Raw genomic sequence first — 72089 nt, 5'->3', positions numbered from 1 at the left:
CAGATCAAATCTGCAAAGCGGCTACGTGGTCAAGTTACTTTACATTTGCAAGATACTATAGGTTGGACCTTTTGGCAGCTGAAGATCAGGCTTTTGGCAGAAAGGTCCTTCAAGCTGTGGTCCCTCCCTAAATTGAGTAAGTCTCGATAATCCTCTCTAAGGTGCTGTCCTGAAAGACGTTTTAGGGAAAATTCAAGTTAGACTTACCCGTAACTTGTTTTCCAATAGTCTTTCAGGACAGCAGGAGGATCCCGCCCTATTGTATAAATTTATTGCTGTGATTAACCATATCTGTTTATGTGTTCAAGCATGGGCCGGAGGTACTCTTCTACAAACTGACGAATGGTGGGAGAAGCCTCCTTTTAAAATCTGGTGGATGGGGTTCCTGATGAGGAGAGGGAGGAGCCATCTCTCTAAGGTGCTGTCCTGAAAGACTATTGGAAAACAAGTTACCGGTAAGTCTAACTTGAATTTTTGCCTGCAAAAAATTTGCATTAATTTTTTTTATTTTTTTTTAAAGTGAACTTCTCCTTGGCTCTAACAGGGAAGGTTCACACCTCTTACCCTCCCCTTCCACCCCTCACTGCCATTCACAAAACTCCCTGTATTATTCTCCCAGAATGTCAGCGTAGAGATGAGCTCTGGATTCCTCCAATCTCATTTCTATCTGAACTCCAAACTTCCACTCTTTCTTTTTCACTCCAATGATCTGTGGGTTGGGTTACAGTGCATTGCAAAAGTATTCGGCCCCCTTGAACTTTGCGACCTTTTGCCACATTTCAGGCTTCAAACATAAAGATATAAAACTGTAATTTTTTGTGAAGAATCAACAAGTGGGACACAATTATGAAGTGGAACGAAATTTATTGGATATTTCAAACTTTTTTAAAAAATAAAAAACTGAAAAATTGGGTGTGCAAAATTATTCAGCCCCCTTAAGTTAATACTTTGTAGCGCCACCTTTTGCTGTGATTAGAGCTGTAAGTCGCTTGGGGTATGTCTCTATCAGTTTTGCACATCGAGGGGTGATGCCTCTAGCTGCAGGCATCACTCTGGTACAGCACTTTCCCAAAATATCGGTAACCTCAGGGGCCGATTCCGATATATCCATGAAAGTGCATATCGGCCCCCGTTATATTGGTGGTGCCTATAATCGGTCGATCCCTAATAAAAAAAAAAAAAAAAAAAAAAAAAAATATATATATATATATATATATATATATATATATATATATATATATATATATATATATATTATAGTGAGTACACCCCTCACATTTTTGTAAATATTTTATCTTTTCACATGACAACACTGAAGAAATTACACTTTGCTACAATGTAAAGTAGTGAGTGTACAGCTTGTATAACAGTGTAAATTAGCTGTCCCCTCAAAATATCTCAGTACACCGCCATTAATGTCTAAACCGCTGGCAACAAAAGTGAGTACACCCTTAAATTAAAAATGTCCAAGTTGGGCCCAATTAGCCATTTTCCCTCCCCGGTGTCATGTGACTCGTTTGTGTTACAAGATTTCAGGTGTGAATGGGGTGCAGGTGTGTTAAATCTGGTGTTATTGCTCTCACTCTCTCATACTGGTCACTGGAAGTTCAACATGGCACCTCATGGCAAAGAACTCTGAGGATCTGAAAAAAATAACTGTTGCTCTACATAAAGATGGTCTAGGCTATAAGAAGATTGCCAAGACCCCGAAACTGAGCTGCAGCACAGTGGCCAAGACCATACAGTGTTTAACAGGACAGGTTCCATTCAGAACAGGCCTCACCATGGTTGACTAAAGAAGTTGAGTGCACATGCTCAGCGTCATATCCAGAGGTTGTCTTTGGGAACTAGATGTATAAGTGCTGCAAGTATTGCTGCAGAGTTTGAAGGGGTGGGCGGTCAGCCTGTCAGTGCTCAGTCCATACGCTGCACACTGCATCAAATTGGTGTCCATGGCTGTTGTCCCAGAAGGGAACCTCTTCTAAAGATGATGCTCTAGAAATTCCACAAGCAGACTAAGGAAATGGGTTAAAGGAACCATGTCCTGTGGTCTGATGAGATCAAGATAAACTTTTTTGGTTCAGATGGTGTCAAGCGTGTGTGGCAGCAACCAGGTGAGGAGTACAAAGACAAGTGTGTCTTGCCTACAGTCAAGAATGGTGGTGAGAGTGTCATGGTCTGGGGCTGCATGAGTGCTGCCGGCACAGGGAGCTAAGGTTCATTGAGGGAACCATGAATGCCAACATGTACTGTGACATACTGAGGCAGAGCATGATCCTCTCCCTTTGGAGACTAGGCCACAGGGCAGAATTCCAACATAATGACCCCAAACACCCTTCCAAGAAGACTACTGCCTTGGTAAAGAAGCTGAGGGTAAAGGTGATGGACTGGCCAAGCATGTCTCCAGACCTAAACCCCATTGAGTATCTGTGGGGCATCCTCAAACGGAAGGTGGAGGAGCGCAAGGTCTCTAACATCCACCAGGTCCTTGATGTCATCATGGAGGAGTGGAAGAGGACTCCAGTGGCAACCTCTGAAGCTCTGGTTAACTCCATATCCAAAAGGTTTAGGGCAGTGCTGGAAAATAATGGTTGCCATACAAAATATTGACACTTGGGGCCCAATTTGGACATTTTAACTTTAGGGGTGTACTCACTTTTGTTGCCAGCAGTTTAGACATTAATGGCTATGTGTTATTTTGAGGGGACAGCAAATTTACACTGTTAGGCCCCTTTCACACTTGGGAGTCCGTCAGCGTTTTTTCTCAGCGGGGGATCGATCCCGGACCGGATTGGATCGGATGTCAGCGGACATGTCTCCGCTGACATCCGTTACCCCATAGAGATGCATGGGGCATCCGTTCAGATCCACCTGAAAAACTGACAGGCAGATGTGAACGGTCTGCTAGTGTGAAAGGGGCCTTATACAAGCTGTACACTCACTACTTTACATTGTAGTAAAGTGTAATTTCTTCAGTGTTGTCACATGAAAAGATATAATAAAATATTTACATAAATGTGAGGGGTGTACTCACTTTTGTGAGATACTGTGTGTATGTGTGTTTGTGTTAATCAGAGTATAGCATCAATTCAATTAAACTCCTTGGATATTGATCTGGTTAGGTAGCAGAGGGGGTTGTTAATCCGTTTCAGCTGCTTTGCTGTTAATGAAATTAACAGGTGCACTAGATGGTCAACAACTTGACAACCTACAAAATGGGAATGGTTTTACAGGTGGGGGACATGACATTTTGTTCCCCTACTCCTCTTTTCTGACTTTTTTTCACCAGTTTTGTATTTGGCTAGGGCCATTGTCACTACTTGTAGCATGAGACGATATCTGGACCCTATAGAGCAGGGTTTCTCAACCAGAGTTCCGTAGAACCCTAGGGTTCCTCCTGAGGTCGCTAGTGGTTCCTTGAGAAATGGGCAATTTCTGCCTCTCAGATAAGTTCCCAATGACACCATTGTTACTTTTAGCTATCTGTAAGGGGGTAATTCTTCCCAATGATGACAAGAGTAAGGAGCATTCTTCCCAATGACTGTCACACTAATGTGTCATGAGTTGTAGATATTTAATTTTTAGCAGGGGTTCCCCGAGACCAGAAATTTATTTAAGGGTTGAGAAAGGCAACTATAGAGGTTGCACAGGCAGTCCAACTCCTCCAGGATGGCACATCAATACCTGCCATTGCCAGAAGGTTTGCTGTGTCTCCCAGCACAGTCTCAAGAGCATGGAAGAGATTCCAGGAGACAGGCAGTTAGGCTAGGAGGGCTGGACAGGGCTGTATTAGGTCCTTAACCCATCAGCAGGACCAGTATCTGCTACTTTTTGCAAGAAGGAACTGGATGAGAACTGCCAGAGCCCTACAAAATGACCTCCAGCAGGTCACTAGTGTGAATATCTCTGACCAAATAATCAAAAACAGGCCCTGTGCTTACTGCCTGGCACCGTGGAGCTCCATTGGCATTTGCCATTGAACACCAGAGTTGGCGGTCCGCCACTGGCGCCCTGTGCTTTTCACAGATGAGAGCAGGTTCACCCTGAGCACATGTGACAGATGTGAAAGGGTCTGGAGAAGTCATGGAGAATGTTATGTTGTCTATAACATCGTTCAGCATGGCCGGTTTGGTGGTAGCTGAGTGACGGTCTGGGGAGGCATGTCCATGGAAGGACGCACAGACCTCTACAAGCTAGACAATGGCATCCTGACTGCCATTAGGTTTCGAGATGAAATCTTTGGACCAATTGTCAGACCCTATGTTGGCGCAGTGGTTCCTGGGTTCCTTCTGGTGGATGACCATGCCCAGTCTCATGTGCGAGAGTATGCAGCCAGTTCCTGGAGGATGAAGGAATTGATACCATTGAATGGCCCCCACGCTCATCTGACCTAAATCCAATAGAACACCTCTGGGACATTATGTTTCGGTCCATCCGATGCCGTCAGGTTGCATCTCATTCTGTTCAGGAGCTCAGTAATGCCCTGGTCCAAATCTGGGAGGAAATACCCCAGGACACCATCCGTCGTCCCATTTTTAGGGTGTCTTTGAATTCAGCCCTCTGTAGGTTGATCATTTACATTTTTATCAAACAATGTGTCATCCTTTTTGTTCTGAACACATTTTCCAGTTCAATATAGATATCCAGCATGATTTTTATATATATATCTATTTATTATATAATCTTTTTTTATATTTTTTATATTTTATTTTCAAATAGCAAACATGTTATACTAACTTACTCTGCGCAATGATTTTGCACAGTAAAGCGCTGATCCTCTTCTATTTGGGTCCCCGTTGGCGGTCCTGGCTCCTCCACCCTCGCAGGTGTTCCCTTAGCAGGCCTCTTGCTATGGGGGCATTCAAGCAAGCTTGCTCCTGAGCCATGGCTCGGCCCTGCCCTGACCCCGCAGAGTGTGGCTCTGCCCCGTCTCCATTCTCTCCCTATTGGTTTTACTTACTGTGATTGACAGCAGCTGGAGCCAATAGCCTTGACTGCTTTATGACCCAATGAGGAGAAAGGGACTCGGGAGAGCCGCTGTCCTCATGCACAACGCTGGATCGAGATGGGGTTTCAGGTAAGTATATGAAGGGGCTGGGGAGGTGCATAATGCATCTTCTGCCTTAACAACCCATTTAACTTCAGCTTTAAAGCTGAACTCCAGGCAAAAAAACATAATTTAAATATACTATTCCTTTATGGCCACAAAGGATATAATCCACTTCATGTGCATCAAATGCCTTTGCAAACCCTGGTACTACTTTGGAAATGGAGCAGTGACCTCATGACTGTGTGATATGTGGCATGTGGAAGAAGCCTAGCAGCTTCGCCCACTATTGGCTCTCATACACAGCATAAGTAGAGAGAGCAGCAGTGACTGGTCTTTATTAGATCTCGTGCACCCCCATGCAAGCAGTCACACGCAATTCAGTTGGGACGCAGAGACACAGCCAATGCTCTCAATTCAGCAGCCATGCAGATGCACAGCCCCAAAAACAAACAGTGTGCATTTGGGTCCATGCACCCATGCAGCAATCAAACTGCGAGCAGCAGCTGTTTCCCTGCAGCCACTGCACCACAATTGAATTGAATAGGACTGCCTGCATGGGGATGCATGAAACACCTGTGCACCCCCCTCTGGGAAAACATGGCTCTTGTGTGGGGGACATACTAAAACATTTAATGTGAAAATGGCTTAATGTAGCTTAATGTGTAATAAAGTGCCTAAACCATAACCAATTGCCCTGAAACTTTGCACAGACTAAGTTTTTAACTGTTCTAATATATCCTAGAAGTTTCATGTAGTTTGGTCTTCCACGAGGCAAACTGGGGACATTAAGCTTGTTTTTTGGGGAGCTTAATGTGGCTTAACGTACAAAAAAGAGCTTAGATGTGAACCAATTTCCCCCAAACTTGGCACAATAGAAGAGTCTATCAATTCAAACATATTCTGAAAATTTCAGATCATTTGGTAAATCACACCAAAAGTTATTCACATTAAGCTCTTTTTATCAAACATAAAAACGCATAGCTTAATGTGAAAAGAGCTTAACATACTAAAATGTGCCTAAACCTCAACCAATTGTCTTGAAACTTTGCACAGCCCAAGTTCTGCACTTCCCAAAGCTATCCTGGAGGTTTCATCGATTTTGGTCTCCCACACGGAAAACTGGGGACATTAAGCTCTTTTTTTGGGGCGCTTAATGTGGCTTAACGTACAAAAAAGAGCCTAGATGTGAACCAATTTCCCCCAAACTTGGCACAATAGAAGAGCCTATCCATTCCAACATATTCTGAAAATTTCAGATCATTTGGTAAATCACACCAAAAGTTATTCACATTAAGCTCTTTTTAGCAATCATAAAAACGCATAGCTTAATGTGAAAAGAGCTTAACGTACCAAAATGTGCCTAAACCTCAACCAATTGTCTTGAAACTTTGCACAGCCCAAGTTCTGCACTTCCCTCAGCTATCCTGGAGGTTTCATCGATTTTGGTCTCCCACACGGAAAACTGGGGACATTAAGCTCTTTTTTTGGGGCGCTTAATGTGGCTTAACGTACAAAAAAGAGCTTAGATGTGAACCAATTTCCCCCAAACTTGGCACAATAGAAGAGTCTATCAATTCAAACATATTCTGAAAATTTCAGATCATTTGGTAAATCACACCAAAAGTTATTCACATTAAGCTCTTTTTATCAAACATAAAAACGCATAGCTTAATGTGAAAAGAGCTTAACATACTAAAATGTGCCTAAACCTCAACCAATTGTCTTGAAACTTTGCACAGCCCAAGTTCTGCACTTCCCAAAGCTATCCTGGAGGTTTCATCGATTTTGGTCTCCCACACGGAAAACTGGGGACATTAAGCTCTTTTTTTGGGGCGCTTAATGTGGCTTAACGTACAAAAAAGAGCCTAGATGTGAACCAATTTCCCCCAAACTTGGCACAATAGAAGAGCCTATCCATTCCAACATATTCTGAAAATTTCAGATCATTTGGTAAATCACACCAAAAGTTATTCACATTAAGCTCTTTTTAGCAATCATAAAAACGCATAGCTTAATGTGAAAAGAGCTTAACGTACCAAAATGTGCCTAAACCTCAACCAATTGTCTTGAAACTTTGCACAGCCCAAGTTCTGCACTTCCCTCAGCTATCCTGGAGGTTTCATCGATTTTGGTCTCCCACACGGAAAACTGGGGACATTAAGCTCTTTTTTTGGGGCGCTTAATGTGGCTTAACGTACAAAAAAGAGCTTAGATGTGAACCAATTTCCCCCAAACTTGGCACAATAGAAGAGTCTATCTATTCCAACATATTCTGAAAATTTCAGATCATTTGGTAAATCACACCAAAAGTTATTCACATTAAGCTCTTTTTAGCAATCATAAAAACGCATAGCTTAATGTGAAAAGAGCTTAACGTACCAAAATGTGCCTAAACCTCAACCAATTGTCTTGAAACTTTGCACAGTCCCAGTTCTGCACTTCCCAAAGCTATCCTGGAGGTTTCATCGATTTTGGTCTCCCACACGGAAAACTGGGGACATTAAGCTCTTTTTTTGGGGCGCTTAATGTGGCTTAACGTACAAAAAAGAGCCTATATGTGAACCAATTTCCCTCAAACTTGGCACAATAGAAGAGTCTATCAATTCCAACATATTCTGAAAATTTTAGCTCATTTGGTAAATCACACCGAAAGTTATTCACATTAAGCTCTTTTTAGCAAACATAAAAACGCATAGCTTAATGTGAAAAGAGCTTAACGTACTAAAATGTGCCTAAACCTCAACCAATTGTCTTGAAACTTTGCACAGCCCAAGTTCTGCACTTCCCAAAGCTATCCTGGAGGTTTCATCGATTTTGGTCTCCCACACGGAAAACTGGGGACATTAAGCTCTTTTTTTGGGGCGCTTAATGTGGCTTAACGTACAAAAAAGAGCCTAGATGTGAACCAATTTCCCCCAAACTTGGCACAATAGAAGAGCCTATCCATTCCAACATATTCTGAAAATTTCAGATCATTTGGTAAATCACACCAAAAGTTATTCACATTAAGCTCTTTTTAGCAATCATAAAAACGCATAGCTTAATGTGAAAAGAGCTTAACGTACCAAAATGTGCCTAAACCTCAACCAATTGTCTTGAAACTTTGCACAGCCCAAGTTCTGCACTTCCCTCAGCTATCCTGGAGGTTTCATCGATTTTGGTCTCCCACACGGAAAACTGGGGACATTAAGCTCTTTTTTTGGGGCGCTTAATGTGGCTTAACGTACAAAAAAGAGCTTAGATGTGAACCAATTTCCCCCAAACTTGGCACAATAGAAGAGTCTATCTATTCCAACATATTCTGAAAATTTCAGATCATTTGGTAAATCACACCAAAAGTTATTTACATTAAGCTCTTTTTAGCAAACATAAAAACGCATAGCTTAATGTGAAAAGAGCTTAACGTACTAAAATGTGCCTAAACCTCAACCAATTGTCTTGAAACTTTGCACAGCCCAAGTTCTGCACTTCCCTCAGCTATCCTGGAGGTTTCATCGATTTTGGTCTCCCACACGGAAAACTGGGGACATTAAGCTCTTTTTTTGGGGCGCTTAATGTGGCTTAACGTACAAAAAAGAGCTTAGATGTGAACCAATTTCCCCCAAACTTGGCACAATAGAAGAGCCTATCCATTCCAACATATTCTGAAAATTTCAGATCATTTGGTAAATCACACCAAAAGTTATTCACATTACGCTCTTTTTAGCAATCATAAAAACGCATAGCTTAATGTGAAAAGAGCTTAACGTACCAAAATGTGCCTAAACCTCAACCAATTGTCTTGAAACTTTGCACAGCCCAAGTTCTGCACTTCTCAAAGCTATCCTGGATGTTTCATCGATTTTGGTCTCCCACACGGAAAACTGGGGACATTAAGCTCTTTTTTTGGGGCGCTTAATGTGGCTTAACGTACAAAAAAGAGCCTATATGTGAACCAATTTCCCTCAAACTTGGCACAATAGAAGAGTCTATCAATTCCAACATATTCTGAAAATTTTAGCTCATTTGGTAAATCACACCAAAAGTTATTCACATTAAGCTCTTTTTAGCAAACATAAAAACGCATAGCTTAATGTGAAAAGAGCTTAACGTACTAAAATGTGCCTAAACCTCAACCAATTGTCTTGGAACTTTGCACAGTCCCAGTTCTGCACTTCCCAAAGCTATCCTGGAGGTTTCATCGATTTTGGTCTCCCACACGGAAAACTGGGGACATTAAGCTCTTTTTTTGGGGCGCTTAATGTGGCTTAACGTACAAAAAAGAGCCTATATGTGAACCAATTTCCCCCAAACTTGGCACAATAGAAGAGTCTATCTATTCCAACATATTCTGAAAATTTCAGATCATTTGGTAAATCACACCAAAAGTTATTCACATCTAAGCTCTTTTTTGTACGTTAAGCCACATTAAGCGCCCCAAAAAAAGAGCTTAATGTCCCCAGTTTTCCGTGTGGGAGACCAAAATCGATGAAACCTCCAGGATAGCTTTGGGAAGTGCAGAAATTGGACTGTGCAAAGTTTCAAGACAATTGGTTGAGGTTTAGGCACATTTTGGTACGTTAAGCTCTTTTCACATTAAGCTATGCGTTTTTATGATTGCTAAAAAGAGCTTAATGTGAATAACTTTTGGTGTGATTTACCAAATGATCTGAAATTTTCAGAATATGTTGGAATGGATAGGCTCTTCTATTGTGCCAAGTTTGGGGGAAATTGGTTCACATCTAGGCTCTTTTTTGTACGTTAAGCCACATTAAGCGCCCCAAAAAAAGAGCTTAATGTCCCCAGTTTTCCGTGTGGGAGACCAAAATCGATGAAACCTCCAGGATAGCTTTGGGAAGTGCAGAACTTGGGCTGTGCAAAGTTTCAAGACAATTGGTTGAGGTTTAGGCACATTTTAGTACGTTAAGCTCTTTTCACATTAAGCTATGCGTTTTTATGATTGCTAAAAAGAGCTTAATGTGAATAACTTTTGGTGTGATTTACCAAATGATCTGAAATTTTCAGAATATGTTGGAATGGATAGGCTCTTCTATTGTGCCAAGTTTGGGGGAAATTGGTTCACATCTAGGCTCTTTTTTGTACGTTAAGCCACATTAAGCGCCCCAAAAAAAGAGCTTAATGTCCCCAGTTTTCCGTGTGGGAGACCAAAATCGATGAAACCTCCAGGATAGCTTTGGGAAGTGCAGAACTTGGGCTGTGCAAAGTTTCAAGACAATTGGTTGAGGTTTAGGCACATTTTAGTACGTTAAGCTCTTTTCACATTAAGCTATGCGTTTTTATGTTTGCTAAAAAGAGCTTAATGTGAATAACTTTCGGTGTGATTTACCAAATGAGCTAAAATTTTCAGAATATGTTGGAATTGATAGACTCTTCTATTGTGCCAAGTTTGAGGGAAATTGGTTCACATATAGGCTCTTTTTTGTACGTTAAGCCACATTAAGCGCCCCAAAAAAAGAGCTTAATGTCCCCAGTTTTCCGTGTGGGAGACCAAAATCGATGAAACCTCCAGGATAGCTTTGGGAAGTGCAGAACTGGGACTGTGCAAAGTTTCAAGACAATTGGTTGAGGTTTAGGCACATTTTGGTACGTTAAGCTCTTTTCACATTAAGCTATGCGTTTTTATGTTAGCTAAAAAGAGCTTAATGTGAATAACTTTTGGTGTGATTTACCAAATGATCTGAAATTTTCAGAATATGTTGGAATAGATAGACTCTTCTATTGTGCCAAGTTTGGGGGAAATTGGTTCACATCTAAGCTCTTTTTTGTACGTTAAGCCACATTAAGCGCCCCAAAAAAAGAGCTTAATGTCCCCAGTTTTCCGTGTGGGAGACCAAAATCGATGAAACATTCAGGATAGCTTTGAGAAGTGCAGAACTTGGGCTGTGCAAAGTTTCAAGACAATTGGTTGAGGTTTAGGCACATTTTGGTACGTTAAGCTCTTTTTACATTAAGCTAAGGACATTAAACGTTTTAGTATTGTACAAAAAGAGCTTAATGTGAATAACTTTTGGTGTGATTTACCAAATGATCTGAAATTTTCAGAATATGTTTGAATTGATAGACTCTTCTATTGTGCCAAGTTTGGGGGAAATTGGTTCACATCTAAGCTCTTTTTTGTACGTTAAGCCACATTAAGCGCCCCAAAAAAAGAGCTTAATGTCCCCAGTTTTCCACGTGGGAGACCAAAATCGATGAAACCTCCGGGATAGCTTTGGAAAGTGCAGAACTTGGGCTGTGCAAAGTTTCAGGACAATTGGTTGAGGTTTAGGCACATTTTGGTACATTAAGCTCTTTTTACATTAAGCCGTGGACATTAAACGTTTTAGTATTGTAAAAAAATAGCTTAATGTGAATAACTTTTGGTGTGATTTACCAAATGATCTGAAATTTTCAGAATATGTTTGAATTGATGGACTCTTCTATTGTGCCAAGTTTGGGGGAAATTGGTTCACATCTAAGCTCTTTTTTGTACGTTAAGCCACATTAAGCTCCCCAAAAAACAAGCTTAATGTCCCCAGTTTGCCTCGTGGAAGACCAAACTACATGAAACTTCTAGGATATATTAGAACAGTTAAAAACTTAGTCTGTGCAAAGTTTCAGGGCAATTGGTTATGGTTTAGGCACTTTATTACACATTAAGCTACATTAAGCCATTTTCACATTAAATGTTTTAGTATGTCCCTCTTGTGTGGGCGTATGCTATAGTGAATAAGGCCTTACAGAAAGATCCTTCAGAGGCAACATTTCACACTGAAATACTGCACAGTTCTGGGAGAAGACACCAAGCACGCCTAGGTTAAAGGAATTATTCACATGACTCTTGCCTTTAGACAATATTTGCTTATCCTGAAATTCAGCTGTAAACATTTTGTAGTAGATTTTCTTCCTTACTTTTCAAGCTGTAGAAACATTATGCTTTGCTTTCTCCAAAGTGCCTTTTTGTTTGGCTGGTCCTAAAGTGTATCTGAACGAAAATAGATAGAACAGAGAATGATAAAAGTGTATGCCAAGTCAATTTTTATTCTTCCTAGTTTTGGCTACATGGGAAGGATTAGAACCCCTGCTGAATTTCTACTGCTATCTGATGATTTTTTCTTTTTTAGAGAGATTAATCCTCACTTCCTGTCTAGGTGACAACGGTTTCAGGAAAACTTACCAAATTAAACATAGATTTAAAAACCTCCCAGAGGTTCTAGTCTTCCCCTTCTGTACTAAAGAAAATGAATTGTATTTTTATATTTGTTGCTGTTTGATAATTCTCCTCATTTCCTGTCTGGTAAACCATTTTCAGCAGGACAAGAAGAGCTAAATCTTTCTAATGGGGCCCACAGATAACAGTAAAAACCTGCCATAGGCTCTTCTCCTTCCCTACTCTATCCAATCTAAGAAAAGAGCATTTTGGAAGGACACATGCTTTAAAATTGCAAAAAGTTTTTTGTCTTCTGGGTTTTATTAGGATGATTTCCATTCACTTCCTGTCCTGTACACACAACAGAAAGTGGAGACAAAACTAGAGCAAAATTTCCCCAAAGCGAGGGACCTCCACTCTCAGACAGTTGTTACTAGAACAAGAGTCCTCTTTTTGGAAAGTTTCTCTTTTATTCCTGTTCTGGTGAGAATACAAAATGTTGGATTTTTGCTCCCTTCACATTGGCCACCAGGAAAAATCGAGAAGGTGACTTTTCCCCATCAGAGACAGCAAAATAAATACCTGGCAGGGGTTCTAATGTCTCTTTACACTAGATCAAAAACGACAAAGTTTTGGGTTTAAATATACTTTAGATAAATGCACAGTTTGCTTTCTACCTCTGTTGCACAACCCTGTGCTCAGTCTTTGCTGTGGTGTTGGTGGTGGGATGTAGAGCTGATTGCTGCTGTAAGCGGAGTGTGTGTAATGTGTCCTGTTTTATAGGCAGTACTGGTAAGGAGGAGGAATGGGGTTGCCTGTGCTGCTGCAAGTGTGATTGAGCCCTAACACAAGAAAAAAAACGTTATATAGCAAAGTGACTGTAGTTTTCAATTTTCATTGGACTTAGTTGAAAATAAGTCTTTATTTAGTGGGGTATTGACAGCTGCCTGCATGCAGGCTGCATTTTGTATTGCGCTTTTATACTTCTTTGGCACAGGCAGCTATAGAGGTGGATGCAGACGCAGTGCCTGCATGGATGCAGCCGCATTTCAAAATTACACGAATCTGAATGCATACAATCCTTTTTTTTTTTTTTGCATCTGTGCACCCGCTGCAAAATTTGACATGCATCTGTGTCCGTGCAGCCACTGCATATGCATCCACCTCTATAGGCTGCCTGCACACAGTCCAGGATAGGTGTAAGCGCAATAACAAATGCAACCTGCATGCAGAAAGGTTTCAACATCTGTCTGAATGAAGCCTAAGGCCCCGTTCACACTGGGGTGACGCTACTTGCCGGGGCGACCTCACAGGTCGCGGCGCGCAGCTCGCGCGCAGCTCACACCGCGACCTCGGAGCAGCCGGCACGGACTTCATAACATTGAAGTCAATGCAGGTCGCTCCGGGTCGCCCCAAAGAAGCTCCGGACCCTTTTTCTTTTTTTCAAAACAGTGAGGTTTATTGAAATTTTGGTACAATACAAAAATAAACCGTGCATTGAAACTGCAATCAGGTTCATAACACATTGGGGTACAAAAATACAAATATACAAAATGATCAGCACCGAGAGACAGAACAGACATAGTAAAAAACAAAACAGTAGTCAGTGGCTCTCCGTCGATCCAACCCTCGAACAGAAAATATTGATTTACCAGGGGCGGTCAACATAGAATAGTTACCCACTGCATTACCGAGCCGTATCAGGGCACTGCACCCATTTGTCCCAAATCTTGTTGAACTTCTGAGGGCACCCCCTATGTTTATATAAAAGTTTATGAAATGGGATGACACTATTGACCTCCTTAATCCACAAACCTAGAGTAGGAGGAGTAGGTCTCATCCACCTCCTGGCTATCAGTTTACGTACTATAAACAAAGTTTCCTGAAGAAATATGACAGTGGATTTGGGCATCTCTCCATCTGGGTAAACCCCCAGGAGACACTCCTTAGGGGAGAGTTGCAGAGGAGACCCCATCTTGTCATGGAGGAATGTGACTACTTGTTGCCATAGAGTCTGTAATTGGGGACAGCTCCACAAGAGATGAAAGAAGGAGGCGTCAGGGTCTCCACACATAGGACAAGAAGGGACCAAGTCAGGGTGATATTTGGACAGTCTAAGTGGGGTGAGATAAGCCTGGTGTATTATAAAGGTCTGAGTTAGGCGATCCGACAGTTTTGGCGACACTCTGCGGCACGTCTCCAGGGCATCCTCCCATTCCTCATCCTCCATGGCCCCCACACTGCGCTCCCAGCGGGTCTTAAGTGCAAAAGCCAAGGTGGTCGAGGAAGGTGTGTGAAGTTCAGAGTAGAACATGGAAATAAGGTGACTGGGTGCTGTACTTTTAACAATCTCAAGGGTGGTAACCGATTCTAGCTCAGGAGGGCCATCAGGGAATTGAGATCTATAGGCATGGGAGAGCTGTAAGTATCTGTAGTGCATGGGGCCCTGGATCGCAAACTGATCCTGCAAGGCCTCGTAAGACCGCAGACCAGTGGTCGTGGAGATATGGCTAAGGAGAAGAATACCCCTCCCGCTCCATATCGACAGGTCAGGGATGGAAAGGAACTCGCGTAATGCGCTGTTATGCCACAGAGGGGTGAATGTGTGAAATGGAGGGCACCGAAGCCTGGACGCTACCACCTCCCAGATCCGACAATAGTGGTATAGAAGAGATCTGGGGCACAAGGGCTCCGGCGAGCCCCTGACACCCCTAAGGATAACTAGGAGGGGGTCCCCGAGGGGGTGAGCCCACCCAGGGCAGAGCAGGGTCAAAAAACGTTCTCTATCCGTTTTATCTATGTGAAAGAACTGGGACAACTGAGCTGCCAGATAGTACAGATTAAAATCCGGCAGGGCCAATCCCCCTAGGTTTGTAGGATTCTTGAGTTTGCGCCAGGAGATCTTGTGCCGGTCAGCACCCCAAACAAAGGTCTTGAGGAGTGATTCCATCTGCTTAAACAGCTTGAGTGGCAGGTAAATAGGAGAGTGCCATACAACATAAAGTATTTTGGGAAGGAGAATCATTTTAATTAAATTGACTCTACCCATCACTCCCAGAGGTAATTTGGACCATACCTGAATTTTAGCCTTAAGCAGAGGGAACAGGGGTTGAACGTTATCCGGGACATAATCTGCTGAGTTAGCTGTCACTTGAATCCCTAAGTATTTGATGCGGGATACACATTGTAGGGCTGGGCTTGTGGGGGTGATTGCCTGTGGGCTCTCGTCAAGCGGGAGAATTTGTGACTTATCCCAGTTTATCTGAAAACCGGAGAATCGTCCATACCATTCAATTAAAGAAAGGGCCGTGAGTAGGGATTCCCGAGAGTCTTCCAAATATAACAAAGTGTCATCTGCATACATGCTGATCTTCTCCTCCAACGGTCCCTTACGTAGGCCTCGAATCCCGGGATGTGCTCTAATGGCCATCGCCAGAGGTTCCGCGGCCAGGGCATACAGCAGGGGGGAGAGGGGGCACCCCTGTCGAGTGCCACGGGATAAAGGGAAGGCGGTCGACTGCCAGCCATTTGCCAGGACCCTAGCTACCGGGGCGCTATATAGAAGTTTGACCCACTTAATAAAATTAGGTCCAAAGCCGTACCGGTCCAGACAGGTCCACAGAAACGGCCACTCTACCGAGTCAAATGCTTTAGCCGTGTCCAATGAGACCACCACCCTGCCACCCGTTCCGTCGTGCCGTGCCTGGAGATTCATAAATAACCGGCGAAGGTTAAAGGAGGTGTTCCTCCCAGGCATGAACCCGGCCTGGTCCGAGTGTATGAGTGAAAGGATCACCTTGTTAAGGCGGAGGGATAAAATTTTCGCAAGGATTTTAGTGTCTACTGGGAGCAAAGAGATGGGACGGTAAGACTCTGGGGCGTGTACATCCTTGCCCGGCTTGGGAATGAGCACAATTAGCGCCTCCCGCATGGAAGGGGGTAGGGTTGCATCTTTGAATAGAGATTGAAACAAAGTCAATAATTTAGGAGAAAGGAGTTCCGAATATTGGGAGAAAAATTCAATCGGGAGGCCGTCCAGGCCGGGGGCCTTAGACCTAGGGAACTTGGACACGGCTGCTGCAATCTCTTCCACAGAGATGGGTGCCTCGAGGGTCGCCAACTGGTCGGGTGTCAAAGTGGGAAAGTCAATAGAGTCCAAAAAGTCATGCATGTCAGTGCAGTCAGCGGGAGCCCTAGAGGTGTAAAGAGTACTAAAAAATGAGCGGAAACACTGTGTCACCGCAGCAGGATCAGCGATCTCATTACCCAGGTCATCCTTCAAAGTAATAACTACCGGGGGCCTATCCTCACAATGAACTAAGTATGCGAGGAGTTTCCCCGCCCGCTCACCATGTGCAAACAGATTCTGCTTCTGAAAAAACATCTTAGATTTCGCCCTCTCGTAGTCAAGTTGGGAAAGGACTTTAGAGGTCAATTTATACTGAGATTCATGTGCCGGAGTCGGGTCCCCCATAAAGGCCTGTTCAGCTTCAATTAGATTTGTCGTTGCCCTGGAGATCTCCTCGGCAGCCCGCGCTCTAACAGCCTTGATTTTGGAAATCATAGTGGATCTGGCGAACAGTTTAAACGCCTCCCACACCGCAGCCGGGGAGGCAGTGCCCTCATTGTCAGAAAAGAATTGTGTCCAGGTCCCCTCAATGTCGTTCCCATCCGACACCAAGGGGAGCCAGGCGGGATTCAGGCGCCAGGCCGGGGGAGGTCTATTGCAGGGCAAGGACAACAGTATCCAATAAGGGCAGTGATCAGACAGAGTCCGTGGGGCGAAGCCTGCCGACAGTAACCTGGGGAGCAGGGTTCGAGACAGCAATATCAGATCAATGCGTGACATAGAGTGGTGTGCAGCCGAAAAACAGGAGTACGCGCGCTGCGCGGGGTATTTGCTGCGCCAAGAGTCGGCCAAACCAAAGCTCTCCAACAATCGGGAGAACCTGGTCGGGGACGACCCCGGCGGCACCTGGGAGGCGCCACCGGACCTATCCAGACCCGAGTCCATCACATTGTTAAAGTCACCCAGCCAGATCACCGGGGCCCCTGGGCTCTGTGCCATAAACGCCAGTCCCTCCATAATAATCACAGCAGAGTAAGGGGGGGGCACATAGAAAGCCATCAGTAGCATCAATTCCCCATAGACTGACGTTTTGAGAAAAACATATCTACCCATTGGGTCGACCTGAGATCCTAGGAGCTGGAAATGTACCGATTTGGCCACCAGTAGCGCCACACCCCTGGAGTGTGAGCTATAGGCAGAGTGCTGCACCCAACCAACCCAGGGACGTTTGAGGGACTGTTGTACACGGCCCTCCAAATGTGTCTCCACCAGAACTATAATATCAGCCCGTACACGGCGTAGGACATTAAAGACAGCCGTTCGTTTAATCTTATCACGCATACCCCTGACATTCCACGTCAACAATTTCAATGCGGCCATGGCAGGGGTAGTACAGAGCGCGGAGCGGAGGCTCCCAGGATCTCAGGCAGTAAGGCCGCGGAACCAACAAGTCCACGGTCACACACCAGCGGCGATAAACGGCAGCAAAAGAGCAAATAATTATTACTTGAGGTCAATGTGCATAAAACAAAAACAGTATAGAGATTGTACCAAATATAAACCATAAACAATGGTAACCCCCCAATCCCCCCTCCCTGCCCTGCACCAACCCCAACTTGTGCGGGCATGTTCCCAAACAAGTGCCTCAACCAGAACAGGCCCACATGCGACTGGGAAAGAGCAAGATCAGGAGGCCAGGGACCCCCAAGGTATGCAGCAAAAATACAGCAAAATACAAATAGAATAAACAAGGGGGCCCGGGGGCCCAGGTCCAGCAGAAGTCGCAGGGGGCAACAGGGGAGTTGGGCACAAACACACGCCTTAGCGGGTGTAGGGGGCGAAAACCAACAGGTGTATCGCTGGGTAGCAAAGCCTATGGGCAGGTGGAAGTCCATAGGAAGAGAACAGAGAAATCAGTTCCATCTGTGGAGCTAGGGCGCTCCGCCGGTCAAACACAGGAGCAATAGTGCAGGAAAATGAGGGGGGAGGGGGGGGGGGGAAGGGGGATGCAAAGTCTTGAGTTCCACAGGATCTACAAAACCCCTCCTCCACCCTTGCAGCAGCTTAAGGTATAGGCCATCAGGGAGAAAGTATCATGAAGTCGCCAGGGCAAGGTGGTCAGGCTCTAGCTTCCAGTCCTTCTAGCCAGGAGATGGCGGCTTCCGGATCCTCAAAGAAGTGGGCTCGGTCCTCGCCCTCCACTCTAAGACGGGCCGGATACAACATGGAGTATTTGATATTCTTGATACGCAGTCTGCGTTTGACCTCCAAAAAGCTCTTGCGGCGCCTCTGGACCTCAGCAGAGAAGTCGGGGAAAATCGCTATTTTGTGATTTCCAAATGGAATGTTCCCCTTAACCCTGGCCAGGCGCAATATGGCATCTCGGTCCCGATAGTTCAGGAATTTAGCGATGAACGTGCGGGGGGGTGCACCCTGAGGGGGGGGGGCGCCCTGAGAGGCGATGTGCACGTTCCACAACAAAAGTGGGTGAAAAGGATTCTCTGCCATAAGTCTGAGTGAGCAATTGTTCCAAATATGATGAGGGGTCAGCACCTTCAGAGCCCTCCGGGAGGCCAATGAACCGCAGGTTACAGCGGCGCAGCCTATTCTCCATGTCATCTTGTTTTTGGAGGATAAGGTGTACTTGTTGCTGCAGCCTGTCTGAGGAGCTTTGCAATGGGGGGAGGGAGTCTTCCACCTCACTAATTCTGTGTTCAGCCTCACCAACTCTGTCCCTCAGCTTCTGCATATCCTGACGCATCAAAGATATATCTACCTTCACCTCCTCGATTTTAGTAGTCAGCATGGTCTGGCAAGTAGCAATCGCTTCCAAAACCTTGGATGTAGCAGGGCTCTCAGGCTCCTCCACCACGAGCGACGGGCCGGCGCCATCTTGGATCGGGGCCTCCTTCTCCAGCCTCCGGAATGCAGCCAGTTTTGCCGCAGCTTCAGAGCCTTTCTTCGGCGGAGACATGCGGAGGTCAGTGCCGCGGGTGTGCGGGAGGTGAAGGAAGGATTATCGTGCCCGAAGGGCTGCAGGATTAGCGGTGAAGGATATCGGTCCGGCGGAGCTCCTCTCACACACGTCCTCTCACATGCTGCGCCAGGCCACGCCCCCACTCCGGACCCTTTTTCTAAGTCAGAGCGACTTGTGTCGCTCCTATTAGAACGGGTCCACAGCTTCTCTATGGCAGGCAACCTATGGCGACCTGTCTGGCGACCAGGTCGCATGACAGGTCGCCCCAGTGTGAACGGGGTCTAAATGTCAGATTTTTTTTTGAACAGAAGTACCCTTGTCCTGGTGTCCAAACGGACACCCTGCAAGCCACTGCAATCTAGAGGGGTCCTCGCTGTTGCTGTCCTTGCACCATTTTTTGTTTGTTGTTTAGATAGTGAACTGTAAATTCCTTCAGCTTCAGTTCACCTAGAACTGAACTGCTAGCAGGATCTAGTGAGAGTACCATACTGTCCCTTGGTTGGTTCTAGTATGCGGTAATGAAGTTCTAGATCCTAGAATAGACCAAAATCAGGAGTCAAAATCTATGTTTTAGAAGCAGCTCTCCAGAGTCTTTAGGATATTCCAGAAGGTCCCTGGAGAACTTTGTAGAGTATTGTGAGAACACCACAAAGCTTGATTATATTTAATTATTCCCAGCAAGTAATCAAAAAGCCAATGTGTATTGGGGCAGCAGGTAAGTATAACATTTTTTTTATTTTAAAAAAAATCACTTTAGAATCACTTTAATTGGACCTTGTGTACACCTCTACTCCAGGTACATTCATTCTCTACTAGCTTTGAAATGCAGTGCTCTTTCATTGTGATTTATGTCTTTCCATTGCACTGGAGGGAGATTGGTATCAGAATTACAGCATTAAAGTGGTTGTAAACCCCAGACATGAAATTTGAACAAAGCACATATATCTGTAGTGTTTACTTGTCTGTCTCCAACATTTCTCTCCGGCACTTCGTTCCTCTGTTACCACATGATTTCTGAGAAGTTTTCCCGACACATGAGAGAAAATTTGTGACAGAGGAGCTCAGCACACAGCTTATCTATTCTGAATACAGCCCTGCATGTTCCTTCGTTCCTCTACCTATGTGGGGGGGGTTATCGCTTTCCTCTCACACAGTATATAAGAGATGTAACTACCCCCCCCCCCCAATACTTCTCACAGATGCAGAAGGATTTTTATTACATTTGTGCTCTTTTTTGAAGGGTTGTAGACAAGAGAAGACTGCAGATAAACAAGTAAAGCTTTTATGTATTAAGATTTGTTTATTCTCTGTGTCCTATCTGAGTCTGTTTACTGCTCTGTGTATATGTGAGGGTTTATAACTATTTTAAGTGAACACATGCATGTAATGTCCCTCCCTCAAAACGGAATTACGCATCATGGGCGAAGGTTTGAGTTTCAGCCCTGGTTCACACTGATGCCATGCAGGAAATGCACAAGATTCGCTGTGTTTCATCGCATCACAAGGAAATCGTGCCATGTCTATGCAATCTGCTACAGGTGTCAATGTTAGGTTAACAACACCTGAAACAGATCGCAAAATGCAGGGGGATTGCCAGAATGTGAACACCCATGTGATGTGATTCAGGTGTGAGGAAGAACAAAGGGTCAATTTTGGTGCAGATGCCATTTAAACCATAAAATATGTGGCTCAAATCGCACCGCACAGACATTGCATGTGATGTGCACAGAAATTCCTGTGCGAATCACATGCAGCGTTTTGCACACACCATTGTGAACTCAGGCTTGCTTTGTTTGAGAAATTATCTGGTACTATTTTGATTCATGTGCTTGCAGTTTTAAAACTAACATTTTCTATTTTAGAAAAGATGTCTCTTTCTGGTTTGTGATGTCACTTCTACCAGAGATATTAGCCCAAAGCTACACGCTCTGTCAAGGTTACTGAAAATGGCCCAGATGTATATGGGGTTTCAGACTGGGCACACATGAGCCCCTTAAGTGGTAAGTATTGCCTTAACATTTATCTACAGTTACAAATCACTGTCATATTTAACATATCAGGAGGTCTTTCTAATTAAAAAAAATCTAAATGGACAGCAAAATAGATGTGTAAACCTAGTCCAGTGACTTAAAGGGAAATCTTAATGGTTTGGAGTCAGTTTCCTTTTAGGGATTTTTTAAACCAGTGTTTTATATTGGTTTTTAATATACATTAAATTTACAATTGGTGTTGTACAAATAACCATTTAATACAAGACAAAGTGTTCCCAGATTCCTATAGGTTAGCCAAAGAGACGATGTGCACACAATTACTTTCCTTTCAGGTCCACTGTTTCTGATTAAAATCTCAGATGGAACCATCTGGTAAAGGGATAAATCACTCCTCTGGCTCATTCACTTGTGTGTAAATTTCAGACTGAGCTATTGATCTCTGTAGATAACAGATTTTTATGATTTTACAAGAAGGGGTAAGGAGAAGCAGGAAAATGTGAAAAGGAGCTTCACCTTCTGGTTGCTGAAATGGTTTGTGCTTACAAATGCACATTTGCATGGTGTGTAAAATTAAAGGGGGACAAAATGCTGGCAGGTATTTTTGTTATGGCAGAAGAGACATTCTCTGTCTCTTCTGCCATATAAGCTGTCTTCCTTCCTGCTAGCAATTTATTTTCTCTAATTGTACACTATTCCGCACATGCATAGTTCAGTGTAACACCATGGCATGCCTTGGGTGACAAAATAACTTCTGTGCGCATGCAAAGGTGTTATGTCATCCCTGGTCAGCAGACGGCCTAAAACTTTAGACCTGGAAAAGGATTGGGAAATGTAGTTGATGGCAGTGATGAGACAGCTCGACCATCACCTCACTGAAGGACACCCTGGTAGGTAAGTGTGCCATAATGTGCAAATATGCTGTGCATATTTGCAGATTGTGTCAAGAACCTTGGGGTAACAAACATTCACTTATGCTTTATACCATACTGTGATCATGTCTGCTGTTGTAAACGACCAGTTTGAATGGCATGATCTTTTATACCTAATATTATTTGGGCAATTTTAAAAATGCCTATATAAAACAGAACATCATACTGGCAGATATTTCTTTTAACACTACTAACTGCATTTCTGATCATTTGAAGTTCTGTCCTGAGACTTGTGCTCTCGGAATGACACGTGAGAACTGCAGGAAAACAATAGTATATTGTTTATTAATATGTATGGCTAAGAATTGTTCTTTTAACATTTCCTGTCATTTACATTGACTTAGCAACTCTTGTTTGTTCATAAGTTGCCTATTTAAAGGTAGAACCATGTATGTCCAATGTCTTATTTTTTTTATTTTTATTTATTTTTTAAGAAAAGAGCATTATTTAAACAGTTTCACACCACCATGTGTGCAAACACGTTTTCTTTTAGTTACATTTTATTATTAATTTAATTGTATTCTAAGTTCAACTTTTCAGGACCTCAGTCTAATGTCTAGTACAATTGAAGAGACAAGGACTCACTGCTCAAAGTGGTGTAATTAGTGAAAAGGGTAAAAATATTGCGCTTAAACACTTAAAACACAACCAAAAAAGTGCTTGTGTGCATAAACATATAAATAATAAATATATATACTAGTGAATAAATAATTAATTAATTAATTTATATGTTGTGAAAAGTCCTTAGTGAAATATATCAACAATCCTTAAAGTGCCCAGTGCAATACGGATCTCTCAGCAATGACTGAAAATCACTTTAGCTTCAAGTGAGGGACCTCCACCATAGGGACTTTCTCCACCCAGTGCTCAGGGTAAATACTTCTTACCGAAGCTGGTGGACCCCTTAATTACAGGGGGTCTAAAACAGCATATAAGGTCCACAAATGCCTCCAAGCTATCCTTCAGGTCCCTTAATAAGGCTCAGCTCGCACAAGGAACTCCAAGTATTTCCAGGGTGGTATGGTATGGAGAAAAAGATAAGGAAACTCCGATAGTGTAGTATGTTCTATTATAGGGGTTTATTAATAGAAATGCACTTACTCAAACATCATATACAGAATGCCTTCATGGGGTAAATGCAGCATGGGTTCGATGACGTCAGCGCGTCTGACGAAACGTGCGTCGGGAACGTGAGACCGTGGAGTTCCGGGTTGGTGATACGCAGGAAGAGAGGAGCGTCCCGTACACCGAACCCATGCTGCATTTACCCCATGAAGGCATTCTGTATATGATGTTTGAGTAAGTGCATTTCTATTAATAAACCCCTATAATAGAACATACTACACTATCGGAGTTTCCTTATCTTTTTCTCCATACCATACCACCCTGGAAATACTTGGAGTTCCTTGTGCGAGCTGAGCCTTATTAAGGGACCTGAAGGATAGCTTGGAGGCATTTGTGGACCTTATATGCTGTTTTAGACCCCCTGTAATTAAGGGGTCCACCAGCTTCGGTAAGAAGTATTTACCCTGAGCACTGGGTGGAGAAAGTCCCTATGGTGGAGGTCCCTCACTTGAAGCTAAAGTGATTTTCAGTCATTGCTGAGAGATCCGTATTGCACTGGGCACTTTAAGGATTGTTGATATATTTCACTAAGGACTTTTCACAACATATAAATTAATTAATTAATTATTTATTCACTAGTATATATATTTATTATTTATATGTTTATGCACACAAGCACTTTTTTGGTTGTGTTTTAAGTGTTTAAGCGCAATATTTTTACCCTTTTCACTATTTATGCGTATACACGTTTTTATTGCAGCTTGCACTATGGAAGCAATTCCTCACATATAATCAACATTTGACTAATAATTTATTATCGAATATCACCATTTGCGCAGTTTCTTTTGGGTTACCAATTCGTTTTTTTAAAGTGGTGTAATTGCCTGATGACTCACACAGGTCCATGCCCCGGCTCGCCTCCGTGAAAACTTGATAAAAGAAAAGAAATTGGCAGCACTCCAGGTTGAGTCAAAATCCAGATTTATTGACTGGACATCCAAATTATGACAATCGTGACAAGGTAGACGCGTTTCACACACTGACTGTGTGCTTAATCATTACCAATGTAATGATTAAGCACACAGTGTGTGAAACGCGTCTACCTTGTCACGATTGTCATAATTTGGATGTCCAGTCAATAAATCTGGATTTTGACTCAACCTGGAGTGCTGCCAATTCCTTTTCTTTTATAATGTCTAGTACAGATGGTATGGATGCCCGACTATATGATCCATAACCAACCACAATCCTCTGGACTTTTTACACACAAATGGCACCACACACTGTTCTCCTTCTGCCTGTAGATTTATTTCTGGTAACAGTGCTAACCCTAACAGGTCTTACAATAGCAAAACAGTATCACCATACAGGTGATGGTGACTAAAATATTCAAAAAGCTCTCCAAGCGAATCAGTACGTAGCACAGTAAAGCCTTTTTAGAACAAATGATATTCATGTCTCATTCTATTACCTAGAACCAAAAAATAAAAGAATTAGTCCTCATTTCAGTATAATGGGTGGGCTCCTTGCTAGCTACATTGTCAGACGGCTGTGGAGGGGTGTCCTGTCCAACCTCCCTCACAGCTGGCCTTAGACAAAGTACTACAAGTATGATGCCCCCAAAGAGCACATTAATAAAAATTTAAGTGAGACTTATTTTATTAATTGATATATAATACATTTTGCTAGCTGTTTTGTCAGATTCCCCTAGGTTATGAATTTGAGGGCATTGGCAATCCACATTTATTGTTTAAAAGTAAGTGAATTCTCATTCTGAATATATTGTGGTTTGTGTTTTGGTTGTAATCTAATCTTTTACACTTTGTTTTTTGCCATAGGATGGAAGGTACAGACCTATAGGGGATCTTCTGATTGAGGCTGTACACTGAAGATGACAGCTGAAAATGAGACCTGCATTGTAGGTCCTTCTGTTACCTACCTGACCTGCCTCGTGCAGATGTTTCTGGATTGGCTAGGACTTGAGAATTTGGAAGATTACCTGAACTACTTAGACTACCTCATGTGGGTCTTCACACCACTGATAATAGTATTCATACTGCCCTTCCTCATTGTCATTTTTCTCTACCTGTCCATACTCTTCCTCCACGTATACAAGCGCAAAAATGAACTGAAAGAAGCTTATTCCAACAGTATATGGGATGGCGCCCGGAAAACATTGGCAACACTGTGGGATGGGCATGCTACAATATGGCATGGTAAAAATTGTTTCAAGTGCTATTTCTGTTACCCCCTGGAGCCCTTCTACAGGCTCCTCTGTGTATCAGTACAATCCTTTTATTTTGTTGGGCTTTGAACTGCAAAGTCAGGTTTCACACACAGTGCTGTTGTATGAGAAAACTGATATTGTGGCTTATTCCTTGAGCTGTATTAATAGGAAAATCTGAATGGATAGCTTTAGACTACTGTGTACAAGGTGTGTGTCCGAGATCCTCTTGCATGTTGGCAGACAGAGGAGTCAGAAGCAATGTGTGTGTGTGTGTGTGTAATAAATATATATAATTTATCTTCTGTTCATTGACAGACGCAGCTCCATATTCTTTACCATAGGGTTATGCTGCCCTCTACAGGAGTAAGATTAGGCAGACAACAGAAAAGCTTGGCTACGCCCCGTGGGCCGTCCTCAGTTGACATAATCCCCCTGTCTACTTGGAGATAGTCAGGGCTTGTTTACCTAGTTTAGGAGCAGGACCTAGTCTCCCTGCTGGGCCCCAGATTCTGGCTTTTTTGTCTATTTTTTTCTGTTTGTTTTTGAATTTCTTCCTGTTTTTTTCCTGTGAAGACCTTCTAGCAACTGCTGACTTGAGCAACAGGCTGGACTATTGAAGTTCCAATGGTCCCCTCAGCCCGGCCAGCGAGCACGTGCAGACCGTAGCTCCGTGCTCAGGCAGGTGCAACATAGCCCCACTGGACTGGGGCTGGCCCACGAGTTACATGTCTCGCAAGGTCACAAAAGGCCATATCTCGGCTGGAGTCACAGCGTTCCTTCTGGCCGACAGCTCCCCCACTTCGGTGGCGAGAAGGTTCCTGTCTTGGGAGTGTTACCTGCACGCTTTTCTTGATCAGTAAGTAAGGGCCCCTCCTCTCCTTCCCTGGATGCGGTGTGGGGCGCCAGTACTCCCATGGGTGGTCGGGCCCTCTGGAGCTATCTACCCCCCCAGGCTGTGGGTACACCTGGCCTTGGCACCTGCGAGCGTGCTGTCCCCCTGTCGCCCTCTGTGGGCCTGCTATGGGGTGGGTGGTCTTTTTTGGATTCCCTTGGGACAGCTGGTGGGCCTGGGAGACAGGTGGCAAGATATCGGTGGGTCCGAGTGGCACGCAGTCGGGCTGTAAATTTAGGCTGCTGCTTTGTGGCCTACTAGCTGGACCTTGTATGGGGCGGCCCCAGTTGTGGCAGACATTGTACCCCGGGACATCCTCTCCGCTCCCCTGTCTCTTTGCGGGTTCCTACCGGGCCACGCCGCCAAAATATTTAGACCGTCCCCTTCTGGTAGGTTGGCTCTGGGGGTGGAAACAAGGGTCCCAGGCAGGTTTACCTGCCATGGTATTGTGGGGCATCCACCTTTCTTAGTGGCACTGTGGGGGTAGCCTGTCTACGGGCCTTCCTGCATCAGCCGTGGGCAGCCCCCTTAGGGGGGGGTCCGTTTGCGGTCTCCTCTTCGGGCCTGCAGGGTACCCCCTTGCGGGGTCCTTTCCATGGCCCTCCCTTTACAGGCCTCAGTCAGCGCCCCCTGTGGGGGGCTTGAGTACCAAACCACCTGAGAGGGGTAAGGATGGTGTTGGGCGTTGGCTTGGCGAATACACCTCCTGCCTTTTCCTGTCTCATCAGATCCTGCATCTGGTTCGGTCGTTGCAGATGGGACCACCCTATGGGGTCTGAGTCCATGTTTCCCTGACCCGCCAGACAGTGAAGATGATTCCTCCACGGCTGCTGCACCGCACAAAAAGGCGCTGGTAGATGCACTGATTACATCAGTGCAGGAGCCACTTATGTTGGAGGATGAAGCCGAGGCTGCTGCATATCTTTTCCACTTGTCACCAACAAGACATCCAAGCAGTTTTGGTTTTCTCTTATCAAGCTTATTTTGACAATTGTGTCTGTAGGTTCTGGGTGCTTCCAATACGATCCTTGATGGTCCTAAGACGCTTTGCTGTCCGGTATCACTTTGAGGAGTCGTTTTTGAGGAAGTGGACAGTCCCACCGGTGGCTGCTTCCCCAATTTCAGGTTGATCAATGCAACCATGTTTCCAGTGGTGGAATCTGACTGACAGGCAGGCAGAATCTCGAAGGCCTGTTACAGATTTACTATGGCTGGTGCCTTATTGCAGCCTGTTTTGGCCTCCGCTCTGGTGTCTCGACACTTGACGTTTGGGTGACACTTTTCTGTCTGGCCATTGGGGGTGGCCAGTTTCCCTCCGCCTATTGCGGATTGGTCGGTCCAGGGTCTGCAGTTGGTCTGCGATGCATCTTTTGGATGCGGTTCCCGTGAATCTCTAAGCTATCTGTCTCTGCAGTGGTGCTTAGGCATATTTTGTGGCCAAAGTGTTGGTCTGTGGATCAAACCTCCAAGAAGGCCCTGACTGAATTGCCTTTTCAGGGTGAATGCCTGTTCAGGGCTACCCTGGATAACATCATTAGGAGTCTGACGGGTGTTAAGAGTATCTTTTTTTCCATAGTCTGGGAAGGGGAAGGTGCCTCGCTGGCAGCGTGGGATTTCCTTTTCAGCCCATAAGAGTTTTTTTTTTTTTTTTCATCCCTCAGGAACTTTAGAAAACGTTCCAAGCCTCTTTAGGAAGTTTCTAATGGCCTTGGTCCGGCAATCGGAGAGCAGGCTTTTCCAGACCTGCTGACAAGGCCCCTTTGGCATGAAGGTTTTCCCCAATCCATATTTGGGGAGGAGGAATATCTTTGTTGGTTTCGGGGCCGTGGACCTCCCAGGTTAGCGCAATGGGTCCATGAGGCGATTGTATCCGGTTCCATTCTTGTCCTCTGGAAAAATTCAACCCCCACTGAAATTGATTGTTTTGGCCAGTTTGACATTGATTTTGATCATTCAGTCATCCTGCTTACAATTAAATCAAAGAGGCACGTGTAGGTCAGAAAAATATAACATAACATTTATAATGAAATAACCACAAATGTCTTTTCTGTGCTCACATCATTATCAGTTTTATTCAACCCCTAAGTGACATTCAATCTTAGTACTTAGTACAACATCCTTTTACAGTTATAACCGCTTTTAAACGTGAAGCATAGCTTGACACAAGTGTCTTGCAGCGATCTACGGGTATCTTCTCCCATTTGTCATGGGCAAAAGCCTCCAGTTCAGTCACATTCTTAGGCTTGTGCACTGCAAATGCTTTCTTTAAGTCCCACCAGAGGTTCTCAATCGGATTTAAGTCTGGTGACTGTGATGGCCACTCCAAAATGTTCCAGCCTTTAATCTGCAACCATGCTCTAGTGGACTTGGAGGTATGCTTGGGATCATTGTCCTGTTGAAAGGTCCAACGTCTCCAAGCCTCAGGTTTGTGACGGACTGCATCACATGGTCATCCAATATTTCCTGGTACTGAAGAGAATTCATGGTACCTTGCACATGCTGAAGCTTCACTGTACCTGCAGAAGCAAAACGGCCCCAATGCATGATTGACCCCCCGCCATGCTTCACAGTAGGCAAGGTGTTCTTTTCTTCATAGGCCTTGTTCTTCCTCCTCCAAACATAGCGTTGATCCATGGACCCAAACAGTTCTAATTTTGTTTCATCAGTCCACAGAACACTATCCCAAAACTTCTGTGGTTTGTCCACATGACTTTTGGCATACTGCAGTCGACTCTTCTTATTCTTTGGAGACAGCAAGGGGGTGCGCCTGGGAGTTCTGGCATGGAGGCCTTCATTACGCAGTGTGCGCTGTATTGTCTGAGCAGAAACTTCAGTACCCACATCTGACAAATCTTTTCTCAGTTCCTCAGCAGTCACAGGGGGACTTTTCTCCACTCTACGCTTCAGGGAGCGCACAGCAGTCGAAGTCAGCATCTTCTTTCTGCCACGACCAGGTAGCGTTTCAACAGTGCCCTTTGCCTTGAATTTGCGAATGATGCTTCCTATGGTGTCTCTTGGTATGTTTAACATCTTTGCAATCTTCTTATAGCCATTGCCCTTCCTGTGAAGAGTAATCACCTCTTCTCTTGTCTTTCTGGACCATTCTCTTGACTTCACCATGTTTGTAACCACACCGGTAAATGTCTAGAAGGAGCTGAGTATCACAGTCATTTTAAAGCTGCCTAATTGGTGCTTATTAGGCTTTATTGCTGCTCCCTGACATCCACAGGTGTTTCAATACCGGATTGAAAACACTTCAATGAACCTCTGTTCTTCAGAGTGGTAGTCTTTAAGGGGTTGAATAATTGTGTCAATGAAGAATTCACAAAATAAACATTTACTACTGTATTACAAAACCAATTGATATAATTTTAGTTGCATATGGTTCTTTAAGAAGTCCTTGTAGGATTTCATTCTGAATACAATTACAAATGTACACTAAATTCCCTAAAACCCTTTACAGCATTGGGGGGGTTGAATAATTTTGAATACAACTGTATATAGCGCCAACAGTTTGCGCAGCGCTTTACAATGTGGGGGAAGACAATACAGTTACAGTACAATTAAATACAGAAGGAATCAGAGGGTCCTGCTCGTTAGAGCTTACAGTCTAGAATATTTACAATGTGCACCTGCCCCAGGATCGGCAGCAAGTTCTGTTGTGGGCAGGGCAGGACTTGTCCCAGGGCGTGATCGTCCCGGTTCCGGTGTCAACCTTTTTGGGGGTTTTATTCGTACCCTGTCATAGTTTCCAGGAAGGAGGGCAAGTTTGTCTGATTCTGGACCTCAGGTCCTGAACTGTTTTGAGCCGGTGCAATAATTCAGGAAAGTGCTTTCGAATGGTGGTGGCGTCCCTACATCAAGGGGGTTTCCTGGCTTCTTTAGACGTCAAAGATGCCTTCCTGGACATTCCACTTTGCACCCGGAATCAGCCTTTCCTCCGCTTCACTGTGAGAAAGGAACACTATCCGTTTGTGGCGTTATCCTTTGGTCTAGCCTCCGCTTCTCTGTTGTTCACATATGCGTTGGCCCCAGTCTTAGCATTGCTGTTTCTGCGGTGGATTGCTGTGCTGGGGTACCTGGACAACCTCTTGCGAGCAGAGCCCTGTCTGCTTTGATGGCCAATGTGGAAATTGCTCTCCAGATTTTGCGGGAGATTGGGTGTCTTTTTCCAAAGTCTGCCCTGGTTCTGACCAGGAGATTGGATTATCTGGGGCTGACTCTGGATTCAGCTGTGCCAGAGTGTTCCTTCCTCTGGAAAAGTTGCAGAAGTTGCATTCTGCAAAAAAACTTTTGCTAGCCCACACGTAGTCATCCCCTCGGGCGCGTATGCGAGTGTTGGGCCTGATGGTGTCCACCTTCAAGGCAGTTCCATTTGCACAGTTCTACACGAATAGATCAATCAGAGCGAGCGTTATGAGTTAATAAGCTGCTAGCACTAAGAAGGTGAATATATACCTCCAAAACCACAAGAAAATAAGTGCAGCGCTGGTTAGTAACTAATCAATAATGAAACTCTAATCCTATATTGTCCATAAATAGGTAAAGAGTCCAATTCTATAAATGTCCATATAACACAGTATAGGAAGATGGAAAAGGAAAATGGGGGGTCCCTTGGGTGTCCTAAATTAATGTGCAGTTAACACGAGAAATCCACAGAATGATAGACCATCAAAATCAGTGCGATACTTGACACAGTGATCCTCCACCAGCCACATCTATATGCTCACCAGATATCCCAAGGAGCCAAGCCTTGTTTCTTACAGTTCTACACGAGACTCCTTTTAAAAGGAGATCTGGTCAAATGGGACAAGTGTCCCATGTCCCTGGGAAAGGTGATTTATCAGAGTCGGGTGACAAAGTGTTCTCTGGTCTGGTGGCTACGCTCCAGAACTTGCTACTGGGTGCGTTTTTTTTATTTTATTTATTTTTTTCTCTCCCTTTGTACTGGACAGTGGTCATTACAGATGCCAGCCTGTCCGGGTGGGGTCCCGGGGCTGAACTTGGCTCCGGGATGTTGGAAGAGTACAGATTGCCAGTTAATGTCTTTGAACTTCGAGTGATCAGGCTTTGCCTGGATCATTGGACGGAGCAGCTCCGGGGGCTCCTGGTGCAGATTTAGTCGGACAACGCCACAGCTGTGACTTATGTGGATCGAAGAGTGTGTTAGTGGCCCTCTCCGTCATGCACGTTTCCGGTGTGGAAAATTGGCGGGTGGATTACCTCATTCGTCAGGCGTTGGACCAGGGGGAATGGACTCTTCTTGCGTTTCATCAGATTTGTCTGCGGTGGGGCACCCCCGAGGTGGATCTGTTGGCGTCTCTTGAAGGTGAGAAAATCTACATCCTGAAAGCTTTATCATCGGAGGTAGAAGGCTCCTGGTGTGAGGTTTGAGGAGTCCATTTTTGTTCCTTTTCGGTGGCTAAGGTTCTGGCTTTTCTTCAACGGGGTGTTGGATCAGCAACTGGCTTGAGCACCGTGAAGGCCAAGTGTCTGCCTTGGCAGTCCTTCTTTTTTTTTTTTCTTCAAAAGACCTTTTGACTTCCCATTTATTGGTGCATACATACCTTCAAAGGATTTGTCATTTTACTCCGCCGGTACCTTCTCTCTGGCACCGTGGGATTTGAACCTGGTTCTGTCGGTTCTTCAAAAACCTCCCTTTGAAGACATACAGGAGGTACCTTTACCTACGCTGTCACAAAGGTGTCTTTTTTGCTGGCTATCACCTCTGCTCACAGGGTGTCGGAGTTGGCGACTTTGCCTTGTCGTTCTCCCCATCTGGTAGTTCACAGGGATAGGGTTGTCCTGCGACCACGCCCATCATTCCTCCCGAAGATTGTCTCTGATTTCCATTTGAATAAGGACATTGTGCTGCCGTACTGGTGTCCCAGGCCGGCTTATCCCAGGGAATTATGCCTTGCATACTCTGGATGTTATTGGAGCTGTTCAGGTCTATTTGGCAGCCACGAGTCCTTTTTAGGGGTCAGACTCGCTATTTGTGATTACGGCTGGACCGCGGAAGGGGCTTCCTGCTTCCTCCTCCTGCTTTCCAGATGGATCGGACAGACGGTGACCCAGGCTTATTCGCTTAGGGGTTGGGTTCCCCCTTTTTCCCTGTGAAGGCACATTCTACTCAGGCACTTAGTGCTTCTTGGGCTTTCCATCATCAGGCGTCAGTGGCGCAGGTGTGCACGGTGGCCACTTGGTTGTCGGTGCTTACTTTTTCAAAGTTTTACAAAGTGGGTGTTTTGGCATCTGTGGATGCCTGAATTGGCTTGTGTTTTTAGCCTTGGGTTTGTTGTTCCCACCCCTCATGTTTGGCACTGCTTTGGAACGTCCCTATGGTAAAGAATATGGAGTTGTGCCTGTCAATGAACGGAAGAGAAAATAGGATTTTGGTACTCACCAGAAAATCCTTTTCATTGTCAGACACAGCACCTACCTCTCTAATGATTTTTTATGCTTCTGTTACTGCTTGTTACAACTGAGTATCTCTAAGCAGAGAGGGGGATTATGTCCGCTGAGGACGGCCCACTGGGCGTAGGCAAGCTTTTGTGTTGTCTGCCTAGTCCTACTCCTGTAGATGGCAGCATAACCGTATGGTAAAGAATATGGAGCTGTGTATGTCAATGAACTCTCGGAGAAAAGGATTTTACGGTGAGTACAAAAATCCTATTCTCAGAAATTTGAATTAATTTTTTTTTTTTTCCTGCATTAGGACAACAGCTGAGAGATGACCAACCTAAACTGTACAGCAAACCGAGTGACCAGCATATGAAGCCCAAATAAATTTTTTTTGTCTCCATTTGTTCAGAAAACAGTAGAAATACTGAGGCAGTCATATATTCTCAATCGCAGCACCCAGAAAAATAAAAAAGCATAAAAGAATCTTGATTTTATTTATACAAAAAGTAGACGACAAAAACTGTGATTTGCCGAACTTATACCATCATAGAAAACTTCAGCACATCTATGTAACATAATATGGCTTGGAGTGAGGCCGAACAAACGTCATCATTTGGCCATACTACTGATGAGTATAAAGATCCATAGAGAAGAGTTTAAAATATTGCAAACAAAATAAAATATAAGGTCTAATGTACACAAATCCAAAGTTCCGACTGTCATGTTTCACTAGTGAACCCTGCTTCTTCAGGACGAAGGAACTTGAGTAGTTGGATATAGTTTTTACAAATCATTTGGGAATAATGTCTATTTTGTTTCTGTATGTTGTTATTGATAAAGCATGACTACCTCAGTTGTTGTACTGTTTTCTGACTAAAAGGGGATCAACACAGTACATGTGAGTCTGGTGGCTCCCTGCATTTCCAATATGGGATGTTTTGTTTTCCTATCTTGTATCTGACTGCACTGTTCACCACATGGCAGCTGTAGATCCTGTGCAGTTCTTCTGTTTTCCAACACAGGACATGTTTTGGTAGTGTAGTTAAAATCTTATGGCCTTTTTTCTATCGTTTTTAGAAAAGTAAAAAAAAATGCATAAAGCTTATCTCCAGTTTAGAATTTTATAAGATGGATTTGAACAAAAATGAAATTTCAGACCACCATTTAATTTTTGTTAATATATCTACCAAAAAGAAGGAAAATAAATCCAGTTCAGAGGACTTTTGAGGGTGCTAAAAACTCATTGATGGTAAGAAAGAAAACTTTCTGATGTTCCTATTAATCTACAATGTTTGCCTTTAAACTTGCAGTTACATCTACTGCTAGCTAGATAAAATAATTGCTCAAAACACATTGAAAATGTCTTAAGAGAAAAAGTCTTGCTGGTTTGTTAGGTCAGTCGTATGTCCATTTTAGAAGACGTGTTTGAGACAGGCTGCTTGCTTTACAGTTCTATTCAGTTTGGCAAAGTGAATAGTGTAGGTCGGTCAATCTCAACCAGTGTTCCTGGGCTGCTTTCTCACTGATTACTGGTATGTTGTGATTTTTTTTTTTTCCCAAATCTTTTTAGAAGGGGTTACCCGAAACCCAAACATTTTGTTCAACAGCATTAAAAGGTTGAGAAAGGTAGGTGTGGATGAAGACCTGTAGAAGTAACATTTCATCCAATTTTACCATTCTGCAAGGAAAATGCCTAGTAGGGCCTGGTCTGAATGGATTGTGTATAGCACTTTCACTGCATCAAAGCTCCCCTTTCCAGAATGTAAGTGGGTTAAACTGTATTAGGTGAATCTGATGTTTTGAGAATACTCATTCCTGTGCGCCTATATAGCCGTAACTAGAGGCCATTGCTGGGCACTCCTGCAGCTTTTGCTCTTAAGGTGGGGGCCACAGATTTCCCAATAATTTTTTGTGGCGTAACACAGTAGGGTTGATTTACTAAAACGTGAGAGTGTATAATCTGGTGCAGCTGTGCATGGGAGCCAATCAGCTTCCAACTTCAGCTTGTTCAATTAAAATTTGACAAAAAAACCTGGAAAATGATTGGTTTGTGCACAGCTGCACAAGAGTTTGCACTCTCCAGTTTTAGTAAATCAACCTCAGTGTAGGTAAAGGAACCGCAGGACAGTTGAAAGTGCTCTATGTTGACCTTGATCCGTGTAGGCATCTGGTAACTCAAACATGCATGCCTTAGCATTCAGAGTACTTCAATGTTTTGTGTTTTTCTTTCTTCGATAAAGTGTCCAAATGGTAAAGCTCAATTGTGCTTTGAAAAAAAATAAACTAAGGCTGGCCATATATTATACAGTGTTTGTTTTTTTTTTTTCCTTCAGGTTTACCAAACCATATAATATGAGGCAAAACCTAAACCTTTTCAAATTGTATTCAATCAGGCATGCCCTTGCACTACATAGTTGAAGGTAAATGTAAAGGAAATTGACTAAGAAACGTGTATAATGTATGGCTCAAGACTAATGGTGCATATTTTTTTTTTGTAATGTCTTTAACTTAGTGTTTTTTCATTTTTATTTTATTAATGAATTGTGCTCCTGCTCAAAGCTTGTGACCTTAGCAGCAGGTTGAAGGTGGGAGAAGGGACAACTACTGCCCTCCAATCAGTAATGATCAGTAAAGCTCATGCTCTCCCGGCTGGGAAATTGTAAACTTTGTATGCAGAGCAGTAGTTGTGACAATGGCTCGCTCTAAAGTTCAATTTCTTAGATACCCTTCGTGTTCACTGTGGGGGAAAAAAAACGTTTATTCTGTCTCTGGGTGGTTTAAGTACATAAATTTATGGTACGTATATTTATAATGCATTTGTAGAGCTGGTTTGTTAATACCTTTTTTAAAGCCTGTGTTGTATTCTCTTCCTGTGCAGGTTATGAAATTCATGGTTTGGAAAAGATACCTGATAGCGGCCCTGCATTAATTGTGTACTATCATGGTGCTCTTCCTGTAGACTACTATTACTTTGTATCAAAGGTCATTCTTCTGAAAGGCAGAATGTGTCACTCAGTCGGGGACCATTTTCTCTTCAAAATACCAGGTAAATAATCACATGTTGCACCTGAGCATGATCCAATAAATAACTGGCTTTAGTAGCTCTTCATAAAAACATCATTCTTTGCAGGTAAAGAACCAAATTACAGTACCTGTTCATTGTGGAACTTTAAAGCAAACTTTTGGCTGACATAAAAACAGCAGCTGGTAACCTAGAGCATAAGCGGTCAGCACTCACCTTCTACTGCAGAAGTGTCTCCTAAAAGAGTTTCTAGCCTTGTCTTCATTAACTGGTAGTGGATACTAGGCCTACCATATTATCCCATAATACAATGGCTAGTGCCTGTATTTAAATGGAAAGTTAGAGCCAGTTGCAGTAGCATTTGCATATAAATATCTGGAGGTTGTAGAACCCTTGGCAATAAAGAAAAGCAGTTTACTTTAAAGGAGAAGTTAAAATTTACGCCCAGGGTCCCTTTATGCTTAATTGCCTAGTGATGTTTCTGATCAACTGGAATACCTTCAAGTGTTACTAAACCCACAACAGTAAAATCTGTCTGTAGATGCAGAATAGCATGCTTGTTATACTCACTGTGTTTCTTAAGTGATTAGTCCTCTGCATTGTGTAAAAAGGCTGTGTGATCATGTATGCACAGCTCCTCCCCCCCTCCTGCACATTCACTCTTGACAAGTCCAGATAAGCCACAGAAAGTGTAGTTCAGTTGCACATACTCAGTTTGGTCTCTATTGCTGAATAGAACCCTTCCTGGGATTGGCTAAGCTATTCAGGTCACATTGTATTGACGTCACATATGTGGGCTTGTATACAGATTCCAAAATGACAGCCCAGTCCCTCCCTCCTCTTCCATGCCCAGTAACTACAAAAAAAAAAAAACAGTGGATGGGATGTCGCATCTTGATTGATGGATGATCCGCCTCCCATAAAAGCATGAGGGCACAGGCTATAGTGGATTTCAAGAGGCAGTTATTGATAAACTTTTAAAAATACATTTATTTCCCAATTTCTAAATTCATAAATAATACAGATCATGCCAAAAATGTGTTCTGTTTTTCTTTTTTTCATATTTGTGATCCTCCTTTCTCTCTTTCTGTGCTTTTTTTACTTTTTTTTTTTTTTTTTTTTTTTTCCTCGCTCTCGCTTTCTCTCCCCTGCCATCCTCCTCTTCATCACACCTGGCATCCCACTGAAACCTTTCTAACACTCCACCCCTGCCATCCTCCTCCTCTTCATCACACCTGGTAACACCTCACCCCCCTATCATCCTTCTCACACCTGGCAACCCACTGATGGCTTACGAACACCCCATTCCCTGTTATCCTCATCTTCATCACACCTGGCAACCCACTGGTACCTTGCCAAAACCCCACCCCCTGTCATCCTCATCACACCTAGCTACCCACTGATACCTCATTAACACCCCACCCCCTGCTATCCTCCTCCTCATCTTCATCACACCTGGCAACCCACTGATACCTCATTAACACCCCACCCCCTGCTATCCTCCTCCTCATCTTCATCACACCTGAAAACCCACTGCAACCTTGTTAACACCCCACCCCCTGTCTTCTTCCTCACACCTGGTACCCCACTGCAACCTTGATAAAACCTAAACCACTGTCATCCTCATGTTCATCACATCCTTGCTAACACCCCACCCCCTGTCATTCTCATCACACTTGGCACCCCACTGCAACCTTGCAAGCACCCCACCCCCTGTCATCCTCCTCCTCATCACACCTGGCACCCCACTGCAAACCTACTAACAGCTCACCCCTGTCATCCTCCTCTTCACACCTGGTACCCCACTGCAACCATGATAAAACCCCAACCACTGTCATCCTCATGTTCATCACACCTGGCACCCCACTTCATCCTTGTGAACACCCCACCCCCTGTCATCCCCAACTTCATCAGACCTAGCAATCCACTGATACCTCACTAACACCCCACCCCTGCCATCCTCCTCCTCATCTTCATCAGACATGGCAACCTAGCTAACACCCCACCCCCAGTCATCCTCATCTTCATCATACCCTGCACCCCACTGCAACCTTGCTAACACCCCACCCCCTGTCATCATCATCCCCCCTATAACCCACTGCCAGCTTCCAAACACCTGCAGATTTATCCAATGTTGAGAAGACAAGGGTCTCTTCCCCACAAATGTGTGGTGGTGGGTAATGTAGTCTGTGGACGGGAGCATATTGAAATATAGAACACTATGTTAACGCTTTTCCTCTATGAGCGATGCCACCACAGGTGAATGATTGTGTTACTAAACCCACAACAATAAAATCAGTCATTATATGCAGTAAAGCATGCTTGTTATACCCCTTAGTGTGGATCCTAAGGGGTAATCCCCTGCATTGTGTAAAAAAGCTGTTTGATCCTGTCTTCTCTGATCATCTTCTTCTTCCACAGACTCCAAAAAATAACCTAATATTTATAGAGTCTATAGTCAGGCTACTCATCTTGGTGTGTATTGCTAGAGAGTTTTTTTTTTTTTTTGTTTTTTTTGGGAGGGTACATCTGATCAGGGTCTTGAAGCCTGATAGGACAATCATGGGAGAAATGAAAACTCCTACAAGCTATCAGCACACACTGATACGGGTCATAAGATTGCTCTAGTTGCTATAAACAGCTGATGAAAAAAGGTAATTATCAGTTTATATTTACTTCAATAATTGCATTTCCGTGTACTGTAGGAGACCATATATAGTGAATGCAGGACCTGGGTTTATTAACACTTTAACCTTGAGATTTTCTCCAACTTTTTACTTGGATAGTAGAAGGTGTTTTTTTTTTTTTTTTTTTTTTTTTTTTTTTTGGCGGATCAAAAATGTCCAAGATATCTCACATAGCATCTAAAAGTTTTTCAGTGTCTTCTGTATTGAGAACATTTTTCTTCATTTTGTTTATGCATACTATATTCACTCTTTAGGGTGTGTCTGGTCACTAGAGACCATAGTTCCTTTAGTAGAAGCCATAAGACCAACCAAAGACTGCAAATATGCAAAGTACGAATTATTTTCTTCCAGCTTACCACTTGCACAGATGGCTTGTCTGGATTATTTTTTAGTCAGATGGTACCTCTGAATTGAGTTACATGTACCTCCCTGAGGGGAGCTCTGAGATTTCTGAAACGCCTGTGAGGATTTGTGTATACCTCACTTGACTCAATCCACTTTTCCTCTATGGCGATCACCTAACTCCTTTTTCATTCCTCCCAGTTTACCTAAAAAACAAGTTCCAGCTGGCACAAAACATCAGTTCTTAAATAATTTTTTTTTTACAGCACAGTGCCACTTAAGGCTGAACTCCAAAATATACCTTTTTATATGTGTGGGATCTGTTCTACCTGCCAAAAGTTGTATTTTCGTCATGGGATTTAAACTGCCACCAGACAGCACAGTAAGCCTTATGACGTGATTTTTCTCTACTGCAGTTAAGCAATACGTGCGTTCACTTCCCTGCTCCCAGGCTGTAACTGGGCAGTAACATAGCGGCAGCAGATTCATGAGGTCATCCCCTTGTTCTCTCATATCAGCATGTTCCTCATCAGTATATGTGCGTGCAAGGCACTTGAGTAACCCCCAAGTGCTGCCCCTCTCTCTACCATTCTGAGTGCTGCTGTACAGGAAATCACGAAAAGTTAAAATCGCACTTTGAATGACAATTGCGCAGTCATGCAATGCTGTACCCAAACAAAATGTTATCATAATTTTGAGACGGAACTTTCTTTTGGTGATAATGATTTGTGATTCGCCACGTTTTTTTTTTTTTTTATATATTTTTCTAAAAAATAAAAATTAAAGTCTGAACATTTGGGGGGAAAAACTTTTTTTTTCTTAGTTTGTGTTATAACCTTCTGTAAATAAGTAATTTTTCTCCTTCATTGATGTGCGTTGATTAGGCTGCACTGATGGGCACTGATGACACGCCACTGAAGGGCATTGATGAAAAGCACTACTATGTGGCACTGATAGGTGCCACTTATGGGCATGGATAGGCAGCTGTCACTACATGGTAGAAGAGCCTGATACAATGAGGAAGGTCTCTCTTACACCTTTGACTCGGGGCCCATGATAGAGTAGACAGGTAGCACAGGAGTGCAGAGTGGCATGAGTGCCTATTGGTCTTGATAGCAGCTGGGCTGAACAGACTGTCGGGATCAAGCAGGGGAAGACTGTCAGTGGACTGCAGCAGAGCAGGAGTTCCGTGTGGACACCACTGAGCAGGAGACGGGAGCAGGCTTAGGCCGCTAGTAGATCGCAGCAGAGCAGGAGTGCCATACGGACACCACTGAGCAGGAGACAGGAGCAGGCTGAGGCCGTCAGTAGATCGCAGTGGAGAAGGAATGCCGGATGGACACCAGTGGCATATAGGCAGGGGCTTGCAGCAGGCAGTCCTGCAGCAGTAGAGACTGGAGCAGAGCCAGACAAGCCGGGTCATACACAGGCAGACGGATCAGATGCATAGGCAGAAGCATGGTCAAAGGCAAGCTGGGATCAATGCAGGCAGAGTTCGGGAGAAGTCCAGATAAGCCTGATCGGTAACCGTAGTTAAATGAAGATTTACAGGTAGCAGGTATGCACGGGAATGCTGTAGACAAGACAGCACAGGCTCATTTTAAATAGCCCCCTTGGCGCCAGTGGGAGCAACAGATGGGCGCACGTGAGCAATAGACGTTCGTGCATGCACACGAATATATGCATGCCCGCGTGTGCGAGCACTTGCACAATTTCTGTTAGCATGAACAGGAATACGGATTAGCCTATGCACAGGAAGCTGTCTTGAAGAGCCACTCTGTCTACTGGAATGTCCTTCCTGACAGCAGTACTGATGAGAAGACATTGAAAGGCAGCACTGATTGGCATCCCTGCTGGCAGGGCCGGTGCTAGACTATTCTGCGCCCTAGGCAAGACCAGTTACGTGCGCCCCCCCCCCCCCCCCCCAAAAAAAAAGAACACTTCAAAATGTTTAAAAACAGTAGAAAATGATCTAATATAAGCACGTGCCATGCATTCCCCATACACCCCCTATACTCACAACACACTCCATGCATTCCCCATACACCCCCTACCTATACTCACAACACACTCCATGCATTCTCCATACACCCCCTACCTATACTCACAACACACTCCATGCATTCCCCATACACCCCCTATACTCACAACACACTCCATGCATTCCCCATACACCCCCTATACTCACAACACACTCCATGCATTCCCCATACACCCCATATACTCACAACACACTCCATGCATTCCCCATACACCCCATATACTCACAACGCACTCCATGCATTCCCCATACACCCCTATACTCACAACACACTCCATGCATTCCCCATACACCCCTATACTCACAACACACTCCATGCATTCCCCATACACCCCTATACTCACAACACACTCCATGCATTCCCCATACACCCCTATACTCACAACACACTCCATGCATTCCCCATACACCCCCTATACTCACAACACACTCCATGCATTCCCCATACACCCCCTATACTCACAACACACTCCATGCATTCCCCATACACCCCATATACTCACAACACACTCCATGCATTCCCCATACACCCCTATACTCACAACACACTCCATGCATTCCCCATACACCCCTATACTCACAACACACTCCATGCATTCCCCATACACCCCTATACTCACAACACACTCCATGCATTCCCCATACACCCCTATACTCACAACACACTCCATGCATTCCCCATACACCCCCTATACTCACAACACACTCCATGCATTCCCCATACACCCCCTATACTCACAACACACTCCATGCATTCCCCATACACCCCATATACTCACAACACACTCCATGCATTCCCCATACACCCCATATACTCACAACGCACTCCATGCATTCCCCATACACCCCATATACTCACAACGCACTCCATGCATTCCCCATACACCCCTATACTCACAACACACTCCATGCATTCCCCATACACCCCTATACTCACAACACACTCCATGCATTCCCCATACACCCCCTATAATTACAGCACACTCCATGCATTCCCCATACACCCCATATACTCACAACACACTCCATGCATTCCCCATACACCCCCTATAATTACAGCACACTCCATGCATTCCCCATACATCCTCTATAAGCACCTTATGTGTATTCAGCAGTCCTCCGTTCTAAATTTTCCGTCTCATCCGCTGATATCTGGGTTGTAGTAGCTGTGACCCGCCTGACACAACTGCCCTTCTGCTCAGCAACTCACTCACGTTTTGGGAAGTTTTCTGGTGTTTGAATAAAGTTTTTGCCACACAAACCCTTGCATTCTGGGTAATTTAGTTCAGAGCTGTGCCAGCCGCCCATACACAGAGGAGGATGCGGGTCATTGAAACTACATCTCCCAGACTGCAGTGCGCAGCCCCGTGTTCTGCATTAAACAGGGATTGGTTGGGAGAGAAGTCAGTGTCTGTGTCGGGATGGAGTCTGATCCTCTGCTCCGGAGCTGGTGTGCAGAGCCAGACTTCAGCGCCTCTGTGGAGGAAAACCACTGAGAACAGACAAAATCCACTTCCTCTGGAGTGGGGAGCCGGGATAGCAATTGTGAGATCCTGTATAATGTAATCAGTATACCAGTGGCCGTGGCTGCGCCCTAGGTGGCAGTGCGCTCTAGGCAACTGCCTAGTCCGCCTAGTGGCAGCGCCGGCCCTGCCTGCTGGGCACTGATTTGCATCCCTGCTGGGCACTGTTGCAGCTGCACTGATATTCAGGGCACTGATAATCAGTTCCCTGGTTATCTTTGCAGAGCTTACCTGTGAGGAAATGCCGCTGATTGGCTCTCCTCCTCACCTCACACGCTGTCAGTGTGAGGAGAGGAATGGCGATAATTGGCATTTCCTTATTTACATGTGATACTGTGATTGGACACTGCTGATTACATGGGTAAAGAGCCTCGTCATCGGCTCTTACTGAGATCGGTGATGCGCTGTGTCCCAGGGACAGAGTGGGATGACATTATATAACGTTGTCCAAGAACGAGAGAGCCACTGCCTGCCCGTCAATTGACAATACAGCAGGTGGGAGGTAGTTAATATCTGCCTGATATTTAAAATGGTTCTAAAGGTAATTTACTGTAATTTTTTTTTTTTTTAAAACCTAATTCACCACCCACACTAAGGTAAAAAATGTTTTTTCATTTGCATCACTTCCCCTAAATACCTACCTGAGTCCTGTATTGATCCAGCGCCATGCCCGTCTGCTGGTCGTCTTTGCTCTCTTCTTTCCCCATTCTCCCAAGCCGCACTGTGTGTATCAATAGACGCACATGGCCTGGCTCAAGGTCATGCCCACATGTCTGCCCCCCATAGCAAGTGCTTGTTCTTTGAGGGCAGACACAGACAAGGAGGAGCTTTTAATAATTTTGTTTATAATTTCAGATGTCATTACTTTAAAAAAAATGCAATAATGTTTTCAAAAATATTACTAGAGATGAGCTTACATGAAATAACTAGGGGTGAGCTCAGGAGTGTTCAGGATACTAGCCTGAACCCGCCTGAGCTATCCCACCAGAAGGCTGTCACTGTGGACTGCCAATCTTAAGTAGCTGAAGTATTCTCTCTCCTGCATTAGCACATTTACAAGGGACGTGTATACACAGGGCATGGAATGCCTCATTCACTTATGACTGGCGGTCTTCGGTGACAGCTTCCTGGCAGGACAGCTCAAGTGGGTTCAGACTAATATCCAAACACACCTGAGCTCATCCTTCGTTATTTCATGTAATTTAATTTGCAATCTTTGCTTTATTTTATTCAGGTTTTAAACCACTGCTTGAAGTATTTAGTGTCATTCATGGACCAAAGCAAGAATGTGTGAAAGCACTCAGGAATGGCCACCTACTAGCTATTTCCCCTGGAGGGGTACGTGAGGCCTTGTTTAGTGATGAAACCTACACCATCATGTGGGGGAATCGTATAGGATTTGCAGAGGTTGCAATTGAAGCTAAAGTGGTGAGTTTAGATATGACTGTAGTCCACCTTTTATTGCATGAATCAGTAAAATTTATGCCATATTTTAAGGTTTCATAACTTGTGGCATATGTTGTATGTAAAGGTCAATTTATAAAAATGATTGCATAGATTTTCTCTCCCTAAAAAATTTGCATGATTTAAATTGGCATTAAATGTTGTGTCTGTTCCGGAGAGCAAAACGGAAGTCATTTGAGGTCATTTTTTAAAAAGAAAAAAATATTTTATAAAATGGACAGTTGATACTAATTTAATAAATGCACACCTATGCAACATTTGTTTTGTGAACTGAATATTTTGATGAGGAAAAAAAATGACTTTGTTTAACCACTTTAAGACCGCTGCGGCAGGCAGCCGCTCCTGCGCAGACCGCCGTAGGTATACGTCGGTCGCGCACAGGCAGCTATGGGGCGGGCGGAGCGCCGCCGGGCGGGCTCCCGCCCCCTCTCGTCAGCGGGAAAGCCGATGCACGGGGCAGGCGGCTCCGATTGCCGCCTGACTACCCGATCGCTCCCCGCTGAGAGAGGACGGCAGCTGTTGTAAACACAGCTGACCGTTCTTCTTCCTGGAATGATCATAGAGCCCCTGTGATCCTTCTATATAGGATCACAGGTCTCTATGATCATTTCACAAGCCACACACCCCCACAGTTAGAATCACTCCCTTAGGCTCACATTTTAACCCCTTGATCACCCACAATGTTAACCCCCTTTCCTGTCAGTGTCATATTTTTTAGCACTGATTACTGTAGTAATGTTACTGGTCCCCCCCAAAAGTGTCAAAATGTCAGTCGGGGGTCCAATCTGTCCGCCGCAATGTTGCAGTTCTGCAAAAAATCGCAGATCGCCGCCATTACTAGTAAAAATAAAATAAAAATGACAAATCTTTCCCCTAGTTAGCAGACGCGATAACTTTTGTGCAAACCAATAAAAATACGCTTATTGCGATTTTTTTTTTTTTTTTTTTTTTTTTTTTTTTTTTTTTTTTTTTTTTTACAAAAATATGTAGCGGAAAACAAATTGGCCTACAATGTTAAAAAATAGCAGAATGTGAAAAATATAGTTTTTTTTTTTTTCAGAATTGTCGCTCTTTTTTTGTTTATAGCTCAAAAAATAAAAATTGTACAGGTGATCAAAAGACAGCTCGATTTGCGGGGAAAAAAAGGACATCAATTTTATTTAGGTACAGCATCACATGACTGCACAATTGTCAAAGTAACGCAGTGCTAAATCGCAAAATATGGCCTGGTCATTAAGGAGGCAAATCCTTCCTTCCGGTCCAGAAGTGGTTAAATAACTCATACAGTTTACCTAATTGACTCCAAGGTCACATGATTTAAAGCAGCTTACATAGTTTTCGTTATTTATTTTTTTCCACTCGCCTGCTCACACTTTGTGAATGGAAAATGATTGAGGGTGAGTGTGGGGTTGCCTCGGTAGCCGTTCTCCCAGCGATCGCCCAGGGGAAGAGAGAGGAGAAGAAGGAAAGCCGGCTGGATAATCAGAGTGGGGATCTCCCCGCTGTAAAAGCTTTCATTTGAATTGCCAGGCGCTCACCATCGCACACAGCACCGCCTCCTGGCCCGGCTCCTTTGATAGACCGAACACCGGTCCAATGCCGGAACGTGTGACGTCTATAATAGGAGCCGATCCAAGAGGCAGGTCTGTGTGATGGCGAGGGCCCGGCAATTCAAGTGAAAGCTGTTACAGCAGGGCGATCCCCACTCTGTGATTATCTGGCCGGCTTTCCTCTTACTCTCCTCCGCTGCCCAGGTAAGGCTGCATTGACGGGCACGGGTGAGGCTGCATTGAAGGGCACTGGTGAGGCTGCACTGATGAGGCGACATTGATAAGCTTCACGTATGATGCTGCACTGATGGGCTGCCTTGATGGGCACTGATAACTTTGTTATTTATTTCACTATCCTCCATCGACAGACGCAGCCTCATCTTCATGAGCTGGGTGGGTTATGCTGCCACCTGCAGAAGAAGTCTAGGCAGTACGTTAGTACAAAACTTTTAATGTATCCACCCCCACGGGGCTGTCCCTCCAGGCATAACCCCACTGCCACAACCCAGCTCATCAGTTGGTTTCTGCCTAGAGAAGGAGTAGGTCCTAGGTTTCCTGCTGGGACTCCGGTTTCAGTTTTTTTTTATTCTTTTCAGAATATTTTCTTTTTAATTTTTACTCACTTACTAGCTAGTTTCAGGGTAGAATTTTCCTGTTGGTCTATAAGCAACAATGCCAGCTGGGGCTTCGCACTGGATAATCTAGATCCTTATAGTCCCCTCAGTCTGGCCTACGAGCGTGGGCAGGTTATAGTCCCGACCTAGGCCTAGCCATGGCAGTTCCCTTTTTCCGGTTGGGGATGAGCCTGCGAGCAAATGCCTCGCCACGACGCAACGACCTGGAACCCCCTGAGCCTCAGCGTACCCCTCGGCTGGCAGCACCCCCACTTTGGGTGTGAGGCAGTCTGCCTGGAACGGAGCCCATCCCGGTCCATGGTATGGTGAGTAAATGTTCCCCCCCCCCCCCTGCCCCTGCTAGCCTTGGGGGGAGGGGGGGATGTGGGCCCTCTCCTGGGGATAATGGGATTTGTGCCTCCCAAGAGATCCCCCCCCCTCACCTGTCTGGTGCCCGTACTGTGTGTCCTACCCTCCCCCCTTCCCTGCGTGTCTGGAGAGCCTGGCGCCCTGGCGGGGGTGGGGGGGTGGTGGTACCTTGGGCTTGCTGGTCCCCATTGTGGTTCCTTAGGCCTTTATTGCTGTCACATGGGTAGACCCTAGTTCTGTGTAAGCTTTGACTCCAGCAACTCATAGCTCATAACATGTAAAATATTATTATGCAAGATTCCATATTTATCTGACCTAAAAAAATAACATTTTTATATTTAGTCATGACCATGATAAATTAGGGAATATTTATAAAGCATTTTACATTCCTTTCAGTGCTTAAAACAGATTCCTCTAATAAATTATCACAATTTTGTTTTATCTTATTTTAGCCCATTATTCCAATGTTTACACAAAACATTCGGGAAGGATTCCGGTCTCTTGGATGCCTACGTAAGATATAGTATTTTGGCATAATATTATGGGGCAGTTTATTTGCATGTCGTTGTGCTTAAACTGATATTAAACCAATTCTAGCAGAATAGTTGCTTTCTTGCAACTAGCATCAGGAGTGATTATTCTAGCATACAAAACTGTGTTCATTGTCTATTCCCCGAGCATATTGTAAAGCTCCTCTCCCCCCACTTGTGTATACTAATGTGTACTGTTCTTTAACTACTTCCTACCTAGGCCAATTCTGACATTTCCCCCCTACATGTAAAAATCTGTATTTTGTTTGCTAGACAATTACTCAGAACCCCAAACTTTATATATGTTTATTTATCAGAGACCCTAGAGAATAAAATGGTGGTTGTTGCAAGTTATGTAACACAGGATTTGCGAAATTATTTTTCAAACGCAATTTTTTTGGAAAAAATACACTTTAATGATTTTTAATCCAAAAAAATCAGAGGCTCGCTGAAAGGCTGAGCAGGGTGACGGTCCAGGCATGTAGGTGCATCCAGACCATATGGTCGCAATCTTTCCCAAGCCTGGACTGACTCTGTGACAACAGTGGGCTTCAGCCCACTGTCTGCTGGAAATGAGTCACAGTAGTGCAGAAGGAACTGAACTCCTGTGATCCACAGAAACTGTTGTAGAATCCTTCCTTTTGTGTTTACGCAATTGTTTATCCTTCCAAGGTGTATTCTTCCTCACCCGCTCCTAAGTGAATGTGGAAAATACCCAGAAAAAAAAAACCTAATATAGTGTAATATCCCTTTAAAAATATTAAACTTCAGATCTGCTACTACTCACATTAAAAAATATTATAATGTGCATAACCAATATTCCAAATAGGCATTCCACCACCAGTGATGTGCTCCCCAGATTCACTTCATATACCATAAAAAATGTCAAAGATCCATGGGCTTTATCAACAAATCCCTTCTAGGCTATACTCCTTCCAGTTGGCTCCATTGAATTGGTAAAAACTCCTCTGTTGCAACTTCCACCCTAAATCAAGCTCATAGACAACAACACAGACTAGTGATTAAGTTCAGGATCATGTACTTACATTGACTTACAGTGGAGGAATAAATGCAAAAACTGGTCTAAATCTGACATTAAATTATTTCAAAACTCAGTGTACACTAGCCCTAAAGCTGTAAGGAATTTCCCCAAGCTTTCCATAGTTCATCCAGGGTGAAACCATCCCAGTAGGTTTATTGGAGAGATATTTTGACAATTTATAAAGTCTTTTTAATAATCTCTTTACTGAAAATGTTGCCATTCATTTATTACCCCCAAGCCAAGATTAATCCATTATTTTAGTGAAGCGTGGCTCAACCCACTTCAAATTTCCCCTTGGTTGTCGAGCCTCCTATTCCAACAAATTGAGCCATTATACATGAGAGCCTTGCATGCTTTAATATACCATACAGTCTTCATTATTTCAGATGTTTCATTTGTTTATATTTTACCAGCAATTTTTCGATGGATATATGAGAAATTTAAAATTCCTCTAGTTCCTATTTATGGTGGTTTTCCAGTGAAATTTCGCACTTATCTTGGTGATCCCATCCACTATGATCCCAATATAACAGCCAGTGAACTGGCTGAGAAGGTAAGAATCTGCTGAGCTGGTTATACAAGACATTCCAGAGAAGATTATGCCTGACAAAGCTGCACCATCTAAAGCTATTTAGTTTCCTACCACAAATCTGTTGCCTTTTTATATACTGCATTTTATGTTTATCGGGTTTTAATATACAGTGCAAATGATTTAATGAGCTTAAAAACACCATGAGGCATGCTCTCTGTGTGTAGAAGATAGTTTTTATAGCTTCACCCAGTTTATTCAAAAGGAAGCAATTGTTCTTTCACCACATACACGCCATGAATATACAGTAAGTATTTCATAAGCGTTGTTTTATGGTGAACATTGATAGTGTACATCAATAATTTTAGTAATGAAAAGGGCACTATCAAAGCTGCATGCACTCATGTCTTTCAGTTCTGTGTTAAGGGGCATTGGCACATATACAGCGCTTCACTTTTTCCACGTTTTGTTATGTTACAGCCTTATTCCAAAATTGATTAATATTATTTTCTTCCAGAATTCTACAAACAATACCCCATAATGACAACGTGAAAGACGTTTGTTTTGAAATCTTTGCATATTTGTTAAAAAAAAATCCCATGTACAGAAGTATTCACAGCCTTTGCTCAATACTTTGTTGAAGCAACTTTGGCACCAATTATAGCCTCTAGTCTTTTTTGAGTATGATGCTACAAGCTTGACACATCTACTTTTTTTGCAGTTTCTCCCATTCTTCTTTGCAGGACTTCTTAAGGTCCATCAGGTTGGATGGGTAGTGTCGGTGCACAGCCATTTTCAGATCTCTCCAGAGATGTTTAATCAGGTTCAAGTCTGGGCTCTGGCTGCGCCACTCAAGGACATTCACAGACCGGTCCTGTAGCCACTCCTTTGTTATCTTTGCTGTGTGCTTAGGGTTGTTTTTTTATTATTAAAAACTTTTGCAAAGAAACTTCTTTCACATTGCCATTATAGGGCGTATTGTATAAGCGATGTGAATACTTTCCGGACACACTGTATCTGTCGCAGAGACTGATAGAGTTAAAGTGGTCAGTGACGGGTATTCAAATTAGATTTCATAAACTAGTAATAAAGGCAAAATTTGTTTTCCTATTTTGGATAGAGTAAGAGAGGCTTATAAAACCTGTAAGGTTTATTTTTGCCATCTGTGTCCCATTGGGGAGATTACTCTTCACTTTCCTTCCCATCTCTTTCTGTCCCATAGCCAAAAACAGAAAGTGAGAAAAAAAATATACCCAAAGTGGGAGAATCCCTGGTTGTCACCAAAACTGCTTTCCCCATTGGAATATATCCGCACTTTCCCTGTTCTGGGGACATCCAAAAATTTGGGGGTTTTCGTTTTACCTTTACTTTTGTTAATAATGGTAAACAGGACAAATGGAGAGGGCGGATCTCCCGAACAGGAGCATAGACGGCAATAAAAAAAAAAAAAAGACAGGTGTCCTAATCCATCTCCACTTTATCCAAAAAGTATAGCATTAAGTTAATTTAAACTTCTGGGATATTGATTCCCAGATGCTTTTGGTGTTAATAAAATTAGCAACAGGTGCACTTGATGGGCAATGATGAGACAACCTCCAAAACAGGAATGGTTTTACAAGACACTGACATTGACTGACATTTTTTTACCTACTCCTCTTTTCTGGAGACAGGCAATTACTTTGAGAGCTAGACAGGGTCGTAGAAGGTCCTTAACCCATCAGCAGGACCAGTATCTGCTCTTTTGTGCAAGGAGGAACAGGATGAGCACTGCCAGAGCCCTACAAAATGACCTCTGACCAAACAATCAGAAACAGACTTCATGAGGGTGAACTGAGGGCTCGCATCCTTTGGTGGGCCCTGTGCTCACTGCCTGGCACTGTGGAGCTCGATTGGCATTTGCCATTAAAAAGAATTGGCAGGTTCATCAGATGAGAGCAGGTTCACCCTGAACACATGTGACAGACGTGAAAAGGTCTGGTGAAGCCATGGACAACGTTATGCTGCCTGCAACATCGTTCAGCATGACCGGTTTGGTAGTGAGTCAGTGATGGTCTGGGGAGACATATCCGTGGAGGGACGCATTGACCTCTACAGGCTAGACAATGGCACCCTTATGGCCATTAGGTATCGGGATGAACTCTTTGGACCCACTGTCAGACCGTACGCTGGTGCAGGACAATGCCCTGGGTTCCTCCTTGTGCAGGACAATGCCCGGCCACGTGTGACTAGAGTATGCAGCCAGTTCCTGGAGGATGAAGGAATTGATACCAATGAATGGCCCCCGAATGCAATAGAACATCTCTGGGACATTTTGTTTCGGTCCATCCGACGCTGCCAGTTTGCACCTCAGTCTGTTCAGGAGCTCTAGTGATGGCCTGGTTCAGATCTGGGGATACCATTTTGAGTTGCTGCAATGAAATTTCAGCAAAATGGACCAGCCTGCTGCATCATTCGCTTTCACTTTGATTTTCGGGGTGTCTTTGAATTCAGCCCTCTGTAGGTTGATGATAATTTTCAATTCCATCAAACGATGTGGCATCCTTTCGTTCCTAACACATTTACCCAGTCCATATCAGTATAGATATCCAGCATGATATTTTCTCCATTGAGATCTGATGTGTTTTCAAAGTGTTCCTTTTTAATTTTTTTTTTTTTTTTTTTTTTTGAGCAGTGTGTGCGTGTGTGTGTATGTAATATTAATATATATATATATATATATATATATACAGTATCTTAATATTTTAATATTAAGATACAGTATAATAATAATTTATTATATCTTCATGTGACAACACTGAAGAAATTACACTTTGCTACAAGTAGTGAGCGTATAGCTTGTATAACAGTGTATATTTGCTGTCCCCTCAAAATAACTCAACACATTTATGTCTAAACTGCTGGCAACAAACGTGAGTACACCCCTAAGTCAAAATGTCCAAATTGGGTCCAATTAGCCATTTTCCCTCCCCGGTGTCCTGCCCCGATGTCAAGTGACTGGTTAGTGTTACAAGGTCTCAGGTGTAAATAGGGAGCAGGTGTGTTAAATTTGGTGTTATCGCTCACGCTCTCATACTGGTCACTGGAAGTTCAACATTCCACCTTTTGGCAAAGAACTCTCTGAGGATCTGAAAAAAAAGAATTGTTGCTCTACATAAAGATGACCTAGGCTATAAGAAGATTGCCAAGACCCTGAAAGTGAACTGCAGCACAGTGGCCAAGACCATACAGCGGTTTAACAGGACAGGTTCCACTTAGAACAGGCCTTGCCATCGTTGACCAAAGAAGTTGAGTGCACATGCTCGGCGTCCCTGTATGCCTCGAGGTGCCGCCATTTTGTTGCATCCTGTGTGTTTACACAGCGGCCAATTTTGTGTAGTCCCAGCGGCCATTTTCTTGTGGTTTGAGGCAAATATCGACGGCCATTAAAGTGGAGCTCTGTGGGCGGTGTTTTCGGCGGTGGGAGCCCCTTCTTATCCCCTGGTGCTGACTCCTGGATCATTTAGCTTCCTTATCGCTGCACATGTAGTGCAGATACTTCTGGTGGTTGCAGGTGCATGTGTCGGTGGGCGGTGAGTCTGGTGGAGTCCTCTCCGTCCCTGCTGAGCATCACGCTGTGCCTTGTGCTTGGCGTCCCCCTGGTGACTCATGTCTTTGGAGTACGTTTCCCCACCTGATCCCCTCTCTGAGGCTGCGGGGCCCTCCGGGTTCCAACCATCCATCCTTGCATTGACGGCGGTCCTGGAGTCCCTTGTGACCCGGGTGGAGGTGGCTTGGGGGCGACAGGCTAGACCCTGCCTCATCTGTCTCATCGGATCCTGAATCTAATTCGGCCGCCAAAGACGTGGGTCACCCTGCTGGATCTGCGACCACGTGCCTGGAATCCTTCCATAGTGAGGATGATTCCTCCACGTCTGCGCCCACGCATGAAAGGGCGCAAGTGAATGCACTGATTGTATCTGTGCGTGAGACCCTGAAGATGGAGGATGCAGCTGAAACTGTGATGGAGGCGCAGGTACCCTTAGGCACTCACAAGCCATCCAGAGCGGCAAAGGTGTTTGCTTTCCCTGCCTATTTTGACAGAATTGTTGCTAAAGAGTGGGGAGACCAAAGCATCCCGTGGGGTTCCTAAGCGCTTTACCAGGCATTACCCCTATGAGGAGTCCCTCCTGAAGAATTGGACTGTTACCGGTGGTGGACCCTCCAGTTTCCTGATTTAAACAAGGCAACCATGATTCAGGTGGAAGAGTTCCCGGCCTTTAATGGATCCGGCTGACGGAAGGCGGATGCTGTGGCCCGCATTATATATACACCTTAGCTGGTTCTGCAACGAGGCCGGTATTTACCATTGCCCTAGTGTCGTAAACTCTGACTGAGTGAGCTGAGCTTCTATGCCATGACCTGGAGGGAGAACCGCTCCCTCCTGCATTTGCTGAGCTGATGGACCAGCTGGTCCAGGGGCTACAGTTTATCTGTGATGCCTCTTTGGACGCTGCTCTCCGGATGGCTTGCCTGTCTGTTTTGGCGGTGGTCCTTAGGCGTGTCTTTTGGCTCAAATGTTGGTCTGCAAACCAGACTTTTAAAAAAGGTCTTGACCGATCTTCCTTTTCAAGGAGATCCTCTGTTTGGAACTACCCTGGATGACATAATTAAAGGTCTCACAGGGGGGAAGAGTACCTTTCTTCCACGGGCTACTGAGGGCAAGGAACCTAGTCATAGACGTGGACATTCTTTCTCGGCTCATACGTTTTTTTTGTCCTTCAGGGTTGACTGACAAGGGCTCGAAGCCTTTCAGGGCCTCCTCTGGCAGATCAAAACTAACCTGGTCTGGCAAGCAGAGAGCAGGCTTTTCCAAACCCACGGACAAGGCTCCTTCTGCATAAAGATGCGCCCTCACCCGTACCGGGGATGGGGGTGTCTTCGCTGGTTTCCAGGACCCGTGGACTTCCCTGGTGCAAGACAAATGGGTCCACAAGGTCATTTGGTCAAGCTACAGGATCGAGTTTCGCTCTTGTCCCCCCGGCAAGGTTTTTTCCTTCCAACCTGCGCCTTTCCCCAGACCTGTAACAGGGTCTGGATGGGGCGGTACAAGACCTGTTCCTTCAAGGGGTGATTGTCCCGGTTCCGACTTTGGAACATTTTCAGGGTTTTTACTCAAATCTGTTCACAGTCCCCAGGAAGGAACACAGTGTGTCCAATTCTGGACCTCAAGGCGCTAAACTGCTTTGTGCGGGTTTAGAATTGAGTCCATTTGAACAGTGGTGGCATCCCTGCGTCAGGGGAATTTCCTCGCCTCTATAGATATCAAAATGCCTATCTTCACATTCCAATATGTGCCAGTCACCAGTGGTTTTTCTGCTTTGCTGTGGGAGAGGGGCATTGTTAGTTTGTGGCATTATCCTTTGGTCTCGCCTCCGCTCCTCGGGTCTTCACAAAAGTGTTGGCTGCGGTGCTAGCCTTGCTACGTAAACGGGAGATCATGGAACTGGGCTTCTTGGACAATCTCCTTCTGCGAGCGGAGTCTCCCTCTGCGAGCGGAGTCTCCCTCTGCTCTGGTGGAGACCCCGGAGATCACAATGCGAACTCTGCGGGAGCTTGGCTGGATTCTGAATTTTCAGAAGTCTGCCCTGGTTCTGTCCACCAAGCTGGACTATTTGGGCCTGACTCTGGACTCGGTCGTAGCCAGAGTGCTCCTTCCTCTGAACAAACTCCAGAAATTGCAGGCTGCAATTCGCCTCCTGCTGTCCAACAAATGGTCATCCCTCCCGACTTGCATGGGGTGCTGGGCCTGATGGTATCTACCTTCTAGGCGGTTCCGTTTGCACAGTTCCATACGAGGTCCCTGCAAAGGTGAGATTCTGACCAAATGGGACAAGACTCCGCTGGACAATCAGATCTAGCTGAGTCAGCGAACAAAGGAGTCCCTGATATGGTGGCTTCGCTCTACAGCGCTTCTGGTGGGAAAATACTTCCTCCCCTTGTATTGGATAGTGGTCACCACGGATCCAGCCTGGCTGGCTGGGGAGGCATCCTCTGCAAGCATTCTGCTCAGGGGATCTGGGTCCTGGAAGAGTCCAGACTACCGATCAATGTACTGGAACTCCGAGCGATCAGACTGTGTCTGGATCATTGGACGGATCGTCTTCAGGGATGCCCAGTAGGTGTTCAATCGGACAACGCTAAGGCCGTGGCGTATGTCAATCACCAAGAAGTGCCCTGGTAGGTCTGGAGGTAGCCGGCATTCTAAGGTGGGCAGAACGGTCTGTTCCAGCCCTCTCCGCCGTACACATTCCCGGGGTGGAAAATTGGCAGGCGGATTACCTCAGTCGGCAGGCGTTGGACCAAGGGGAGTGGTCCCTTCACCCGGAGGCGTTTCATCAGCTGTGTCTCTGGTGGGGCACCACCAAGGTGGATCTGTTGGCGTGTTAGCTCAACAGAAAGGTGCAGAGGTTTGTGGCTTGGTCAAGGAATCCTCCGGCAGATGCCACAGACGGGCTGGTGGGCCCATGGGGGTCAATATGGTCTGATCTACACCGTTCCCTCCTCTCAAGCTTCTGCCCAGACTCCTACGCAGGATCGAGGCAGAAGGGATTCCGATCATCTTAGTAGCACCGGACTAGCCTCGCTGGGCCTGGTACGCCGATCTAGTGCAGCTGGTCACCGTTGTTCCTTGGAAACTTCCTCTCAGCAGTGGTGTACTAATATGGGTGCAGGGGTGCCAGCGGGCCGGCCTGCATGTCAATGTGACAACAGCTGCAGTAGCTGCTCCTTCAGCCCACGCTGCTCACTTGGCCCTATTCTGTTCAGCAGTCGTGCCGGGGAGCGAAAACTACCCAGCTGCCCCATGACTGTGAAGGGGAAGGTGCTGCAAGTGCTCTTCAGTCCCCCCCCCTCCAGTGCTCTTCAGTCCCCCCCCCCTCCAGTGCTCTTCAGTCCCCCCCCCCTCCAGTGCTCCTCAGCTCCCCGCCCTCTCCAGTGCTCTTCAGCTCCCCCCTCATGCTCTTTGGCTCCCCCAGTGCCCCCCCTCCAGTGCTCTTCAGCCCCACCCCCTCCAGTGCTCTTCAGCTCCCTCCTCCTGCTCTCTGGCTCCCCCAGTGCTCTCTAACCCCCCCCCGTGCTATCTGATCTTTGGCTCCCCCCAGTGCTCTCCACCACCCTACAATGCTTTCCAGACCCTCCCTAAAAGTTCTCTGGTCCCCCCCCCCCCCGTGCCCTTCCGCTCCTCCAGTGCTCTCGGCTCCCCCTGTGTTCTCCGGCCCCCCCAGTGCTCTTCTATCATCTATCATGTCTGCAGTCTCTGACCATCTCTTGTATCATGTCTGCAGTCTCTGGCCATCTCCTCTATCATGTCTGCAATCTCTGGCCATCTCCTCTATCATGTCTGCAGTCTCTGACCATCTCCTGTATCATGTCTGCAGTCTCTGACCATCTCCTGTATCATGTCTGCAGTCTCTGACCATCTCCTGTATCATGTCTGTAGTCTTTTACTCAAACTTAAACACATTGCTAATAATATTAGCTATTTGTTTATGCTCAAGGTAGGACTGTGCAGGGGAGGCAGAGAGTGTAAAAGGGGACACTGTGATTAGAGGGACAGGGGTGTAGGGGACAGACTGAAAGGGACACTCTGATGGGGGGCTGTGAAATTTGTGAAATAAATATTATTTGAAACAATACAATTTTTGTAGCTATTCTTTACATTTTAAAGTTGGGGGGGTGCCAGATATAGGATCTGCCCCCGGGTGCCTAATGCTCTAGATACGCCCCTGCCTCTCAGGGAGGATCTGCTGTCCCAAGGACCGACTCTCCATCCTGCTTTACAGTCGCTGGCTTTGACGGCTTGGTTGTTGAATGCCAGGTGCTAAAGGATAGAGGTTTGTCTGAGTCGGCGATTCCTACGTACCATCAAGGGCCAGGTATGGGCCTTGGCAGTCTTTTTCCAATGACCTTTGACCACACACTCCCTGGTGCGTACTTTTCTTCAGGGTGTCCGACATGCGGTTCCTCCAGTGCAGGCACCAATGCCGCTTCGGAATCTTAATTTGGTGCTTTTAGTTCTAAAGAAGCCTCCCTTTGAAAATATTCAGGAGCTTCCCCTGCTTACGCTGTGCCAGAAGGTGGCCTTTTTGGTGACTATCACTTCTGCGCCCATGGTGTAGGAACTGGCGTTGTTATCCTGTCACTCACCTGTCCGTCATTCCCTCCTAAGGTTGTCTCTGACTTTCATTTGAATGAAGATAAGTGTTGCCTTCCTTGTGTCCCAGGCCTAAACATCCGAAGAAAATTACTTTTGCATGTCTTTGATGTGGTCCAGGCAATTGGGGTAAACCTGGCAGCTACGGAGTCTTTCAGGAAGTCAGACTCTGTATTTGTGCTCACGGATGGACCTCGCAAAGGGTTGTCCGCTTCCTCTGCTACCATTTCAAGATGGATCAGACAGACGGCGGATCAAGCCTGTTCCATCAGGGATCAGGTTCCTCCTTTCCCTGTCAAGGCGCACTCCACTAGGGCGCTTAGTGCCTCCTGGGCCTTCTGTCATCGGGCATCAGTGACGCAGGTGTGCAAGGTGACCACCTGGTCATCGGTGCACACTTTTACAAAGTTTTATAAATTGGATGTGTTGGCATCTGCGGATGCTTCCTTTTGGACGCAAGGTTTTTGCAGGCTGCTGTTAAGAGGACCTGATCCACTTTGAGGATGTATTTTCTTTACAGGTGGGCTCCAGTTGTTTTGTTTGAGCCCCTGTCGCCTGGTTGGCTACTGTTTAGCCTTAAGAATTTTTTGCTGTTTCCCACCCCTCATGTTTGACACTGCTTTGGGACGTCCCAATGGTCAAGAATGACAGGCGCTGTGTCAGTCAATGAACGAAAGAAAATGGGATTTTTTGACTTACTGTATAATCCATTTCTCTGTTTATTGACGGACACAGTACCCACCCCTCTGTGGAGTTATACTTCTCCTGACACTGCTTGTAACAAAACTGAGTGACTAGAGCAGAGAGAGGTAGTATACGCCCTGGGACTGCCCATGGCTGTGGCCAGAATTTCTTTCAGCCTAGTGTTATACTGCTGTAGGGGGCAGTATAACCCAATGGTCAAGAATGATAGGAGCTGTGTCCGCCAATGAACATCAGAGAAAGGGATTTTACGGTATGTCAAAAATCCACTTTTTTGCTAGAAAATTACTTGGAACCCCCAAACATTTTATATATATATATACAGTGGGTACGGAAAGTATTCAGACCCCCTTAAATTTTTCACTCTTTGTTATATTGCAGCCATTTGCTAAAATCATTTAGGTTCATTCTTCTTCCTCATGAATGTACACATAGCACCCTATACTGACAGAAAAATACAGAATTGTTGACATTGTTGCAGATTTATTAAAAAAGAAAAACTGAAATATCACATGGTCCTAAGTATTCAGACCCTTTGCTGTGACACTCATATATTTAACTCAGGTGCTTTCCATTTCTTCTGATCATCCTTGAGATGGTTCTACACCTTCATTTGAGTCCAGCTGTGTTTGATTATACTGATTGGACTTGATTAGGAAAGTCACACACCTGTCTATATAAGACCTTCCAGATCACAATGCATGTCAGAGCAAATGAGAATCATGAGGTGAAAGGAACTGTCTGAAGAGCTCAGAGACAGAATTGTGGCAAGGCACAGATCTGGCCAAGGTTACAAAAAGATTTCTGCTGCACTTAAGGTTCCTAAGAGCACAGTGGCCTCCATAATCCTCAAATGGAAGACGTTTGGGACGACCAGAACCCTTCCTAGAGCTGGCCGTCCGGCCAAACTGAGCTATCGGGGGAGAAGAGCCTTGGTGAGAGAGGTAAAGAAGAACCCAAAGATCACTGTGGCTGAGCTCCAGAGATGCAGTCAGGAGATGGGAGAAAGTTGTAGAAAGTCAACCATCACTGCAGCCCTCCACCATTCGGTGCTTTATGGCAGAGTGGCCCGACGGAAGCCTCTCCTCAGTGTAAGACACATGAAAGCCCGCATGGAGTTTGCTAAAAAACACCTAAAGGACTCCAAGATGGTGAGAAATAAGATTCTCTGGTCTGATGAGACCAAAATAGAACTTTTTGGCCTTAATTCTAAGCGGTATGTGTGGAGAAAACCAGGCACTGCTCATCACCTGTCTAATACAGTCCCAACAGTGAAGCATGGTGGTGGCAGCATCATGCCGTGGGGGTGTTTTTCAGCTGCAGGGACAGGACGACTGGTTGCAATCGAGGGAAAGATGAATGCGGCCAAGTACGGGGATATCCTGGACAAAAACCTTCTCCAGAGTGCTCTGGACCTCAGACTGGGCCGAAGGTTTACCTTCCAACAAGACAATGACCCTATGCACACAGCTAAAATAGCGAAGGAGTGGCTTCACAACAACTCCGTGACTGTTCTTGAATGGCCCAGCCAGAGCCCTGACTTAAACCCAATCAAGCATCTCTGGAGAGACCTAAAAATGGCTGTCCACCAACGTTTACCATCCAACCTGACAGAACTGGAGAGGATCTGCAAGGAGGAATGGCAGAGGATCCCCAAATCCAGGTGTGAAAGACTTGTTGCATCTTTCCCAAAAAGACTCCTGGCTGTATTAGATCAAAAGGGGGCTTCTACTAAATACTGAGCAAAGGGTCTGAATACTTAGGACCATGTGATATTTCAGTTTTTCTTTTTTAATAAATCTGCAACAATGTCAACAATTCTGTGTTTTTCTGTCAGTATGGGGTGCTATGTGTACATTCATGAGGAAGAAGAATTAACTTAAATGATTTTAGCAAATGGCTGCAATATAACAAAGAGTGAAAAATTTAAGGGGGTCTGAATACTTTCCGTACCCACTGTATATATATAATTTTTTTTTTTTTCTTTTAGCAAAGACTCCGGAGAATAAAATTGTGGTCATTGCAATATTTTTTGTCACGTGGTATTTGCGCAGCGGTCTTACAAACGCAATTTTTTGGGGCAAAAATACACTTTACTCAATTTAAACGAAATTAGTGGTTAACCCAATTTTTGTATATTGTGAAAGATTATGTCACGCCCATTAGATAGATACCTAACCTGTTACGGTTTAAAATTGCACATAGTTGAAGAATGGCAAAAAACTACAGTACTTAAAAAATCTCCAAAGGCGAAGCTTTAAAATTCTTTAAAGGTTACCAGTTTAGAGCTACAGAGGTCTTTTTCTAGAATTATTGCACTCGCTCTGATGATCCTAACCATACCTCACATGTGATTTGAACACCTTTTTATATTTGCAGGCGCGACTTATGTATGCGTTTTCTTTGGTGCGCGAGCTCACAGGAGCGCTTTAAAAACATTTTTTTTCCCTATCTATTTTATTTTTAACACTGTTTTTAAAAAAATAAAAATCTGATCACTTTTATTGCTGTCACAAGGAATGTAAACATCCGTTATGACAGTAATTGGCAGTGACAGGTACTCTTTATAGAGTGATCTGGGGTCTAAAAGACCCCAGATCACTCCACTGCACTTCAAAGTATTCAAAACTGTGAAATCTTGATTTTTGAATACTGACAGCTTTTTTTTTTTAAATCGGTGGCGTTGGCAGCTGAGTAAAGCGGAAGTGACTTCACTTCTGGGTTACATGAATGGAAACCCGATGTAAGCCGAATCCGGCTTCGTTCGGGACTCTAACCAGCCAGCAGATGTGCCGGCTGGTTGCTCGGATCTCCCGGTGGGACAGGAGACACAAGCAGAGCGGCGGGAGGTGTGGGGGGGGGGGACATCCCCTCCCGCTCGCTGGGAAAACGGCCACATCGGTTATCTCTAGAAAGCCGACTTATGGCTCTACAAAACGGTACCAGGGTGATGCCTCTAGCTGCTGGCATCAGCCGGTACAAACTCTTCAAGCCAATGTACAGGCACGTCAGTTTGCGGGAAGTGGTTAAATCAGGTTTGGCCCCCACCCAGAGACTGGCTACATCAATCCCCCTTCAGGTGGACAGGCAGACAGTGAGAATGCATTACAGCCAAAACCAGCAGCTGTAGTGAAATAGGAGCTCTACACGCTCCTGACGGGGATAAACTGATTTCTCCAAAAGTTGATTAAGATATACAGGACTTTAGATTTAAACCAAAATGAACATTTAGTTAGCTACTTTAACTGTATGGCAATATGATTTATTTGTGTACAGCGTAATAAACATTGCATTTGTGCCTACTAGTAAACCTTTGTCTTTCTTTCAGACAAAATGTTGCATTCAGTCACTAATAGACGAGCACCAAAAAATCCCTGGAAATATTTTTCGTGCCCTGCTGGAAAGGTTTCACAGCAGAAAGAAAGAAGATTAAAGTGACATTTTTGTATTTACACCTTCAGAAGCACAATGATGTCTGTTTTATAACTCTTACTTTCATTGACCTTCCCTTTTTTCTATGGACCTTTTACGTGATTACTGAAACAGATATTTTCATGTAACACAAACATGGAAATGATACTTCTCTTCAAGATTTCTTGAAATTTTTCTTATCTGTTTTCTAAGAAGTTGAGTCATTGCAGTATTCTGTTCCTGTTTCTAGGTAGAACATGTTTATCTGCTTACATACAGACAATAAAATCTTTTCAGGTTTTTGTGGAATAAAGGGCTAGTTCATGTATACAATAAAACTTACCCAAGAAGGTGAGAACTCATTGTGCTGATGACATTTTTAACAAAACTCCTACCTGTAGGGCAGCCACGCCTCCTGCAATGCCCTATCATAAAAATTGCAGTCAGGGTACGTGCACTGTCCTACAATTAAACTTGGACAGACACAACACTGAGGGGTGAAAACAAATGCTATAATCCAGTCACATGTCTGGCCCATCCAGTTGTGTTTAGTCATTACATTGAATTGTGGGACATTTAGGATTATCACTAGGCATTGAACTACAGTGACTGATGATCAGACTAGATGATGCACAATTCAGTGCATGTTCAGAGTAAATAAATATGTACAAACCCAGAAATGCCACTGTTGATCACATCTTTTTGAAGAGGCTTGCAACTCAGTATTACAAAATTAAGGGATAAGCATGTTTTTAAGATAAATGCATTTGTAAATTGTGATTGGCATCCATTGTAGGTGAGAAATTAATTGTAAAATAATTAGGATGAACTAGCCCTTAAAATTGTTCATATACATAATAATAATAATATACAAGTTGGCTAATACAGAAAAGCAATAAATAACATTTACACCAGCTATTCCAATCTAGGGTTCCTCCAGAGATTGCTAGGGGTTCCTTCAGCTGTTGCTGACTGACCACTCATTAGATTGTTTCTCCATAGTTTCAGGGCCAATGATGATTGGGAGAGCCAGATGCAGGACACCAACAATGTTTTCAGATGTCTGTAAGGTTGGCATTCTAAACACCATTGCAAGGGAGGCATCCTTTCTACAGGCCATCATTGTAAGGGACATTTTCCCACTGACCCTCAATGAATTGGTTTTAGCAAGACCTGAAAATTAGGGAGCGGCAGCTCCAAGAGTCCGTTCGGTGTGCTGTGCGCAAAGTTAAGGGCCGTACACACGGCATCAGTCAGTTTAATAGAAACCGATCGCTATTTGGCCTTTGTGTACGGCCGCTGGTCTGACAGAAGCCGATCCAAAGAAGGAGCATGAGCGCTGCTGATCTGCATCAAATCAGCGCTGGCAGCCAATGGCTGAGAGCGCTGACAGGTGTGTTCTGGCGGGGCACACACCCCCCCCCCCCCCCTCTGAACACAATAGCTCAGCGGGCGAAATCACTGTACAAACACCACATAGGACAGTGACTTCTCCTAAACCTAGTGTGTACCAGGCTTTACTAACAAGAAACATGCTGACAGTTGGAAAGAGAAGAAAGATGAGCTCCGCTGTATACAGTTGCCCTTTGTCTCTCTAAAGAGGCAGAACGACAACCTAGCTGGATTTCCTAAATACAGTAGAGAAAAGGTCACTAGTCTAACTGTGCTGCCCAGCAGGGCCATGTAAATCTCAGGGGTGAATGGACAGAAATACAAATCCTTCGGCGGCGTAATCGGCAATAAAATACGTACTTCAGCTGTGGATTTATCTGGTTGGCTGGAATTCAGCCTTAAATACAGGCATTAATAGAAACCTAGGGGAAGCTTTGACCTTCATATTAAAAATTCAAGTTTTGAGCTGGAGTTCTACATTATCTCCCAAGTGATAACAGGCACTTGTAAGTCATGGAATCATTTTAACTTTTGTTTGCAGGGATCATACAACATGTTTAATTATCCATAAGAGAAAAAAAAAATCCTCATCCAAATCTGTCATCCTATTGATTGATTGATCTGTCCAGCAATCGATAACGTAAGTCCTCTCTATGTTTCAATCTCATCAGAAAGAATTATATTTCAGAAGCAGTTGTGATCATGAGAAGAGATAGCTTACTCAACTAAGCTTGAACCTTTCACCTTTCTATCTGGAACCTGAGGTTAGGTTCGCACTATATGCGTGTTCTGGACTGTGTGTAATTGCATCTTTTCCCTGCATTTTCTGTAGGTGCAGCAGTCCATTTAAATGAATGGCCAATGGGAAACCATTATAGTGTGAACCAGCCTAAAACCGCAAAAATCAACTCAAACACAGCTAAACTTAGAGACACTGTCAGTACAAACAAAAATCTCCAAAACAGTACAGTAATGACAGAATCCCAGGCTATTCTAACAGGAAATTCCTAAGCACTTCCTGAGTGTACTACAGCTCCCCCACCCCTTTCTGCCTTGGCTTCACTATTGGCAGTGAGGTGGCCCAATTTTGTAATGAGCCATTAAAAAAAAAGTGTGTTAGGTAGCACCAAGAAAGGTCAGGAGGTCCAAGGATTCCGCCTTAACAGTCAGGTTTTGGAGGCTGCTGTAGCTATGTACAGACAGTAGCAGTTGGTTGTACTGACAGGATATCTTTAAAAAAAAAGTAGAAACTGTGGTCAAGAGTGCTTCTACGTATATATTTGTAAATGTTATTGTAGCTTTTTTTTATGTGCTGTACTTTTTGTGGTGTTTTTTTTTTTTTTTTCGGGTTTATGGTCTGTTAAAAAAAAAAAAATCTACAGTGGATAGAACCACCATATGCTTTTGGTAGAATTATTATTGATTTAAAGGGTAACTCCACTTTCGTGGGGAAAAAAAATAGCAAATAAAGAAAAAACAATATTGCGTATACAATTGCGACACAAATCATATTGTAATTGAATGTTAATAAAAATTACCTTTCCTTTTCAATCTGCAGCTGTTGTAATTTTCTGAAAATGCAATGCAATATGGCTACCTGGAGCTGTTCTGTACACAAAATGTGTACTGACCACACCCCAGAAACATAATTTCCTGCTTATGTGATTGACTCACCAATTTTCCCAGATGTCTGCCTTCTGTCTGACAAGTCAGATTTCTGGCATCCCCTGCAACAAAAATGTTATTTTTGGTGAGATACTCCCAATAGAAACACGTCTAAAGGGATACAGGCCCAGCAGCTGCCACAGCTGATAGATAATTATGAAACCACTCCCATTTGCCCCAATTAGCACAGAGGAGCAAACAATGATTTATTTTGAATAACAAAAGGTAGGAATCAGCAACAAAGTTGGTTAAAATCCTTACAATGTACATAGATCACCTAGAGGGGAATGTTTTTTTTTTCTCAACAAAAGTGGAGTTATGCTTTAAATAAATGGTAATTTGCTTTTCAACAATATGTTGAAAAGAGCTGCAGTATGTGTTCTTAAGCTGAATTCCAACTTTATTTTCACTAAAACTGAATGGAATGATCAATCCCAGCATAGTTCATACCTCTGTACCATGTTGCTCTGTTTTCTGCAGATCCCCTGATATTTTGGGTTTAGTTGTGGCTCTGTATCATTTAACACTGTATATCCTGTTGATAAACTCTGTCCCTTCCACAGCCACTTCCTGCAGCAGCTAGAGTCTATACTACTCCCCTCTGTAATCTGCAAATTATGTAACTTCCTTCAGGCTCTAATGGTGGAATTGAAAACATCCTAATTGGCATTCAGTCCTGCCCAGTCACACCTACAGAGTCCAAACCTCCTAAGTCCCAGCTCACAGATCGCAGCATTATTCAAGAAGGAAACTCCTTCATACACAGCCTGTTTGAAAACTAGCTGTGCTGCTTGCTGGGCAGGATTGAATGGATCACAGTTAGAATTCAATCCTGCCCAGTTACATTTGCCAACCAGTTTAAACAGGGAGAGTCCCACCCCTCAGATGCCCAGAAAACTTCCAAGATGTTCAGGATCTCTTCTCTGTAATCCTCAATTTCCTCTAACCGCCACTCCAAATCGCTCCCAAAGTCGGGGTCCTTGGACAGCCTCTCTAATAACAGCCCCGGGCTGCTGTAGCAAAAGCCTTCCCTTGGGCTGTCATCCACTGTCCATGGGCACACTTGGGTCACATACCAGGGGAGGGCTCTGTAGCTCTCGTCCAACCGCATCTCCACCTGGACCAGCCTGCTTAACTCAGCTTTCCATTCCTTGTGGGGTTTTCTCCCCAAAAACACTGTTCGAACTTTGTACTGTACCAGTACCTTTCCTGGAAGGAGGGGGGGATTTTTCCTTGGTGTCGCTGCTCACGGGCTAGCACTTCCTCCCAGAGTTCCAAGGAGATTGAATCATACCATCCTAGCCGGACCTTCTCGGACACTGGTTCCCTATGCTGTATCTGTATCTCTCGCAACCTCCTTCTGAATTCCTCTTCCACGGTGGCTGATATCTGTATCTCTCCTCTTCTGCTATCCGGACCTTGGATCCCGGTGGAGGTTTGGATGTCCCAGACTGCAGGAAGCATCCCACCACTTGCCACCACCATAACAGAACCGCAACCCACTCTGTGCTTGTGGACTTCCATCAGTATACGGCTTCCTTCAATCTTAAACATAGATGTCAAATATTCCAGCCACCCCCATACAAAGCTAGCCGACAACTTAGCTTGTACTGGAACCTTCTTTATTGAACAGTCACACAGTTTATATACAGCATGGACATCCCCCTCCTGATCAGACTACCACACATAGGTCAGGGGTTGCCTGATTACATTATCCTATGCGGATGAAATTGTATACTGAAATGGAATTAACCTGAACTAATTATCTAGCCATCTGGACAGAAAAAAATATGTGAGTTCATTAACAATGGGACAGACCGGCTTAACAGAATACACATCACACCTCCATACACAGACAATAGGAAGCGACTGCCAGTGACAGATTGTCCATCTCTGACATTGAAGTACAACACACATTATCATAAGTGTAAACACAGAACCCATTTGAAGCAATCCAAACCATATTTTCGGTGTCCATTAAGTAAGTACCCGTCTTTCACTCCCAGTGATGGTGAATACCGTCACACCAGATAGTCCAGTTTTGTGGACAGAACCAGAGAAGACTTCTAAAGGGTCAGATCAAACTGAACTCCTCAAAGTTTGCAGAGTCATCTCCAAGTTGTCCATCGGAGCAGTCGGAAAAGACTCTGCTCGCAAAAAAAGATCGTCCAGGTACCTCAGTACCGCGATTCCCCGCTGACGTAACAATGCTAGCACCGGGGCCAACACTTTTGTGAAGACCCGAGGAGTGGAGGTGAGACCAAAGAGTAATGCCTCAAACTGATAATGCTCCTCGCCCACAGCAAAGCAGAGGAAGCGCATGTGACCGCACATATAGGATTGTGAAGTTGCCTTGATGTCGATAGAAGCGCGCAAATCCCCCTGATGTAGGGATGCCACTACCGTGCGAATGGACTCCCATTTGGGACTTTTGTACCTGCACAAAGCATTTTAGCGCCTTGAGGTCCAGAATTGGACATACCTTGCCTTCCTTCCTGGGAACTGTAAAGAGGTTTGAGTAAAACCCCTGAAAACGTTCCAAAGTTGGGAACCGGGACATCACCCCTTGAAGTAACAAGTCTTGCACTGCCCCAAAGAGACCCGTAAAAGATCTGGGGACAAGTGCAGGTTGGAAGGGAAGAAACTTTCCAGAGGATAAGACTGAAACTCGATCTTGTGCCTGGATTGAATGAATTTGTGGACCCACTTGTCCTGTACCAGGGAGGTCAACGGATCCGGAAACTAGTGAAGACATCCCCCCCACCCCAGATACGGGTGAGGCCGTCCCTTCATGCAGAAGTCATGTCCGCAGGTCTGGAAGAGCCCACTAGTGGCTTGCCAGAACTGGTCCTCTTGGAACCTCTGGTGGAGGCCCTGAAGCGCTTAGATCCCTTGTCTTGAGACCCTTAAGGGAAGAAAAAACCTGTTATGAGCAGAGAAGAATGGCCCACGTCTACAACGGGGCTCCTTGCCCTTGGTAGCCTGCGGAAGAAGTGTACTTCCACCTGTGACAATTGATGTCATCCAAGGAAGTTCCAAACAGGCGATCCCCTACAAAGGGGAGATCAGATAAGGCCTTCTTAGAAGTCTAGGCCGCAGACCAGCATTGCGGCCTTATAATACGCCAAAGGACCACTGCTGATACAGACAGCCTAGAAATCAAGAGGCATCACAGATAAACTGTAGCCTCTGGACCAACTGATCCACCAGCTCCGCAAAGGCAGGGGGAAGCTGTTTCCCCTCCAGGTCTCGGTGAAAAAGTTTAGCCCACTCAGTCAGTTTGCGACACCAGGGCAATAGTAAATACCGGCCTAAGTGCCGAACCAGCCACAGTCAACATATGTCGGGCCAGAGCCTCCGCTCTCCTATGAACTGGATCGTTAAAGGCCGGGGACTCCTCAACCGGAATTAAGGTAGCTTATTTAATGTGGAAACTGGTGAGTCCAATACAGGTGGGACTGTCCACTTTTTAGGCAGGAAATCCTCATAAGGATGCCACATAGCAAAAATGCTTAGGGGCACCAAGAGTACATTTTGGACAACCCCACTGTTTTGTGACAATGTAGTCAAAGTAAGCGGGAAAGGGGAACACCCCTGCCACTGTAGAGGGCCTGTGGTGCCAAAAGGGACTGGCGCCTCTGACGCAGCATCTCTGACATGTTTCTGAGCACTCAGGGTGTGTGGACACAGACCCCGTAGGGTGACTAGTGTACACGGCAACTGAAACAGATTCAGGATCTGATGGACAGATGAGGCAGGTGAGGACGGGGACGTTAAATACTAAGCTCACCCGGAAAACATATCAGGGGAGGGCCGCCGTCTGCGATCCCGGAGAGGGGAAGCTGACCAAGGGACCACAAATGGACCACCTACTGGATCCCGCAAAAAAACAAGGGGGTCGCCCTCCGAGCCCCTTTATAGTGGTCTGCACAATAGGAAATAGCCCCCTTGAAAGAGGGCTGCCCACCATGATGTGGGGACGCACAGACAGGGTACCCTGATGGTCCCGCAGCTGTAAAACTTAATTTTGGCCCGGGTCTGGCCACGTGCCAAACTGCCCTAGTCACTAACCCCCAGGGTAGGAGGGAACCCTGCTCAACCCAACGTTGTGCACCAGGAAAAATCCGGTCAGCAGCAACTCCAACAAGCCCCCCTTAAGAGCATGTGGCAAAAGCCAGCTGTTAACTTCACCTGGGGAGGGGGCCTGAAGACCCACAGTGACCACCGAATATTTAGAGGGGCTGGGGGAAGAGAGGGGAACTCGGGGGTCCCACTGTCCCAGGGAGGGGCCCACGTCCACCCCAAAACCCTCCAGGGGTAGAGGGGGGACAGCCTCTTACCATACCAGGAACAAGGTGGGCACCGCTCCTGACAGACCACCCCTCCATCAGAATGTGGGTGGCTGTTGGTCAGGGGGAATGCTGCGACTCAGGCTGAGGCCAGGTCTTATGCGCCCCCGCAAGACGTTTAACTCGCAGGCCAGTCCCCGTCCAGTGGGGCTATGTCGCGGCCGTCCTAGAGCGGAGCTAAGGTCTGTGTGCGCTCGCTGGACAGACTGGGGGGACCCTCTGGATCTAGATTATCCAGCCTGTCGCCCAGTCCAGCAGTTGATAGTAGATTCTTACAAGAACAAAATAGCAAAGATAGGAAAAAATCTAATTAAAAGGAAAAAAAATTGCCAGGACCAGAGTTCCCAACAAGGAACTAGGTCCTTACTCCTGACTAGGCAGAAAAAACTGAGTGCCTATAGCTGAGAGTGGGTGTATACCCGCTGGGACTGCCCATAAACGTAGTCAACCTTTTTTTTGCCTAGTGTCCTACTCCTGTAGGGGGCAGTATAACCCAATGGTTAAGAAAAACATATTAGGGAGATAAGGAACAAAATCTAACGCTCCCTGCTTACTCATAAAAAGATCATTTATTCAGAGAGACACTTACAAAATCCAGCACTTAATAGTGCATTGCAAAGCGCAGTTCCATACACTCGTCTCGAGGGGATGTGACCCCCTATGAGTAAGCGGAGAGCATTCGATTTTGTTCCTTATCTCCCTAATATGTGCCCCTGACTGAGCTGGATTGGAGCGTGGATCTTCCCTGGTGTGATCATCATCTGTCTACCCCATTGAGGGGATAGCTGCTTTAGACCCATGGTGACTCTGGGGTCTAAGAGTGAGGTGAGAGGCCACTTTAATTGGCGGAGGGTCTGCTAACACGGTCACTGAGGTGGCAACCACTGGAGATTATTTTATTGGACTGCAATTGATGGACTCTTTTCTCTCACTATTTGGTGCACACTATACATGTCACTGTTTGAGTATTTTTTATGGTGATTTATGCACGTTTTGTTTCTGGCGCAACACTGTTTGATTATATTTAGCACCCACCTGTATGCTGCCATGGAGGCACCAGGAAAACAGAAAATGTTATCATACCGTAATTTTCCTTTCCTGGTGCCTATCCATGGCAGCATACAGGTGTTGTCCTGTATGCTCCATGGAGGCACCAGGAAAAAGTTTTGCCTTTAGTTATACTTTAAGCCTAGTAATTCTACCTCCCAAAAAGTCTGTCATTGGACCTTTGTACACAGAATCTTTATGGTAGAGACTCCATGGGATTTGCCTCTACTAATAATATGTTGTAATTGCTGTCAGGGTTCATCTTCCTTCACTTTTTATCCCAAGTAGCTCAGTCACTAGAACAGGAAGTGAAAGAAAATAACCTCATTAAAAGAGAAGCTTTTTTTTTTTTTTGTTTTTTTTTTTTTTTAGCAATCATACTCACCGAGGCGGAAGCAGCATTGGTCCTATGTTGCATCTTCTCCTGATCCTAACCCTTCCACAACCTACCCAGACAAAAATGGAAAAATGGGTAACCTTCTGCTACTAGAGGCAGTATGCTATTTAATGCATATGTAACGCTTTTAAACTGTATAGTACATCAAACAAAATAAAAGCTAAATGTCTTCATGCTGCCAGATGTACATACTTTACGTGTACAAGAATCACATATCTATTTTTAATTGATCTAAAGGCCACAAAGACTTTCCTTATGCACATGCTTTTCAAACTGTTTCTCTATAGAGATTGGAAGCTCCTTGATAAGTTGTTTGCTCCCCCTACAAACCTACTGGCTATGTATCCTTTTTTGTGAGAATTTTGTTCAGAAATTGTCTGTTCCCATAGTGGATCTGGCCTTAACAGGCCCAACTATCATACCAGGGAAAAAGGCACCCACCTTTTAAAAAAGTACCAAAGGCAGAAAAAAATGACACATATGATGCTGGCATTAATGACCTATATGATTCACTAGCATTAAGAATCCATTTGACACTGACAGAGGTGATTACAACGGACAGCTATTACAGGGAGTGCAGAATTATTAGGCAAATGAGTATTTTGACCACATCATCCTCTTTATGCATGTTGTCTTACTCCAAGCTGTATAGGCTCGAAAGCCTACTACCAATTAAGCATATTAGGTGATGTGCATCTCTGTAATGAGAAGGGGTGTGGTCTAATGACATCAACACCCTATATCAGGTGTGCATAATTATTAGGCAACTTCCTTTCCTTGGGCAAAATGGGTCAAAAGAAGGACTTGACAGGCTCAGAAAAGTCAAAAATAGTGAGATATCTTGCAGAGGGATGCAGCACTCTTAAAATTGCAAAGCTTCTGGAGCGTGATCATCGAACAATCCAAGCATTTCATTCATAATAGTCAACAGGGTCGCAAGAAGCGTGTGGAAAAACAAAGGCGCAAAATAACAGCCCATGAACTGAGAAAAGTCAAGCGTGCAGCTGCCAAGATGCCACTTGCCACCAGTTTGGCCATATTTCAGAGCTGCAACATCACTGGAGTGCCCAAAAGCACAAGGTGTGCAATACTCAGAGACATGGCCAAGGTAAGAAAGGATGAAAGACGACCACCACTGAACAAGACACACAAGCTGAAACGTCAAGACTGGGCCAAGAAATATCTCAAGACTGATTTTTCAAAGATTTTATGGACTGATGAAATGAGAGTGAGTCTTGATGGGCCCGTGGCTGGATTGGTAAACGGCAGAGAGCTCCAGTCCGACTCAGATGCCAGCAAGGTGGAGGTGGAGTACTGGTTTGGGCTGGTATCATCAAAGATGAGCTTGTGGGGCCTTTTCGGGTTGAGACACCTTCTTCAAGCAGTGGTACAGGAAGAAGTCTGCATCCTTCAAGAAAAACATGATTTTCATGCAGGACAATGCTCCATCACACGCGTCCAAGTACTCCACAGTGTGGCTGGCAAGAAAGGGTATAAAAGAAGAAAAGCTAATGACATGGCCTCCTTGTTCACCTGATCTGAACCCCATTGAGAACCTGTGGTCCATCATCAAATGTGAGATTTACAAGGAGGGAAAACTGTACACCTCTCTAAACAGTGTCTGGGAGGCTGTGGTTGCTGCTGCACGCAATGTTGATGGTGAACAGATCAAAACACTGACAGAATCCATGGATGGCAGGCTTTTGAGTGTCCATGCAAAGAAAGGTGGCTATATTGGTCACTGATTTGTTTTTGTTTTGTTTTTGAATGTCAGAAATGTATATTTGTGAATGTTGAGATGTTATATTGGTTTCACTGGTAAAAAAAAATTTTGAAATGGGTATACCGTATATTTGATTTTTGTTAAGTTGCCTAATAATTATGCACAGTAATAGTCACCTGCACACACAGATATCCCCCTAAAATAGCTAAAACTAAAAACAAACTAAAAACTACTTCCAAAAATAGTCAGCTTTGATATTAATGAGTTTTTTTGGGTTCATTGAGAACATGGTTGTTGTTCAATAAAAAATTAATCCTCAAAAATACTCATTTGCCTAATAATTCTGCACTCCCTGTATTGATTTAGTTTAACTTTCATCCCAGGACAAAACACTGTTTTTGTAATTGCTTAAAAAAATGTTATCTGGAGTTAGTCCATTTTAAATCTACTAGTCCATCTAACACTACCCTCTCCAGACAATGATGCTGTCCAATGGTTTCTTAGTTGCTCCCCTCTATATATTGGAGCAATCCTAAGCCACATTATCAAAGGGAGGGTAAGCTGCAATAAATACATTTTTTGTTTTGGGTTTTAGGTACGGTTTAAGGACCAAATTGAAAAGCAGTTGGAAGGCCTTTCTAGAGCTTTATTCTTGCTGGTGGGACCTGCCCTGCACTTAAGTTTGGCTGTTATTTTACTTTGTCAAGCCATATCTGACTGGTCATAGTCCCTTAGGCCCCTTTCACACAGGCGGACCATTCAGAT

General features: G+C 44.6%; 1 protein-coding gene across 1 annotated transcript; it reads left to right on the top strand.

Moving 5' to 3' along the window:
* Positions 1–25048: 25048 nt before the first annotated feature.
* On the top strand, positions 25049–60782 carry TMEM68 (transmembrane protein 68). Its single transcript, XM_082259668.1, has 6 exons — positions 25049–25426; positions 35613–35780; positions 43584–43777; positions 46799–46859; positions 48332–48471; positions 60669–60782. Exons 1-6 carry the CDS (start codon positions 25102–25104, stop codon positions 60771–60773), a joined length of 993 nt encoding a protein of 330 aa, XP_082115794.1. The 5' UTR covers positions 25049–25101; the 3' UTR covers positions 60774–60782.
* Positions 60783–72089: the final 11307 nt, after the last annotated feature.

The sequence above is a fragment of the Pelophylax lessonae genome (assembly GCF_965119305.1).
Source record: "Pelophylax lessonae genome assembly, chromosome: 5".
In the NCBI taxonomy this organism is placed as follows: Eukaryota; Metazoa; Chordata; class Amphibia; order Anura; family Ranidae; genus Pelophylax; species Pelophylax lessonae.
The sequence above is the reverse complement of the archived record's forward strand: the minus strand, read 5'-3'. Positions and strand labels throughout refer to the sequence as shown.

Bases quoted from the DNA above. Each gene is read 5' to 3' on its own strand.
- TMEM68 (XM_082259668.1), top strand. From the start codon at position 25,102: ATGACAGCTGAAAATGAGACCTGCATTGTAGGTCCTTCTGTTACCTAC. The intron at 35,781-43,583 runs GTAAATAATCAC...TATTTTATTCAG, and splicing joins TTTTCTCTTCAAAATACCAG to GTTTTAAACCACTGCTTGAA. The intron at 46,860-48,331 runs GTAAGATATAGT...ATATTTTACCAG, and splicing joins CCGGTCTCTTGGATGCCTAC to CAATTTTTCGATGGATATAT.